Source organism: Dermacentor andersoni, chromosome 7 (genome assembly GCF_023375885.2).
Source record: "Dermacentor andersoni chromosome 7, qqDerAnde1_hic_scaffold, whole genome shotgun sequence".
Taxonomy (NCBI): Eukaryota; Metazoa; Arthropoda; class Arachnida; order Ixodida; family Ixodidae; genus Dermacentor; species Dermacentor andersoni.
Window position 1 is genome coordinate 71,539,606 of NC_092820.1, and position 69,460 is coordinate 71,609,065.

At 47.9% G+C, this 69,460-nt stretch overlaps 2 protein-coding genes across 2 annotated transcripts; both read left to right on the plus strand.

The window, feature by feature from the left end:
* The first annotated feature begins 14,107 nt into the window (after nucleotides 1–14,107).
* Nucleotides 14,108–47,422, plus strand: LOC126534323 (putative phospholipase B-like 2). Its single transcript, XM_055073013.2, has 8 exons — nucleotides 14,108–14,112; nucleotides 16,014–16,260; nucleotides 19,154–19,251; nucleotides 22,918–23,147; nucleotides 27,674–27,765; nucleotides 35,632–35,940; nucleotides 44,152–44,264; nucleotides 47,263–47,422. Exons 1-8 carry the CDS (start codon nucleotides 14,108–14,110, stop codon nucleotides 47,420–47,422), a joined length of 1,254 nt encoding a protein of 417 aa, XP_054928988.2.
* An 821-nt stretch (nucleotides 47,423–48,243) lies between these two features.
* Nucleotides 48,244–60,733, plus strand: LOC126534822 (putative phospholipase B-like 2). The gene is made up of 6 exons (XM_055073012.2): nucleotides 48,244–48,538; nucleotides 56,640–56,732; nucleotides 58,061–58,132; nucleotides 58,625–58,777; nucleotides 59,332–59,491; nucleotides 60,467–60,733. Exons 1-6 carry the CDS (start codon nucleotides 48,348–48,350, stop codon nucleotides 60,656–60,658), a joined length of 861 nt encoding a protein of 286 aa, XP_054928987.2. The 5' UTR covers nucleotides 48,244–48,347; the 3' UTR covers nucleotides 60,659–60,733.
* Nucleotides 60,734–69,460: the final 8,727 nt, after the last annotated feature.

Below are 69,460 nucleotides of genomic sequence, written 5' to 3' on the forward strand. Positions count from 1 at the left end.
GAGCTTCGCCTAATGCATCCAGCCAAGCTGCTACCTCCTTGGGAGTGGCAGCTGATGGAAACCGATGTACTGCATCTGGAAACAAGTACCTTTACGGCTGACGCCTACGCAGTGCTGTTGGCCGTAAAGCATATAAATAAATAAAAACTCCAGAAATCAGTTATATATACGGACTCCCTTAGTGTTGTGAAGGCCTTGATGTCTTTCTGTCCCCACAAAAATCCGGTAATTAATGAACTCCACTTGGTACTGTGTAAAGCATGTATATCTAACCAACATGTGATTATATGCTGGGTGCCTGGACATAGGGACATCGAGGGTAACGTTCTAGCGGACCAGATGACCACATCAATTTCATTGCATGCAGTTAATCCTACTGCTTCGGTCCCTGTCACTGACCTGAAGCCTTTCTTAAGAAGGAAACTGCGAAACCACTGGCAACGCATGTGGGACGCAGAAGTAAATAACAAACTGCACGTGATAGAGCCACAGTTAGGTTCTTGGCCCTCCGTATCAAAATCACGGCGAACAGATGTCCTATTCTGTCGCTTCAGAATAGGACACAAACTTGGGACCCATCATTTTCTACTTACTGGAAGTGAACCTCCAACCTGTGGCAGATGTGGTGAGAGGCTGACCGTCCTCCATGTCCTCTTGGAGTGCCGGAAAGCCGAACCTGAAAGAAAGAAACATTTTCCGCTTGCATACCTTTATCACGTCCCTCTACACCCGGCTATGTTTCTTGGTAAGGAACCGCTTTTTAACACCAAGGCAGTCCTCGACTTCTTAAAGGATGTAGTTCTACACGTTATAAGCCCATTAAATTCGTAGAGCATCCTCGCTCCAGAGGATGCCGCTGCGATAATTGTTTTGAATAGCACATGCCTCCAGGCCCTTGTGTTTTAAGGGCTCTAAGGAGGCAGTAGTGCTCTAGCATATCTTATATAACCTGATATATTTTTAGACATTATATCATTCTTTTTAAATGCGTCTTATTGTTCATAGAACACGTCATAAGTCATCGCCATAATCTTATTGTACAGATTTTACGCACTTTAGCGCCACCATTTTTAAGGCCCCTCTACAGCCACGTCACAACAACTTCATAGAACTCATGATTTTACTGCAAACTCATTAACACGGACATGGCGCTCTTTGGCCATACTTGGCCCTTGCGCCATAAAACATCAAACATTCATTCATTTATTTTAAACTACGGGGGAATTGTTCTAGCAGTAGCTTCGCTTGAGCCATACTTGAGAAGGTCAACGGCGCAAGACAGATACGGTCGACAACGTTAGCAATTTCATTTGCAGATGAAGGCTCGTCCTTATTTAAGAGCCTTTGTCTGCGTAGTCGCGGCGCCGTTATTTTCCTTAGGTATGATTTCTACGTTTACTTTCAACCACGAGGGCATTGTTCTAGCAGTAGCTTCGCTTGAGCCATACTTGAGAAGGTCAACGGCGCGAGACAGGCTCAGTCGAGAGCGTTAGCAATTTCATTTGCAGGTTGGAGCTTGTCCTTACTTAGGAGTCCTTGTCTGCGTTGTTGTGGCGCCGTTATTTTCCTTAGGTATGATTTCTACTTTTATTTTCAACCACGGGGGCATTGTTCTAGCAGTAGCTTCGCTTGAGCCATACTTGAGAAGGTCGACGGCGCAAGACAGACACGGTCGAGAACGTTAGCAATTTCATTTGCAGATTGGTGCTCGTCCTTACTTAAGCTCCTTTGTCCGCGTAGTCGCGGCGCCGTTATTTTCCTTAGGTATGATTTGTACTTTTATTTTCAACCATGGGGGCATTGTTCTAGCAGTAGCTTCGCTGGAGCTATACTTGAGAAGGTGAACAGCGCCGAACAGACACGGTAGAGAACTTTAGCAATCTCCTTTGCAGATTTGAGCTCTTCCTTACTTAAGCGTCCTTGCCCGCGTCGTTGTGGGGCGATTATTTCCCTGAAGTATGGTTTCTGCTTTTGATTTCAACCATGCAGGCTTCACAAGCACAATTTCGCTCGCACATCACGCGAGCTCTACCGTTCTGCAGGTATTTCCGTGATCCTGGCCGGTACTGTGACAGTCTCAATTTTAGCTTTGTGAAGCTGATTCATGTTGCGAAAAATTGGAGGTGTTCCTGACACAGAAACTAAAGAAATAAACGAGTCGGCGGAACAGACGCTTCCGTGATAGAACAATACACAGCAGAGACAATGCACCGGTGAGCTGCACGGAAGCAGATGGGATGTGTCCGCATATGTAGGTATGAATAATGGTTTAAAAGTACGCAGTAAAGTTGTTTTTTTCTTTAGGACGTTCAGAAGAGAGTGGCAGAAGATAGATTACATGAGAGTGGCAGAAGCTTGTGTGTAGTGAGCTATGAAGGAATTATTAGATAGCACGAGGCCACGGATCGCTCAGTCTGGAGGATGGACAAGTCAACGTCGTTTCTGGGTGGTCGTTCCCTAAATGGAAACGCCTGGCTGACTACACTTGTGCGCAGCCTAATATGCTGCAGCTGGTATCGATTACTCAGAAGGACTTCTCTATCGCTACTGTTTCTCTCGTGACCCAGCTATGACATCCGGACACTAGAACGCACTAGTAATTTCCAACAGCCTAATCAAAATAGTCTGCTTAATAGAAAAAAAGTATTTAGGGTTCATCTGTGCAGTATATTACACGCACTCGGAAAGAAATGGGCCGATATCACCACAATATAAGAAGAGTTAGGAGCTTCTCGTTGCTGCATCTTCTGGAACTTCTGAAGGACAGCGAGCGCCAAGGTAGGAAGGGACTGTTTCTTGGCCACCGTGGACGCCTTCTCACAATTGCTAGTTTCTCACCAATTATCCGAAAAAAAGCTTAGCGTGACTTTCCCATTAGCCAATCACAACCGGGTCGTAGGTGATTGACTTCGTCCCCTGTAAGATCTCCCCTTCTAGAACGCAATGGCGCGAAAAAGGAATGATGACATTTATAAAGAGGCCCTGAAACACTATATCTTGAAACTTGAAAAGCAGGCGAGAATTAGGGCGGCAACTTTAGGGGAATATATTTCCGAAGCAATTTCATAAAGACACAATATAAAGGTAGGTATTCAGAATGCAATTTTTGCCTTTTAAATGCGCAGGCACCTCTATGCCTACGAAATGAGAGGCCCGTCCGTCACGTAAGACGATCGCTTTTAACATGGTGCTTGAGCGGCCGCGCCGTACGCAGCCGCCGCCAAAGTACGGTTGATCACGGTTGATAATGGTTGTACGCGGGCGGATAAGGCACTCAAGAGCCATAACGCCTTATAATAATCGGAACCTCATCAGTGCGCCTGCTGCCACCACCTGCAGTAGTTTTCCTGCCTCATGATTTACCTTGCGTCGCTGTCCGCAACAGATCGTGTCGCCGCAGCGCTGCGGTTAACGCTGGTCGGGTGAAACTTCCATAACATTGAAACGCCGGGCTGCATGGAGACATAACATCACGGGATTGCGTGGAGATGAGCAAGTGGCACAACGCCTACGCGTGCTGCCAGATGAGTTATTGCGTGAATTTTTTTCCCAGTCCCCCTTTATATGAGGGGTGTGGTGCCGAACGCATGCGATGTTCTATTTACGACTGCTTTCCTCTATTGTGATTAGCATTCTTCGGAAACGTCACCGGCTTTGCGGTATTCATGTCTGTCGGCATCTAACCTTTCTGACGCCATCATAGGTCACCGGGTATGTGCCACTAGGTAGCGCCAGTTTTCATTAAAAAAAAAAAGAGCTTGCGGAAAATTTCTGCGACACTAGGCAGGAATCAAATCCGTGTCACGTGCACTCGTCAAGATACATAGCGCAGCGCGTCCTTCGGAAATCGCGAGAGCAGCAGGCCGGCTGCATTGCATGACTCATATGGGACCCATTTTGGCGCGGTGCAATACGGCATGTGGCAACATTCCTTTACTGCTAATCGCATTACCGTCAACAGTCATCGTCAGACGAGTTTACAAAGTTTATAGGCGGCGACAGGAACGATAGGAGGCCCTAGCAGCCGCCGCTTCCGAGTTTTTTGACATGGATCGCCCAATAGCTGACTGTCACTTAAGACCGCGCCCACTGTAACACCATGTAAGCATTTCTATGCACAAATGCATTCAAAATATACCTATTCAGTTTTCAGACTCGAGCCAGCTACCTTGGACAGTGTATGTAGATGATACTTTAGGGCTCGAAAAAGCGTTCAGCGACCAGAACTCCCCGTGAATGCAAGGATCGTATAAATATTGTCGGCTTATGCTCAATGTTTGTCTTGGTTATCTGTGAAACGAAATCTAGTACTTCACTGTACTGTAGTAATGTTAAAATATATCCATCCTGTATATTTTGTTTACTACTTATATACTTCAATATGTATGTCTGTCTATATTGTGCAACGCTGTGCTATAAGCAAAACAAGTGGAAGAAAAATATCACGAAAACTGCACTGGACTTGCATAAGTAGCAGATCCTTCTGTATATAGTGCTTTATATTTCCATGACTGCGTATTTCTGTAACATCAAGAGTGGGATTTTCACAGGCAATTTACCTCGACACTCCACAATTACACAAAATCACATTGTAAAACCAATCTGATAAATTGTGTTTATGGAACTGTGAATAGCATAGTGTAGTTGTGACTGGAGCTCGGAAAGTTTGAAAGGACGCTACCTTCAATTGGTCGATACCAGATCATAGTTTCATGAAATTTTGTAACCATAAAGTAACTTCTACGTGGTGTAAAAAGCGTATATTGCGTCCTAAGTAAGGAAAGTTTGAGCATTGAGCGCAATGAGGAAATTGTTACTGCTATAAAAAAAGGTAATGAGTAAAGTTAACGTGTAATGGCTGGAAATGGTAAGGAAATGTGCGGACAGGCCGCCATTGGAATATAAGCCTGCAACGATTAACGCTAGAACGTTATCTAGTGAGGCGAGTCTAGCAGTGCTATTGGAGGAATTAGAGGGCAGTAAATGGGATATAATAGGGCTCAGTGAAGTTAGGAGGCCAAAAGAAGCATATACAGTGCTAAAAAGCGGGCACGTGTTGTGCTACCGGGGCTTAGCGGAGAGACGAGAACTAGGAGTCGGATTCCTGATTAATAAGAATATAGCTGGTAACATACAGGAATTCTTTAGCATTAACGAGAGGGTGGCAGGTCTTGTTGTGAAACTTAATAAGAGGTACAAAATGGAGGTTGTACAGGTCTACGCCCCCACATCCAGTCATGATGACCAGGAAGTCGAAAGCTTCTATGAAGACATGGAATCAGCGATGGGTAGAGTGAAAACAAAATACACTATACTGATGGGCGACTTCAATGCCAAGGTAGGCAAGAAGCAAGCTGGAGACAAGGCAGTGGGGGAATATGGCAGAAGCACTACGAATAGCAGGGGAGAGTTATCAGTAGAGTTTGCGGAACAGAATAATATGCGGATAATGAATACCTTCTTCCGCAAGCAGGATAGCCGAAAGTGGACGTGGAGGAGCCCGAACGGCGAGACTAGAAATGAAATAGACTTCATACTCTGCGCTAACTGTGGCATCATACAAGATGTGGACGTGCTCAGCAAGGTGCGCTGCAATGAATATACGATGGTAAGAACTCGAATTAGCCTTGACCTCAGGAGGGAACGGAAGAAACTGGTACATAAGAAGCCGATCAATGAGTTGGCGGTAAGAAAGAAAATAGAGGAATTCCAGATCAAGCTACAGAACAGGTATCCGGCTTTAACTCAGGAAGAGGACCTTAGTGTCGAAGCAATGAACGACAATCTTGTGGGCATGATTAAGGAGTTTGCAATAGAAGTCGGTGGTAACTCCGTTAGGCAGGATAATAGCAAGCTATCGCAAGAGATGAAAGATCTGATCAAGAAACGCCGATGTATGAAAGCCTCTAACCCTACAGCTAGAATAGAACTGGCAGAACTTTCGAAGTTAACTAACAAGCGCAAGACAGCTGACATAAGGAAGTATAGTATGGATAGAATTGAACATGCTCTCAGGAACATAGGAAGCCTAAAAGCAGTGAAGAAGAAACTAGGAATTGGCAAGAATCAGATGTATGCGTTAAGAGACAAGGCCGGCAATATCATTACTAATATGGATGAGATAGTTCAAGTGGCTGAGGAGTTCTATAGAGATTTATACAGTACCGGTGGCACCCACGACGATAATGGAAGAGAGAATAGTCTAGAGGAATTCGAAATCCCACAGGTAACGCCGGAAGAAGTAAAGAAAGCCTCGGGAGCTATGCAAAGGGGGAAGGCAGCTGGGGAGGATCAGGTAACAGCAGATTTGTTGAAGGATGGTGGGCAGATTGTTCTAGAGAAACTGGCCACCCTGTGTACGCAATGCCTCATGATCTCGAGCGTACTGGAATCTTGGAAGAACGCTAACATAATCCGAATCCATAAGAAAGGGGATGCGAAAGGCTTGAAAACTTATATACCGATCAGCTTACTGTCAGTTGCCTACAAACTATTTACTAAAGTAATCGCAAATAGATTCAGGAACACCTTAGACTTCTGTCAAGCAAAGGACCAGGCAGGATTCCGTAAAGGCTACTCAACAATAGACCATATTCACACTATCAATCAGGTGATAGAGAAATGTGCGGAATAAAACCAACCCTTATGTATAGCTTTCATTGATTACGAGAAAGCGTTTGATTCTCTCGAAACCTCAGCAGTCATGGAGACATTACGGAATCAGCGTGTAGACGAGCCGTATGTAAAAATACTGAAAGATATCTATAGCGGCTCCACAGCCACCGTAGTCCTGCATAAAGAAAGCAACAAAATCCCAATAAAGAAAGGCGTCAGGCAGGGAGATGCGACCTCTCCAATGCTATTCACAGCGCGTTTACAGGAGGTATTCAGACACCTGGATTCGGAAGAATTGGGGATAAAAGGTAATGGAGAATACCTTAGTAACTTGCGATTCACTGATCATATTGCCTTGCTTAGTAACTCAGGGGTCCAATTGCAATGCATGCTCACTGACCTGGAGAGGCAAAGCAGAAGAGTGGGTCTAAAAATTAATCTGCGGAAAACTAAATAATGTTTAACAGTCTCGGAAGAGAACAGCAATCTACAATAGGTAGCGAGGCACTGGAAGTGGTAAGGGAATACATCTACTTAGGGCAGGTAGTGACGGCGGATCCGGATCCTGAGACGGAAATAATCAGAAAAATAAGAATGGGCTGGGGTGCGTTTGGCAGGCATTCTCAGATCATGAACAGCAGGTTGCAATTATCCCTCAAGAGAAAAGTGTATAATAGCTGTGCCTTACCAGTACTCACCTACGGGGCAGAAACCTGGAGGCTTACGAAAAGGGTTCCACTTAAATTGAGGACAACGCAACGAGCTATGGAAAGAAGAATGATTGGTGTAACGTTAAGGGTTAAGATAAGATCAGATTGGGTGAGGGAACAAACGCGAGTTAATGACATCTTAGTTGAAATCAAGAAAACGAAATGGGCATGGGCAGGACATGTAAGGAGGAGGGAAGATAACCGGTTGTCATTAAGGGTTACTGACTGGATTCCAAGGGAAGGGAAGCGTAGGAGGGTGCGGCAGAAAGTTAGGTGGGCGGATGAGATTGAGAAGTTTGCAGGGACGACATGGCCACCATTAGTACATGACTGGGGTTGTTGGTGAAGTATGGGAGAGGCCTTTGCCCTGCAGTGGGCGTTACCAGACTGATGATGATGATAATGATGAATGGCGGACGTCCGACCAATTTCGTCGTCATTATGGTTTAAAAGCTACACCAAAGGAGAATGGAAAGTTCCACTTTCCTTTTCCTAAGCTGGTTACCAAGGTTTTGTTCACCAAAGCAATACCAAAATCAATTTAAGGCTAATCGACAAATTCAAGCGGACATACGATTTGTCCGCCGGCATAAATATTATGGCGCGTAAGAACGAGGGCTATGAAACAGACATGGACAAGACAGGTGCAAACTACCAAGTAGTTTTTTGTCCACCTCGGCTATGGGAGGAAGTGTGTCCACCCACGGCCCAAGCACACGCTTCCCCTGGCCCGACGCTCGGCTTTCTTTAGAGACGAACAGTTCGGTGAAAGAAGCCTGCGCCATGAAAATCAGGTTGCTCAATATCCTTCACACACACACACACACACACACACACACACACACACACACACACACACACACACACACACACACACACACACACACACACACACACACACACACACACACACACACGCACGCACGCACGCACGCACGCGCACACACACCCACACACACACGCACGCACGCACGCACACACACGCACACACAAGCGCGCGCACACACACGCACGCACACACGCACGCACACACACACACACACACACATACACACACACACACACACACACACACACACACACACACACACACACACACACACACACACACACACACTCACACACAAAACACTCTAAAATGTGGTCTAGGCCGCTCCCATGACGGCAGTTTCCCATGTGGCATCCCGACCGTTGTAATGACCGGCCCGTAATGGCCGAGCGCTTGGCCGAGAGCGCAATTGTACTAATTTCGCCGGTAGGTGGCAGCTCTAGTGTGCCTCCCACAGCCACGGCGAATGTTCAACAAAAGTGCCGTCGTCTAATAGACTAGAGGCGCCCACAAACTACACCACGCGAGCACCAGGACAGGGGGATATATCTACCCATTACACAGCCGTTCGGTTTTTGGGCAACACCGAGATCCGAACCCAGCACCTACCGCATACGAGGCGGCTGTTCAATCAAAATGCTACGGTATCGCAAGTGGTTCAACATACACATGAAGCACGCGAATAATATTCAAGTTCACATACAACCTGTGGCGCTTTGAAGAAGAAACAAAAAGGCACATTTTAGTAATATGCACCTGTTTCTACGTATTAAATGGTGTTAAAATTAGGAAATAAATCTCATGTTTAACGTACCTCGTTAATAAGTGGGGCTATGAGGCAACCCTTAGTGATGCGCTCCAGAATGACCTTTATCATGTGGCGTTTCTTAACGTTAAACCAAAGAATAATATATAAACGTTTTTGCATACCGGTGACATTAAGCCCGCTGGGAATCGATCCAGCCCCTCAGACAAAAACATCTACCAGATATACCAGTAAGCGCAATAAGCATAAACCGACGTGAGCATATTGCTTCCTAGGAATCCTTGAGTACTGCTGCGTGTCAGGTTGCATTCACGAAAATCTCAGTGCATGTTCTATGCCCACGTTCTACCCGCGGCGATGGCTTAGCGGCTATGGTGTGGCGCCGCTAAGCACGACGTTGCGGTATCAAATCCCGGCCGCGGCGGCCGCATTTAGATGGGGGCGAAATTCAAAAACGTCCGTGTCCCGTGCATTTGGGGCAGGCTAAACATCCCCTCGTGCTCTAAATTTGTCCGAAGTCTCCCACTACGGCGTGCTTCATAATCAGATCGTTGTTTTGGCACGCTAAACTTCAGAATTGATGCCCGCCTTCTTGAAGAGCCTGCATGCGTGCGCACTTTCCGATGGCCAGCCTGCAGCGTTCTTTTTTTTTTCCTTTTTATTGCGAAAGCAAATATATGAACACTCCAGGCACATTATATTGAATAGCAATTAAATGGGCATTCCAAGCGCATTTGTGCCGTTGCCGTCGCTGTGAGGCTACGTATAAAGTCCAAGGGCGATAATATCGTTACCGTGCGCAGTAGTTTGTATGTGGGAGTGAAGAAGTTTATTCACTGGAAAAGGCAGAGCGGTCAGCCGGAAAGTGAAGCATCTTATCTGGCCTGATACTATGCCTAAGGGAAGGGGAAGAGGAGAACAAAGAAGGTCAGTGGGGGATGACGGGAGAAACGAGATGAAAGAACACATGCCACATGCGCTAAAATCGAGCAAGTGTTAGCTGGCGATCGCAGTTCATTCTGGCGCACGCAAGAGAGGAAGGCGCAGAGGAATCGCGCCGTCTTCACACGAGCGCAAGGCTCCATGGGGGGGGGGGGGGGGGGGGAGGGTAGCGAGGGGGAGCATGTTCTAGCCCGGGCGTCGGCGCGCGTCCGCCTGGGTTGCTGTATCTGGAAAGCCCCATCTGCGGCGAGGACAGAGTTCACCCGTGCGCTGTGTTTTCATGGCTTAGTTCGTATGGATGCGAGACGCAGTACGAACGTGAATTCACTCGCTGCTGCTGCCTCGCTTCCTCATTCCAGCGTTGTGGCAGCGAATTTCCGCAGTGATCAAGTTAGATGTGTTCATGTTTGCCTGTGCGCGCGTGACACCATGCTTGTTAATGTAATTAGGATGTGGACGTTTAAAGTTTATACGGCCGATAAAACTACTATCATTACTTTGTATGGCTGTCTACTCATTTACTATCGCAGCCGATGCTTCGGCGTTCGGACGAAACTGCGACTTTTTCGCCGACGCCATCGGCGCCACCGTGACGTTACGTATCAAGTCCAAGGGCGATAACACCGTCTCAGTGTGCCCCATGCAGTAAGTGCAAGTGAAAGCAAGTGAGGGGAGCCGACGATCGCGGCTCAATCTGGCGCATGCGAGGGAGGAAAGCGCAGAGGAAACGCGCCGCTTCCGTCGCACGAAATGTCGTGGATGATGGGAGGGAGGGAGAGGAGCGGCGTTGTGCTCTGGCAGCAACTGCGTATATCACAACTGGACACAACGGGAACTGATGCTCCCGGCTCCATCTCACGCGCGCAAGGGAGGAAGCGGTGAGGCAGCGCGCGAGATAGGGATGGGGGCGGCTTTTACTCCGCCAGCAACTGCATACTCTGCGCGCCCTATCTCGAAAGCGATCTGAAGACGGGGCATATCTTTATGCGTGCTGTGTTCTCGCTCCTCAGTTCGCGTTGAAGCGATAGACAGCACGAAGGTTACTTCGCTCACTGCTGCTGCCGTGCTTGCTCACGCCAGCCCTTTGGGAGCAAGTGACCGTAGTCATCGAGTTCTGTGTTCATGTTTGCCTATGTGAGCTGACACCATGTTTGTTAATTTAATTAGCAAGCGAATGTTTGCAAGTTTATACGACCGATAAATCTAGTATGCTTACTGCGTATATCTGCCTACTTATGTGCTATCGCAATCGATGCTGCGCCTTTCGGGCGGCACTGCGACTTTTTTTCACTGGATATTGCTATTTGCAATATAAAATAATAATTTAGAAAATGCGTGAGTTACTACTGGGCACTTCCTTCGAGTGAGTGCCTGCAGTACGTACTAATCTTCAGACTCAGATTTCGTACTTTCCGGAGATCTTCGTCACGATTGCCAGCCGAATCATTTAGCAAAGTGCAATGTCATGTCTCCTGCCTAGTGAGTGTAGGAGAAAACTTGCCCCGAATGATATTTAGATTGATTACACAGTTCTGGGTGGGGGGGACCTTTACAGGGTTCAAGAAATACATATTATAGGAAGTGGGCATGAAAATAATTAGTACCTTAACTGCGCCTAGTGTAATCGTTGTAATAGAAGCGTTGCTTTTGATCTATTGGCTATGAAGAGTTAGTTTTCCAGCTCTCTATTAATAACGATCTTTCAACACTTCCTACATGCAATAGCACTGACGCAGATTCGCAATGGAGCAGAATCATCTGCCTGTGGTGATAGCACTGGCAATCTGGGTGAGCTGCACGATGATTGCATCGCAAGGACAGGCGCCCAAATCGGCATGGGTGGCACTGGAAACCGGTTCTCAGAAGCTGCAGATAGAAGACGCTCAACCGCAGGATGCAGACTTCTCTTCTGACTCACCTCAACTGCCCGTCGCGTGGGGCACCTTCAAGAACGACATAAACGAGAGCGGGTACGAACATATAATCATTGTTCGCTAGACAGGTGGTCTCACGTAAAAGGTGATCTGCCATAGTGGGGTGCTTTATCAAACGCCAGGGAATTGTTTCGTGGTAGCCCTTTCTCATATGCATGCGGGCAGGCCACACACATCTATGTTCTACAACGACATGTCATTGGACTAGTTGGCGATATTCAAGAATAATCATTCTCGATGCAAAATGCGCACCACACAGAGAAAACGAACACAACTCGCGCTCTGTCATGTTCGTTTTTCCTGTGTGTTGTACATTTTGCGAGCAACATGCTTATTGCTGAGCTATGTGTAAATTGGGCCGGGGTCATGTACGTGCGTTTTAATAATCTGGAAAGCTGAATATGTCAGAGATGTAGCGTAGTTGAAAACACTGATGTTTGTTCAACAATAAGAGAACTGGTAACTGCGAGACTCTTGAGGCATGTAGAGGCCCAACGCTGCACGAGGGAGGCCGATTCTTGATCTGGGGAGGGAGTGTATTGTTAAGTTCAGAGCGCCTTCCTGCTGTTGTCGCACGTAAACTAGCATACTCTCAGGGTCTCGGCAATTTTTTTTTTCCTGATACGCCACTTTTCACTGCCGGATGTGGCCTGGATGAGAATTCCAAATCGCGAGATTGAGCACAGACATCCGATGCTTTAGACGAGATATTAATATACAGGGAGGTAGCGCCTTGGATTGGACAGCAAACGAAGGTATGCGATATTCTTCTGGATATTAAGAGTTATTTAGGACTTCTTTCTGCTGGCAAAAGGGGTATTTATACAAGGTTTTGCTGGCGCGGATCCCAGCGCTGGTTGTTATTTGTACAATGCACCCTTTCCGAAACCGTAACGTAATAGAAAGAATACAAGAATGCTTAGCGCGGTGCGTGCTTTGAAGAGCAAGACGGCCCAAAGTGGATCTCTAATACTACATATATAATAAACATGCCTTGGTTCACCCTTTAAACGTGTTTTGAAAAGGCGTCCGTTGCCACCGGTACATGAAATCTGAACTGTTCGGTGTGTTTTGTACAATCCTTAAACACAGGAGGAGGAGGAATAAACTTTATTAGTAGAAATGAGCCGACGGTAAAATCGTCCGAAGTGGGCGGCGTCCCTAGTCCAGGATGCCGTAGGCCTGAGCCGATAGCTTGGCCCTGCTCACCAGGCGATGCTGGTCTTCAGGGCTCGAGCTTGTCAGCTGGGCCTCTCACTGCTCGACGGTTGGTCCGGTGATGGGCGGTGTCGATGGGTTTTGTTGACATTCCCATACCATGTGGAGAGGGTATTGGGCGTAGAGCAGAAGGCGCATTTGTGAGTTTAGCTCGTAGGATACATGGCGTGTAGCAGGGTGCCGTGCGGGAATGTGCCGGTCTGTAGTTTTCGGAAGATCGCTGCCTCTTCTCTTGTCAGCTTGGGATGCGGGGGTGGATAGATCCTCCTACCCAGTCTGTGGTGGCTCAGGATATCGGCGTATGTTTTTGGGACGCTATCTTGTTGGTCTACCGGTGCTCGTGAACCTGGTGGGATAGCTCAGTGAAAGCGGTCTCGGGCAGCGGCATTAGCCGCTACATTAGCCGCCAGGCACTCGTGTCCCGGGGCCCAGACAATGTACAGTCCTGGAAAATTGTCTCGTTTTTCGATGATGCTCAGGGCTTGTTTGAAAATGCGGCCCTTTTGGTAATTTCTACATGCTGTTTGTGAGTAGGTGATGATTGTGATTGAATCTTCCTCTCGCTGGCCCGTAGTGGCCGCCAGGGCTATCGCCGTGTCTTCCGCGCAGTCGATGTCTGGAGTGCTTGCCGAGGCCGCTGCTACCTCTTGTCCTTGGCCGTTGATCACGCTGATAGCGTGGGCCGCTCGGTTCTTGTACTTTGCCGCGTCGGTGTATCGGATCACGGTGGCCAGCATCCCGAGCCACATGCACCCTGAATACCACAGAGAAAGGAGGCGAGCGAGAGTGAAAGCTCTAAGTAAGGCCTACGAAGGACCGAAACAAGGAGAAGTCCTTAAGCACAAAATAAAAAATATAAACGTAAACGGCACATGTCGCTCATTGATTGTGCGTAGTAAAAGTTGACCACCGTTCAATACTTATCTACTGAAAAACTAGCAGAAAAAAGAAGTAAAAGAAGTTGCAGTTTCGCACGAAAGGCGAACCATTGATTGCGATAGCGAATTAGTAAACAGCTATGCGACGTAAGGAAATTAATGTTTTTCGGCCGTATAAACTTGGAAGCGTTCGCTTAGTAAATGAATTAACAAGCATGGTGTGAGCGCGCACAAGCTAACATGAACACGTCGCACTCGATAAGCTAGGGCACTCGCTGCAAAACGCTGCACGCTGGTGTGAGCCAGCGTGGCAGCAGCAGCGAGCGAAGTGCCCTTCGTTGGGTATATCGTTTCAACGCAAGAGGCGCGTGAACGCAGCGCATACAAAGGTATGAGCCGTCTGCAGATCCCTTTCAAGATACGGCGCGCGTGACCGCGTGCGGCCGTGCAAAGTACGCACTTATTGGCCGCGTTGAAGCCGCCCCCTCCTTCCTCCCGTGCTGCCTCCATGCATATATGACTTTCCTCCATATAAGGAGCGTGATGTTGAGGCACGATCGTCAGTTCCTCTTTTGCCCCTTCGCGAATTTAGCGGATGTTTCCGGAGCACAACGCGTCCCCTCCCACCCTTCCGACTGCCCCATGGCCTCTCACGCAACGGCAAAATGCTCGTTAGCTCTCCGCTTTCTCCTTCGCGCATCCCACATTGAGCTGCGATCGTCGGCTTCCCTCACGTGCTTTCATTCGCACATACAGCATACGACGCGCGGCGACGGTGTTATCGCCCTTGGACTTTATACAGAACATCACGGCGACGGCAAAATTTTTTTGGAGTGTTCATATAATTGCTATCACAAGCAAAGTGAGAAAATTAGGAAACTTCGCTATTGTTTGTGCAGGACGCGAATCAGCAACAATTCCGAAACTTTGTAAGTAAATTACTTAACTGCTCAAAAACAATCTGTTGACTTAAAGTTAGATCAGCAGCTTTCATAACACTGGTTTGCGACAAGAATTCAATCAATTACAAACGCTTCATTGCTTAGGAGATCGAGTCAGCGAAAATATCGGAGGCGCCAATTTGGTCGATGGCACCGCCGGATGGACACCTCATGCGGTCTGTCGTTCAGTCATCTGTAGAACAGTAACACTTATCCACTCATGAATTGTTGGTCTGCATCTGAATTCTCACAGCTATCGTAATCCTTAATGAACGTATTATTGCTGTTCCTTCCTTGGTCTCTTGCTTCTGCTAACAAAGTCAAACGAGTTGACGAATTCTAGGTAACCGCTTGAGCTCAGCTCCTTACGAAATGGCGGTTCAATGTTGCAGATAGCTCTGCATGTAAATATCCATCGCTACAATTATTAGTACAAATACGACCTACCTGCACGGACATCCATATTTAAAAAGGGATGCACAAGATAGTTGATACAAATTGCAGCTCAACACTTCGTGTGTAGCTACCGTCCGTCACTATACGTTGTCCCCGCATTTGGGAAATCCAGTTACCTCAACAAATTCACCAAATTTGTCTGCTTTCAATGATCTAGGGGATGCTGTTTCAAGAGCCGCGATATGTGTGTTTGATGCGGAGCTATTATCTTTTGTAAACTTCATGCTTCTATTTTTTTTCAAACTTTCAAATTTTTGAAAATATTTCCACCAGTTATTAGAATTCAACTTTATCTTTCAAGTGCAACAAGTTTCATTAAAATTGGTCCCTGGATTATCTTAGACAAACGTTTGCCACACGGCAAACCTGCTTTTACTTTGAAATAAAGCCAGTCGACTCTCCGTTCACAACCTGTAAGAATTGGTATTGCCTCCGCTAAAGCGAGCTCCCAACACGTGTACCTACAGATGCTTGAAATAATGTTTTAGCTATATTCACCGTGGGGCTTTGAGGAAGCAAAATATATTGCCCTGATGACTCCCAAACCATTTTTTATTGTTCTATTAAGGACGTACAGGGACAGATGTTTCGACAGCGACTTGCTCGTTATCTCCCTAACGTTATAATGTTTGTCTCATGCAGTCTTCTTTGCTTGGAACTGTGCGAGCCTATAATTTATTACAATCCTCACGCAGCTTGTCATCATTTCTATCCCGAATTTTAGATGGGCGTTCCTTCAAATCGAGACCAATGAACGTGCGAAGGATGAAGTCCAAGCATATGCAGCAGGGGCCCTGGAGGCGTACCTCACGCGGCAACTGATCGAGAACCACTGGACCAACATGTTCGGAGGGTACTGCGACAGCCAACCCGAGTACTGCCGTGACTTGAAGAAATTTTTCGACGAGAACAACAAATACTCCCAACAGCAGCAGCACCTCCGAAGACATAACGAGTCGTTCTGGAACATGGTAAAGTACCGTGCTCTACTTGGAACAATACTATACCTGCTCAAAATACACTGAGGCTCAAAAAGTGAAAGATTGACTTGGTTTAGGTGTCCCTTAACATGACTTAGCCTAGCTGTAAACTGTAAATTCTTGTGAGTCGGTCAAATTAAGGTACGTTGCTGTATATTCTAGTGATAAATTTGGATATACTGACACCTTTAGTTTATCTTTTTCGTGTGATCGCTTTTCACCGTCTAACAAATGTTATCCCTCAGCGCAGGAAGCGGCCGCATGTATCGGAAGTTTGTCGAATGTTATCGATGTTTCTACCCGCTGTCTGTTGTCACCCAAGCTTGTGTAATCTGATTGCATGTTCAACGCGAATTGTGAAGAATTTTCTAGTAGACACGCGGGAACCAGCGATTACTCTGGAACCTTCGATGACTCGTGTACAAAAGCCGACGCGCTTTTGAAAAGTTGCGCTTCCACATATAGCGGCACTATAATTGTGAAGGCTAAATCAGATAGTGGTGTGCGAAATGGCTCGGTTCATACATTTTTTTTTTCATCAAGTCGTGCTCTGTTCATTACAAAGAATTCCGTTTCGAAAACACATTTCGCGCGAACGCTTGACATTACGGAGGCCACCTGGTTCACTGAAACAGTTCTCTTCTTCTTTCCACGGCAAAGGATAGAAATTTAGGAAATGGAAACTAGCGCCCGTAAGGATTCCCGAACCGGCAATTGGCGTCGTACCTTCATATATTTAAGGAATATTTATTCGGGTGAGCTACGAGCTGCAATGTATTGATACGCTTATTTCTTACATGTCTGTAGGCCCGCACGTATAGCGGTGCTTCACTCATGCCGTCCAATTTTTCGCCACATGCTGGCGACGCGCCGTGGTGGCTTCGGTGTTGCGTCGCTAAGCCCACGGGTGGCGCATCAAAGGGCGAAAACGACGGCCGTACTTCGATGAGGGCGAAAGGCGAGAACGTCCGTGTTGCGTGTATGCGCGCGCGTTAAAAAAACCCAGGGTAGTAAAAGTAATACGGATACGCTCAATACAGCACGCCTCATATCACGGTCTTGGCGCGTAAATCTCGAGAATTTAATTTCTGAGATACTTTTAATGTTTGATAACTGCGGTAAATGTTCTAATTTTGTGCACAAGCTAAAGCGCACTGGAATAAAATTGTTGCATTTTTCAATGCCTACAAACAACATCAGTTTGTGGATTTGAACATATGCCTATGCAATTTATAATTATCTGAAATTTGGATAATTAATTTATATTACCAGCTGCGCGAAAGTTGAATAAATATGGCGCGGCGTTGTTGTGCCAAGCTTCGTTATGGGTACTAGCGCGGTTTTTCGACATTTCTGGGTTGTTTTTTGTTGGAGTCCAAACCAGTTCGGCTTGAAAAATACATGGTACTTTATCGCTGTTATTACGAGTGCTTTTTTTATGTAACGCTGGTTCCAGTGTCCAGTGATAATGGCCAGTACCGACTTCTGGATTGCATTCTCGAATCGTTGAGAAGAGTGGGCTCCAGCGCTGCACACCGAGTATTTTTTTGCAGACCACGCTTTGTAGCACACTGACTCGACTTACTGCTATTGCGAACGACTGCTCGTACAGGTGCGAAAAGCACCAGCACAGTGGCTGAGGACTGCAGATGATAGTCGCGCGGGAAAATATTACTTGCTACCCTGCACTTTCCGCGAATACATGATACTGACTATACTGAGCTCGGAGAATACCAATAGAAAAGCCGGCATACATGAAGCTAACAAATTGGAGTCCACATTGATCCAGCTGGCTCTTAAGTACTCGTGGAGCGCTGTCTGGTCAATGAAATTCAGATTTATTTTCTGCTCTAGATCATTTAATAACAGCCACAAGCGCTGTTGAGGTGCGGCCCTTCGCATGGCCAAACATCATAAGCGGATGCATTTTCATCTCCTTCGTGTCTCCGCGCGTTTGTGTATATTCTAATTTATGCGTTATTTCCTTTCCTGCGCATTGGCACAATTCCCAGGTAGCATAGCGAACTGAATACTACAAAATTCTTGCGTTCTTCCTTTTTTTACAACCGTTAGTGACTCCCATCAAGAATGACCTCGAACTTCTGGAGACATACTCTGCGTTTGCGTTTTTTTATCCACTTTTCTCGACAGCTGTATTTATTCCAGTTGATGGTCTGTCTTCAGGGGCATGCAAGCGTCTGCCTGAGAAGTTGCAGTGACGCCAGGAGCTTTTAATCGCCTTTTATGTGAATTCATTTATCAGTCCGTAAACTCCAGTGAAAGTTCAGTGATATTGCTGGGAATTTCCAGTCTATATATCGATCCCATTCTTTGCAAGTTCTTACGATCGCCCCAACTCGTTCCCGTCATCATCGTAGCAAATGTAACTTGAACAAGCAAAATTACTGGAATTCATGAGCGTGCGTTTTCTTGCAGGTTACAAGGGACCACATCCCACGCTACAGCACTAAACATGGCTCTCAGCTCTAAACGTTTCAGAAGTTAATAATGACGGTCGTTTAAGCCACATTTTCAGTAAAATGTGCAATAGCAGTACAAGCTGGTACTGTATAGAAGTTTGCATTTCTCTAACAATTAGAAAAGGATATTAGTATTAAGTACTGCGGAAGACGTACCCGTCGACAAATTCGGGTACGCTGGAGACAGCAACAATTATTTTTTATCGGAGATTGCCGGCCGCTTCCGCTATCACATGCTCCCGAAAGCCTACATACGCGTATAGTTTACTTTCAATTAGTGGCTCTGTCAAGTCGTGAAAGACAAAGGCACATGCGCTGAACATTGACCGCTAAGCAGAAACGTCATTTCCGACAGAGTACTTCAATGTTCTGTGAATTATTTGTGTCACACGTTCCCGCTGCAGGTCTATCTTCAAATGAAGCAACTGGCGGGTCTCAGCGACGAGTTGGAAAACAAGACCCTAGACTTTTCAAATGAGGTGACTGATGCCCCGAGAGCTCAGTAAGTATCGAGTCTCATGACCGGAAGCGTTTGTTCGTTTCGCGGCTGGTGGTATTTTCTGTTCATAAGAGCGTTGTAAAGTGGAGCTTGGCGGGCATGGGTATTTTGCATATAGGCATAACAGTTTCATGTTGGGCTTTCCGTACCTGGATTTCTAATCATTTACGCAGTTTTTTTATTGGAAGTATGTACATTGTCTCTTACAAAGGCACTACTGCACACAAGTGAGGGAGATTTGTCTGCCTGTGTTAGCTGACAAGCGCATCACAATAAATAGACGAGTGGTCTTAAGTGCTAAGGCATGTTGAAATGAGATCGCAGTGGTTGCTGGCATCGGGCGTCTGATATTATTCTGAAAAGTAGAACTTCCAAATTAAAAAAAAGTATGCGATGGGCACAAAGCAGAAATTCGTGCAACGTATTCCAAGAAATAGAAGCACGTTGAAAGTCGGTTATTTGGGCTACGTCGCATGAATGTCAAAATATTGGTCATATTAGAATAAAAAATAACCTACATTACCCTGTTTCTAGAATATTGGTTCTGCGCACTGAGGCATTGAAACACATTAATAAATCAGCAGGTGCCGCAGCTATTTGGAAGTCCACGATTCAATATTACTTCGCAAATGGTAAACATGATTTTATGAAAAGGTAACTATATTGACGCAAATACAGTCTAAATTTAGGCAGAATTTCTGTTAATTACTCATTAGCGGCGCAATGCCGACGGAAATGTAACGCAATCGCGAAAATGTACCACACTGTCGCAAACGTTTCGATGTAGAAGCGGCATGCATATGAACGCGTCATGAATGCACTTTAAATTTATTAGCACATGCGCACGTTCCTACGGCGAAGCTTTGCTGCGTAACGCATACCTTCCTGTTGCGCTCGACGCTTTTTCCAAGCTTTTGTCTCCTCCACACCCGATGCACGCTTTGCGCTCATTAATTTCATTTTCCTTCTTCCCTCACACTCTGCCACTTCTTCAGAAAAGCCGCCGAGCGACTTCTGTGTCGCTCAACGCTCCTCGCTCAATGCACGCACTGCTGCAATTCTGTTCACTTTGCTTCTGTCACCATGCTCGGCTGCTTCGGTTCACTGGTTCTTCACTACACACAAACGGTGTCTTCAACTTTCTATTTTCCTATTTACTTATTGCGCGTTGTTTTGCTCGTGAAATTCGGGCACATGGCCATTGGCACATACCCTTTGATGCAAGCAGTCCACTCGGTAAAGAAATAAGGAGCAAGTACACTCAAAATAGGGGAGTAGGCAAAGCAAGCCTCGCTTGAAAACGGCCCCTGTTTTTCAATCTGTCGACGCAAGCACAGTGTTCAAGTGCGGGACGCCTGAACAGGATGCCGTCGTCGAAAAGGTTTTGGAGCCACAGCGCCAGTGATAATATCCGGCAGCTGCCGCCGTGGCAGTAAATCCGTCCAAGAATCTCTTGGGGTTCTAATGCCTGCGTGTGTGACAAGCGTATTCGTTCTCATTCGCGTGAGTTCATCGACGCGGGTTATGGCAGGTCACGTTCTTGCGTCTTATGATGCCTCTCACGTTCACGGTGACTTGAAGTTTTCTGCGAAGGCTCTACATGTAGACGGTGAAGTATAGCACCGCATAGCACCGTATAGCACTGCATGGGGGCCTTATATTGCAACCCGGACCCTGCTCGGACCCGCCGTATGAAGGCCGAGCCCAGCCTGGGACCATGGCTTCAAGCCGAGTGCGGCCCGGGCCCGCCAATATTGATATAGAGTCAGCATTATTGATGATGCATCAAAAGATGCTACAACAAAATTGCAGTGGCCATACAACAATGCGAAGAAAAGATAATTTTTCTGTTCACCTAGAGTACTCCACCAAGCTGTACACCAAGCTGTCCTCCTCGCTACAATGTGTAGAAATGACTTCACAGACCACTCGCTTTCGGCAATTTCTCCACAGTTTTTCTTTCTCTTTTTGACGAAAACAGTGTTAGACCTGAGAGCTAATTCCGTTTCGTGTAGTTTTGATTGCAACGTTATCTATATATTTTAAACGTTAGTTTCGTCACAGTTTACTCAAACGGTAAGACTTATCATAAAATTTTATACCGACTGCAATACTGGAAAGAAGTAATATTTTTATTCAGTAGTAAAAAAATCCTTCAATCACGAAAAAGAAACATTAAGTCAGTAAGGAAGTACGAAAGTAGCGTGAATTGGATGACTGCCTTTGAAACTTTAGAGTAGATATTATTTTTCATTAGCAATGATACTCTAAGTAGGTATCGTCAAGACGGGAGCATGATTTGAAAATTTGTGAGATTCGTTTTAATGAAGACGTCTTTAAATAAACTTCTTTTTTTTTTGTAGTCAGCAAGAGACTGGAACGGTCTATCACGCGGTATGATTTTACGACTTTTATAAGTGACTTGGTCAGGCTTTAGGAAAGTGATCCTTGTTTCATCAATTGTACCTCCTCCCCTCCCGCTGCAATGCCTGCAATGACGAAGTAGATACGAATGCGAAATAAGTAAATAAATATACCAAACAATGAATTGCTCAGAAAGGCAAACCGTATCTGCAGCAACATAATTATGCTGAATCATAAGAGAAATGTGTCGTGCTTTTCATTTGTATATTAGGGCCGTTTTTCAGTGATTCTTCCTAAAGCTCACATACAAACACTATCGTAATTCGACGACAATGGCTCGTACAACCCCACCATTTTACGATATCGTTTCTCACCAAGACCTTCAGTGGTGTAGAATTTTCACAATAAACAAGGTTAGATCTTGCGTATATTTGCTTTTCGTCACAACGTAACAATACCTTAGTAACTTGCGAATACATTAGTAACTCAGGGGACCAATTGCAATGCATGCTTACTGACCTGGAGAGGCAAAGCAGAAGGGTGGGTCTAAAACTTAATCTGCAGAAAACTAAAGTGATGTTTAGCAGTCTCGGAAGAGAACAGCAGTTTACGATAGGTAGTGAGGCACTGGAAGTGGTGAGGGAATACATCTACTTTGGACAGGTAGTGACCGCGATCCGGATCATGAGGCTGAAATAATCAGAAGAATAAGAATGGGCTGGGGTGCGTTTGGCAGGCATTCTCAGATCATGAACAGCAGGTTGCCATTATCCCTCAAGAGAAAAGTGTATAATATCTGTGTCTTACCAGAACTCACCGACGGCGCAGAAACCTGGAGGCTTACGAAACGGGCTCTACTTAAATTGAGGACGACGCAACGAGCTATGGAAAGAATTATGGATGTAACGCTAAGGGATAAGAAAAGAGCAGATTGGGTGAGGGAACAAACGCGAGTTAATGACATCTCATTTAAAATCAAGAAAAAGAAATGGGCATGGGCAGGACATGTAATTCTGAGGGAAGATAACCGATGGTCATTAAGGGTTACGGACTGGATTCCAAGGGAGGGGAAGCGTAGCAGCGGACGGCAGAAAATTAGGTGGGTGGATGAGATTAAGAAGTTTGCAGGGACAACATGGCCACAATTAGTACATAACCGGGGTAGTTGGAGAAGTATGGGAGATGCCTTTGCCCTGCAGTGAGCGTAACCAGGCTGAGGATGATGATGATGATGATGACGACAACAAACTGCACGTGTAAATAGAGGCAATAATTCGACGCTTCAAGCCATCGCCTACCATGCAGGTTCCTCAACGCTCAGGGAGACATCCAGGATTTGGAACACGGCCTGGGACGGGAGGAAGACTTCTATTCAATCGATCAGATAATGGCTTGCTCGGCCGTAGTCAAGGTCGTAGGAGACTCAGAGGGCCTGTATTTTGGCCACGACGCCTGGTTCGTTTATCGAGCCATGCTGCGCTTCCAGAAACATTACATTTTCCCCTGGCACCTCACGGCTCTCCAGACGGAACCAGGTAGGAAAAACTCCTTTGTCCGTTGCTGACGCTGGAGGAAAGCACGAAGGAAAGCGCGGTTTGATGCCGGACAGTGACGGATATAACTGTTTTCAATCTTTGTCCACAAATTACTTGATAAATTTTGAGGGAAATTACTTTTTCTCTGCTGGAACGCTGAAAAGAAAACAGCGTCACGTACTGGAATGTTGACATCTATCCTAAAGTAGCACCAAGCTACAATGCAAGATTGCAAACGCATGTATTTTTTCTCTGATAGCAGGCTTTCAATTTCACATGTCGCTCTGGTCTATACATTCAATTCGGCGCGACTGCGTTTTAAGGCACTCGCTCTACCGACATTTGCAGCCTGTGTATCTGAGACAGAGAAAAGCGTGCATTTATGCCATGATCCAATACTGCCGTTTTTCAACACTGCTACTTCTGTAGGACTAATGACACGGGCTTCGAGCAAGCTTGCAGGTTGATCCTGCTCGTTTACAGCAATATGGATATCGAGCAAATATAAAAATTTCTGTCGAGCAATATATGATCTTGCAGATCTTGCAATCATTGTATATTGGTCGACAAGTATCAAGCGACTTCCACGTTATTTCACATTTAATTTTTGAGCACACTTTTCTACCAGCAAAAGACGGAATCCTCACACCAGTGTTGTGTTTTCGCTGAGCCCCTCCTGTTAATCGAAGGTAAATGGATTGTGCGACGCTGTCGCGGTTATGCATTAATGCGAATGATGAACACAGCCACAACAAATGTGCATCTATGTCTCGTCAAAGGTGTAGTGGTTAAAGCCAAACAGGATGTACAATGACTTGGAATGCTAGGGACGTTCCCGTTAAAAAAAGGAAGAGCTTATCATGGCGATTAGGAATTCGCTTGTTAATAACACATGGGTCACATAGGTTCTAACCTAAACTTCAGACTTGTGCCTCAGGTGACGAAAGTACGGAATGGAGGGTGAACCACATCAGCCACATCCCTCGTCCCCTATTCCCTCCGAAATTTTCTCTGGGCCAGGGTAACTGGCATACAAATGCGTGCGATAACACCTGCCTTTAGCACGAATTGGCCGCTTCGTACGTACTTAAGAATTGTTTAGGTCCTGTAGAAAAACCCAAATAAATGGGCTACTGCGCCGAAGTAACGAGGGACCATCGATTGAATCTAGAGAGCGGGGAGGTTGTTTCACGCTTACACTACCGCACGCAATTTGTGGTCTCTCTTCGAAGCCCATGAACCAGGAGAACAAGTGCTCTCACAATATTGTTAATTAACGAAACTCCATTAAAAATTAACAATGACGTGCAACTGACAATATTTAGGTGTTCGTTAAAGCGAAACTATATACCTCTACTCCACCATGCATTTCTCATATTTGTAGGCAATAACTTAACACCTGCCGTGGTTGCTCAGTGGCTATGGTGTTGGGCTGCTGAGCACGAGGTCGCGGGATCGAATCCCGGCCACGGCGGCCGCATTTCATCATCATCATCATCAGCCTGGTTATGCCCACTGCAGGGCAAAGGCCTCTCCCATACTTCTTCAACCATCCCGGTCATTCACTAATTGTGGCCATGTTGTCCCTGCAAACTTCTTAATCTCATCCGCCCACCTAACTTTCTGCCGCGCTCTGCTACGCTTTCCTTCCCTTGGAATCCATTCCGTAACTCTTAATGACCATCGGTTATCTTCCCTCCTCATTACGTGTCCTGCCCATTTCTTTTTCTTGATGTCAACTAAGATATCATTAACTCGCGTTTGTTCCCTCACCCAATCTGCTCTTTTCTTATCCCTTAACGTTATACCAATCATTCTTCTTTCCATAGCTCGTTGCGTCGTCCTCAATTTAAGTAGAACCCTTTTCGTAAGCCTCCAGGTTTCTGACCCGTACGTGAGTACTGGTAAGACACAGCTGTTATAAACTTTTCTCTTGAGGGATAATGGCAACCTGCTGTTCATGATCTGAGAATGCCTGCCAAAGGCACCCCAGCCCATTCTTCTTCTTCTGATTATTTCAGTCTCATGATCCGGATCCGCAGTCACTACCTGTCCTAAGTAGATGTATTCCCTTACCCCTTCCAGTGCCTCGCTACCTATTGTAAACTGCTGTTCCCTTCCGAGTCTGTTAAACATTACTTTAGTTTTCTGCAGATTAATATTTACACCCACCCTTCGGCTTTGCCTCTCCAGGTCAGTGAGCATGCATTGCAGTTGGTCCCCTGAGTTACTAAGCAAGGCAATATCATCAGCGAATCGCAAGTTACTAAGGTATTCTCCAGCAACTCTTATCCCCAATTCTTCCAGATCCAGGTCTCTGAATACATCCTGTAAACACGCTGTGAATAGCATCGGAGCGATCGTATCTCCCTGCCTGACGCCTTTCTTTATTGGGATTTTTTTGCTTTCTTTATGGAGGACTACGGTGGCTGTGGAGCCACCGCATTTCGATGGGGGTGAAATGCGAAAACACCCGTGTACTTAGATTTAGGTGCACGTTAAAGAACCCCAGGTGGTCAAAATTTCCGGAGTCCTCCACTACGGCGTGCCTCATAATCAGAAAGTGGTTTTGGGACGTAAAACCCCATAATTTTTTAAAAATAACTTAACCGATCACAGCCGCAGGCACGCGCCAGGTGCGCCGCTGGGTTCCCTGTAGCACCACCAGATGGCGCTCGCCACCACGCATTCTTAAATAATCTGAAACTTCACAAAGTAGCGAAACTATCCTTCGCTGCTCCTCGTTTCTCTTCTCTTTCACGCTCCTCAACCGTGGCGTCGCCTAGATGACGACCTTTCGCAAAGTGAATGCACACAATAGCCGTTGTGCTTTAAGCACTCGCGTTGGCTTTGTAGCTTCGAGTAACTTCGTGTACAGCACAGATTTTCTATAGAGAGGGTTATACAAATTCAGCAACTGGAGCTCTTTTTCATGTTTTCATAGGTATTTGTTCAAATGTTTCTAAAATGAACGCTAACGCCGTCTCATGACAACTGCTATTATATCGCGTACGCAACATTTTCGAAGCACGTGTCGCAAGATCTTGTTGCAAATGGATGTAAATAATACGTTTGCGATCGAACGCTAACATTCCGGCCTCCAGAAAGACATCAGTGAACTGGATCATCTGTGCTGTACTCACCAGGTGAATACGCGGCGCGTGTCAACTATGACGCACAAAGGCAGGCAGAGGCACGAAAGGTAACTACTCTGAATGTTCGATAGAGTATGAGAAATTGCAGTGCCACCTACGTGCTAGCCTTCGTTACAGTTGTATGAGTTGCAGTTGCTGGAAAGCGGCAACTCTAGCATGCGAAGCAGGGAGGGACGTAACTACGCTTTCATGTGTAAAACAAGAACCCGCATGGCAACTAATTTCTTTTGTTTCCTGACGGCTATATGGAGAGTCCACGCATATTTAGGAGTCTTGAATATGCACAGCGGCGTGATGCTTAGGCTCGAAAGGTATCAGTTCAAGGCTACGTAACATTGGTCCATCGGATTAGGTTTTATCGCAGTTTCGCTGGACAGCCACCTTCACAGCCAAGATTGGAGTCCGTATAATAAAAATAATTTTTCGACCCAGTGCCTCAAACGTATACAGAAGTTTCATGCAGAGGCAATTCTTTAATCAACTTTGGTCGCCGTCCTAAGTGTAATTACCTTATCCTAGGTTTTGGAACGCAAATTTCATTTCTGCTGTCGATCGCTAGTCTGCATTCTAAACGGCCCAGCTGTCTACCAACGTCACGTTTTTTTCGAGGTGCCTCATTATGGGCTAGTTTGACGCTGTTGTCTTGCTGTGCCGTTTCACAAGTGGATGTACAAGTTGAATGGGCTTCGTTTGTAATATGGCTGTTAAATGTAGTGGCCAAGCGCCAACCACAAGTCTCCAGGGCGTGTCAGCTGTTCCGTCAGATGCCGGCCGCATTATTACCGGCGAGCACAACCATGACGTCTAGCTTATTGATGCGAAAGTGTCAAACGGCTCATTGAGCGTAAATCTCAGCGTCTGCAGCAGCAAAATATCGCCTAAATTCCCATTGACTGCGGCGTCACCTCACGAGCGCGCATCGACAGCGTCCCCACTGGCTGCGTCGCCGCAGCATTTGCGCGTGTTGACGCAGAAGAGCCGGCGAAAGGGAATACCTGTTGCCGCAGTAGCGCGCCAGGTGTTGCTTGAACGTAGAGGGCATCGCAACGACTACACTTCACCCTCGCTCTCGGAAGGCCTTGTCGTGCACGGATTCTTTTCACGCGCAAGCTCTCGCCTTCGTTCAAGTGCACCTTGGTAAGGCCAAACGAAATGCGCCAAACACCTCAGCGCGCTCGCTTTCTCGCGAGGAGTTCATAACTCCGGGGACCGCTCAGCCGCGTAAAAGGGCACATTAATGTTTGCGCCTTCACAACCGATAAGAAGTGCTTAGGTGTAATTTCATGCTTGACGGATTGATGAGACCGAAGCGCATGATTGAGGGCGGTTAACTCACACTAAAGACCCAGCTCGTTATTTTTATCTTTTCAGAGGACGTTGTTCCAGGCCACACGTGGACCATATCGTCTTACCCTGGGATGCTGATGTCGTGGGACAGCTTTTACCTCACTTCGGGAGGGCTCGTAAGCACTACATTAGGTTCAATATATAATGTAAGGCCAGAATGTTTCAGTATGTTAAGAATCACAGAAATGCGCCTCATGCTGTTTTGATAGTTGGAACTTTCGAAGAGAGGTGTCAGATAATGTGCTCTCTTTCATAAAATTTCTGGGATTCTTACCAAAGAGCGAGAGTCGACCTTGGTTTCATGCAAATGCATTTTATCCTTGCCTTTATTGGTTGTTATTTTTTTTTTATTTGAAAAGCGTGACATTCAAGATTATATGGAATCTCCTAATGCAGTTTTCTTCACCGATGCCAACCATAAACTTCGTGCACATGCACAGCGAGGTCCCTCTGCTTTCTTCAAGTATTGCACTCCTCGTTAGAAACAACGCAACGTTTATAACGCTTGCGAAACAAACGACCATATAAGTCTACTTTATTGGGAGGAAGGTTAGTACATTAGAATCGAATATTCGCGCTTTTAAACGCCCGATTTCGACGCAAGAACTCTGAATACACAAGTCGAAGCAGAGGTTAAGTGATCAGATATAGCCATGTGTTGCATGAACTATGATCTGATATATATATATATATATATATATATATATATATATATATATATATATATATATATATTGTACTGTAAAATAAGGAGCAGTGGGGCTGTGGCTAGGAGAGAGACAGCGACGACGAGAAAGAACAACCTTGTTTCGGTGCTCGGTCGGCTACACTACCTCTCGCTGCTTCAGCGTTCTAGTCGCGAACGCTTTCTGCTCAAAGTGCTTCGCGACATTTGGTGGAAGGTGCTGGACTTATTGCAAACCTGGAACTCCGAAGCCGGACGATCCCTCTCACATCTCCCATGCCTGAGGAGACTAGTACTACCGCGCCACCCATGGCACCGCCTCCAGTCGTCTGTCCTGGTGCGCCACGCCAACGGGATCCTCCCATATTCAATGGCACTGACGATCATGACGTAGAGGACTGGCTGTCATCATACAACCGAGTGAGTGCACACAACAAATGGTCTGAAGCTGACAAGCTTGGCTACGTACCATTCTATCTTTCCGGGGTCACCCATCTTTGGTTCCGCAACCATGAGGCTGACTTTTCCACCTGGTCAGCATTCCGAACGGCACTTCAGGAAGTATTCGGTCGCCCTGCTGTGCGCAAACTTCGGGCTGAACAACAGCTTCGCTGTCGTGTCCAACAAAAGGGCGAAACCTTTACGAGCTACATTGAAGATGTAGTTGACATCTGCCGGCGTATAGACCCAGATATGACCGAAGATGCCAAGGTCAAGAACATCTTGAAAGGCATAGAAGATGAAGCCTTCCAGATGCTCTTGGCAAGGAATCCTCAGACGGTCAACGACATCATAACGCTTTGCCAGAGCTATGAGGAGCTGCGCAAACAACGGCTTTCTACGCGCCAACCACTCGTTCCGGACGTCGCGCTTTCAGCTCTGAGTGATGGTGTCACCTCTACTCCTTGCAGTCCAGAAATTTTTGACAGAATCAAGCAATTTGTACGAGAAGAAGTGGCGCGCCAACTCTCTCTTCTGCCAGTCGCTCCAGCCTCAGAGCCGCGCTTGTCTCCAGATCTCCGTCACATGATACAAGAACAAGTCGCTAACGCAGTACCACTTGCTCATCAACCGCCTCCTACGCCTGTGCCACTTACGTACGCTGCCGTTGTCGCTAATCCAAGGCCTCCTTCTGCAGGTAATCAATCCAGACTTACCAGCGCCTTTCCCTCACCTCCGCAAGCAGCTGCAACATATTCTCCTGCCCCCCCAAGCAGCTACTGGTCGCCACAGCAGCCCGTGCGCCCACCTCGCCAATATTTCCAACAGTCTCCGCCCGCTGTTCTCAATCCATGGCGCACCCATGACAATCGGCCTATCTGTTATTCGTGCGGCCTACCTGGGCATGTAGCACCGCTTTGCCGTCGGCGTGGATGGTATCCTTCGTATTCTCCGAGGGTACAAAGTAACGGTTTCGACTCTCCGTCCCGTTCTGCTACTGCCGCTCAGCCCTTCGAAGCCTCGTCTCCTCTTTCCCGACCCTTCAATACCCGTCGGTCTCCGTCTCCCCGTCGGCGTTCTCTGTCGCCGCTTATCCGTCGTCCTGAAGCTATCCGAGAGGAAAACTAAGGACCGCAGTTCCGGAGGCAAGAACTGCGATCTTAGCGAACTCCTCAAGACCTCATTTATTTCCTGCGAATGTCCTTGAAGTTTATGCAGAAGACATTGCCGTTCATGCGCTTGTAGACACGGGAGCAGCAATATCAGTGATTTCGGACCAGCTTCGTCTTACCCTTAGAAAAGTAGCGACGACTTATTCAGCCATTTCATTACGTACAGCAAGCGCTGCGCCGATTGTACCCTTAGGGAAGTGTACCGTGCGTGTTGTTATAAGCGGCGCTTTATACCATATTGAGTGCGTTGTTCTGCATCGCTGCTCCCATGCCATGATTTTAGGATGGGACTTTCTGTCCTCTCATCATGCCGTTATAGATTGTGCCCGTGCTGAACTCGCGCTGTCGCCATTCGGCACCAACGTTTTTGAAGATACTGATGACACTTCCGGTCGTGTGTTCGTCACCGCCGACACCGAGATTCCTCCATACTCTGCCGCACTTGTACCCGTTTCCTGCGTTGGGTTTTCCGACTCCACAGTTTTTTTCACGCCGTCTAAGCTTGTTACTCGCCGCCATCCTTTCTTGCTTCCTTTTGCCCTTCTTGCCATTCGACAAGGTTCGAGCGCACTTTATGTATCAAACCTGTTTCCTTGCCCTGCTAGGCTGCTCCACAATGAGTGTCTTGGTTATGCCGACGGAATCGAAGCAAGTTTCCTTTACGATGTGCCTGACGACCCGGCTTCTCCTCCGGTTGACACTCTGGGCCTTCAAGTTTCTCCTCCCACGCCGCTGTGTGACCCAACATTTTACCAGAGTATTGATCCCAACCTCACTCCAGCGCAGCACGCCCAGATCGTCCATCTTCTAGACCGCTTTCGCACGTCATTAGACCTACAACAATCTCGCTTAGGCCGCACTTCTACTGTTGTCCATCACATCGACACCGGCAACCATGCGCCTTTACGCCACAGGCCGTATCGTGTATCCGCCACGGAGCGTAGCGTGATCGCTGAGCAAGTTGCAGACATGCTCGAACGCGGTGTCATACAACCTTCGCACAGTCCCTGGGCTTCTCCTGTAGTGCTGGTAAAAAAGAAAGATGGCACAATTCGCTTTTGCATGGACTACCGGCGACTTAATAAGATCACACGCAAGGACGTTTATCCGCTACCCCGTATTGACGACGCGCTAGACTGCCTCCAAGGCGCTGAATTCTACTCATCCTTAGACTTACGATCCGGGTACTGGAAAGTGCCAGTGGCTGAGTCAGACCGTCCGAAAACGGCCTTCATCACACCTGACGGTTTATTTGAATTCACCGTGATGCCATTTGGCCTGTGTAATGCGCCTGCCACATTTGAAAGAATGATGGACAACATCTTGCGCGGCCTCAAATGGCAGATATGCCTATGTTATCTGGACGACATCGTTATCTTTTCACCGGACTTTCCTTCCCACTTACTTCGACTTGAACGCGTCCTAAAGTGCATCGCCGATGCTGGCCTCCAGCTTAACTTGAAGAAGTGTCATTTCGCTGCCCGCCAGCTGGTCATCCTCGGCCATGTCGTGTCGAAAGAAGGTGTACTCCCTGATCCGGCGAAACTACAAGCTGTTGCCCAGTTTCCCCGACCAACGACTTTGAAACAACTGCGCAGCTTCATTGGATTAGCGTCATACTTTCGCCGTTTCATCCGCAATTTTGCCTCTATAATAGCACCTTTAACGCAGCTTCTTCATGGTGGCCACAACCTTTCAACCTGGTCACCGGATTGCGATGCCGCCTTCACGAAGCTGCGTCGTCTCTTGACGTCACCACCAATCCTGCACCATTTCGACCCAAGTGCTCCAACTGAAATACACACGGATGCCAGTGGCGTTGGCCTTGGGGCCGTTCTCGCTCAGAGAAAGGCTGGCTTCGATGAGTACGTCGTTGCCTTCGCCAGTCGTGCACTCACTAAACCTGAATCGAACTATTCTGTCACAGAAAAGGAATGCCTGGCTATAATTTGGGCCATAACCAAATTCCGTCCGTATCTTTATGGCCGCCCGTTTGACGTCATAACTGATCACCATTCGCTGTGCTGGCTGTCGTCCTTAAAAGAACCGTCCGGTCGTCTTGCTCGATGGGCCCTTCGACTGCAGGAGTACGACATTCGCGTGCTGTATCGTTCTGGCCGAAAACATTCGGATGCGGATGCCTTGTCTCGTTCGCCGCTAACAGACGAGGCTAGCTTCCCGAAGGCTTCATTGTCCGAGTCTTCCCTTGCTGCCACGGACATTCTTCTGGAGCAGAAGAAAGACCCATGGATTGTGTCCACGCTGCGTTTTTTGTCCAGCCCATCGACACCCACTACCAATCGCGCATTACGTCGCCAAGCACATCACTTCTCCATTCGCGACGGGCTCTTGTACCGTCGCAACTACCTCCCGGACGGCCGCAAATGGTTGCTTGTCATCCCGCGACACCTGCGTTCGGATATTTGCGCAGCGTTCCACGACGATCCCCAGTGCGCGCATGCAGGGGTACTGAAGACATACGCGCGTCTACGCCTTCGTTACTACTGGCGGGGGATGTATCGATTCATCCATAATTATGTCCGCTCCTGTCTGGTTTGCCAACGCCGTAAAGATCCCCCTCGTCGTTCAACCGCGCCATTGCAGCCTTTGCCTTGCCCAGCACGTGCTTTTGATCGAGTAGGCATCGACATTTATGGACCTCTGCCAACCACATCAGATGGCAATCGCTGGGTAATCGTGGCCATCGACCATCTTACGCGCTATGCGGAAACTTCCCCTTTGTCCAGCGCTTCTGCACGTGACGTCGCCTGGTTCCTCCTGCGCCACATCATCCTTCGCCACGGAGCTCCCAGGGAACTACTCAGTGACAGAGGCCGCGTCTTCCTCTCCGACGTCATCGAGGCTCTCCTCAAAGAATGCCGCATCATTCATCGCACCACTACTGCGTATCATCCGCAGACTAATGGCATGACCGAGCGCTTTAATCGCACTCTTGGTGACATGCTGGCCATGTACGTCGCATCCGACCAAACCAAATGGGACCATGTTCTACCTTTCCTGACCTACGCTTACAACACCGCCACGCAGACTACCACGGGATTTTCGCCCTTCTTTCTCCTGTACGGACGCGAACCTTTTTCCACAATGGATACTATCCTTCCGTACCGCCCTGACTCCACGGAAACGACTACCCTATCCGAAGCTGCTGCACACGCAGAAGAGTGTCGCAAGCTTTCCCGTATATTTACGTCAGAAGACCAGCAACGCCAGAAGCACCATCGCGAAAGTTCCAATGCTCCTGTATCGTATGCTCCTGGCTCGCTAGTGTGGCTTTGGGTTCCAGCCTCTACCACCGGACTGTCACCGAAACTCGCGTCGAAGTACCAAGGCCCATACCGTGTGATCAACCAAACGTCTCCAGTCAACTATATTGTGGAACCCCTCGAGCTACCTTTGGATCATCGCCGTCGTGGACGCGAAATTGTGCATGCCCAGCGTCTCAAGCCCTACTATGATCCGCCTGTGCTGTCCTACCCGTAGGTCGCCGGGACGGCTTCCTTTTCCGCGGGGGAGATAACTGTACTGTAAAATAAGGAGCAGTGGGGCTGTGGCTAGGAGAGAGACAGCGACGACGAGAAAGAACAACCTTGTTTCGGTGCTCGGTCGGCTACACTACCTCTCGCTGCTTCAGCGTTCTAGTCGCGAACGCTTTCTGCTCAAAGTGCTTCGCGACATTATATATATATATGTATATATATTTGTGTGTTTGTAAACATTATTATACTGTAAATGATTTTAGGCAGGGGTGGTCGGAGCCCCACAGTCCAGGGCCCCACTGACCTTCGCAGCCGGCCTGACCTGGCTAACTAAGGACTTTTTTATCTTGCCAGGTCGAGCGGGGGAGCTGTGCCTCCCACTGCTTCATTGTGTTACTGTTGTTTGACCTATAAGGGCGCTTATACAGTAGTACTCCCAGGTTGCACCTACTGTGGTGGGTATGCCACCACACCAAGGGCAGTTGGCCAGATAGCGAGCGGGATGCATGGCATTTAGCAAATTTAGATTTAGCAATACCTTTGTCTGTATTTGGTCCAATCGGTGGTCACTTCCCCGCTAAGTTGCGGATAAGGTGCTGGGTATTTTCTGTGGACTCCGCGCTGATTACTAAGCACTTTTACTTGGCTCGGAGGATCTACCCCCTCGCACATTACAAACTCAATAGACCTCAGACTTTGACACTAAGGCTTCTACAGACATATCCAAACCCCCTACTTCTTCACAAGATGTACCCCGAAATTCAAACAACAAATGCATGTGCACTATGCAATGACTTAGCGAATTTACCTCACACGCTCTGGCGATGTCCCGCGTTACGCGGCGATGAAAGCAACATTTCTTCACGTTGGGATGCGGTCCTACACAGCCCCAACCTCGAAGAACAATTATGGGCTGTCCAATGGTCCCGCGACGCGGCGGAGAGGCTCGGCCTCTCTCTCGCGACGTGGGAGCTGCCCGCTGCGCGCTAGTGTGGCCCCTAAAGGACCCTAATAAAGTCTTTCATCCATCCATCCGCGCTTATGAGCAAGGATATCCTTCACGTTTAAACTGATGGGATTTTGTAGGAGATTGTGCGAGTGTCTGGGATCAGAAGAGAACCTCGTCTCTGATATACTAGACCCCCGAGCTAACGCGCTAGCCTGTTCGTTCCATGTACACCCACGTGACCCGGGCAGCAGAGTAGGCGATGAGGGCGGTTGAAGGATTTGGGGATTATATTGCCGCCAGCATTGCGAGAAGAAAAAGACGACCGACATATCCCAACTGCTTAGCCGCCACACCGCGAGCGTCAAGCAAAGCACCGCAAGGCAACGCTCGGTCGGTGCTGACAGGCCGGCGGCTCGTGCGCGAGAATCGGACGATTGGCACGCGACAGGAGGCGACAAAGAGAAGAACGACGTTCGAAGGAGCGAAGCTCGAGAGACGCTTTTTGTTGTTGTTGTTGAGTTCTCAGTCGGTTTTTGTTGACGGGCACAGGTTCGCCCAGCATAAATCAGTTTTCGTAGAAACGGCTGTTGTAACTGTTGATTACATATCTGGTGGAGGTGCGGGGTATGCTTCCAAGCCCCACACACGCCAGAGAAGGTTGTCCGGATCCCCGAAGTTTGGAGCCAACAGAATTAACGCCTGTCCACCAACGCACTAGTCGCCGCATACGAGGTGAGGCCCCCGAGTTTGCTCCTCTCGCCGATTCACCAAGGGCAGCGGCGGCAGCCAGCCGAGGTACCAGTGCGATGGCTACTCAAGTAACCCCTTCTCACGTCGTCGTTGACTCACCCCGGACGCCAGAATCCTTCCACGGAGACACACTCGAGGATGCTGAGGACTGTATCGAAAACTTAGAGCGTGTCGCCAGGTGTAACGGTTGGGACGAGACAAAGAAACTCCGGTATGTGTACTTCGCGCTGGAGGAATCTGCACGCACCTGGTTTCAAAACCACGAAGCGTCGTAATCATCGTGGAACGACTTCCGACGAGAGCTCCTAGCTACGTACCCGAGCACGGACCGCATAGAGAGGGCAGAAGCCGCTCTTCAAGCGAGGAACCATCGGAACAACGAAAGTGTGACCATGTACATTGAAGATATGACCCGCCTCTTCCGCCGAGCCGACCCAAACATGGCTGAGGACAAGAAATTGCGGCACCTAATGCGCGGTGTGAAACAGGAACTCTTTGCCAGCCTGGTTCGTAATCCGCCGCGCTCTGTAGCCGAATTTCGATCAGAGGCGACGACGATGGAGAAGACGCTGCAGCAGCGTGCGCGGCAGTACAACAGAGATGTATGCGTCACATCATTTGACGTTGGGTCAGGAGCCCTCCCCAACAACAAGGACATCCTACGCGAAATGGTGAGGTCCGTCGTAAGGGAAGAGCTGCAGAAACTGCAGCTGGCCCAAAGCCCTCCTACGGTGTTCTCACTTGCTGATGTCATACGCGAAGAAGTCCGGCATGTAATTTGTGAGCCAGAGCCTCAGGTACGGGCCCACGCACAGCCAGAGCGTCAGCCGTGGATATCGTACGCCCAAGCTTTACGTCCGGACCTAGGACGCGCGGACTTTGGACGAACGGCCACAATACCCCAGGTACTTCCTCGCAATGTGCAGCCCATGCCAGAAGGAAGCCCACGTAAAAGCGATGTATGGCGCACTGCAGACCGGCGTCCCCTCTGCTACCACTGTGGAGAGGCTGGTCACCTATACCGGGAATGCCAGTATCGCCGAGTAGGACTGCGTGGCTTCTCTGTGAATGCGCCTTGCTCTCGAAACGGTGAGCGCCCTTATGAGATTGAGGCATTTTTATCTACGCGCCAAACTGTTCGGAACCCCCAGCAGCATGAACCATGATCAGCAGCGCATATGCGTTATAGGTCGCCCAGTCCGCCTCCCGCTTCCATTTCACCGAGGCGTCGCTCCCAAAGTCCGCGACAGGAAAACTAGAGCCAGCGACCTGTGGAGGCAAGGCCGCTGACGCCCGGAACACCGAAGGCCCTCCATCGCCAATCCGACAAGACGACGGCAGTGACGAAACGACGGACAAGTGCAGTGATGACACCGTTACTTCCGAGTTGCGCGTCATCATCGACGACTTCGAAGTGGCTGCGTTGATAGACACTAGTGCGGACTATTCAATTATTAGCAGTGTACTCGCGAGAAAATTGAAAAAGGTATTGACCCATTGGACCGGATCTAGGAATATGCATTGACCCATTGGACCCGTAGGAATATGCACAGCAAGAATCGGAATTAGAGGCTTTACATACGTCAGCAGCTTTATTGTTCTCCCTGAGTGTTCCAGTGATCTGATACTGGGCATTGACTTTTTGCGAACGAATGGCACAATTATCGACTTGCAAGAATCACGCGTGTTGTTTTCCACAGAAAATGCTGTTACCATTTCTGATTCAGAACAGCCACATATTTCCTCTATCCGTATTGTGGATGAAGACGTGACGGTGCCGGCACGATGCAGTATGACTGTCGTTGTAAGGAGCGACATATTTCGTGACTATGAGGGACTTGCAGACGGAAATATCGGGTTGCTACTGGAAAAGCAAATATGCGTGGCAAGAGGCCTAGTTCACCGGCGTAACGGATATGCAGACGTCCTTTTGACTAACTTTGGCAATGAGGCACAGCAAGTGGTGAAGGGAACAGCCATAGCGTCTCTTCATGACTATGCACAATTTGCGGATGTGTCAACCGTCGATGCAGCATCACCAGCTTCTGCCACCTTAGACAGTGTCCTTACCTCTATCGACATTGACCGAGAGCTGCCATCACTACAAAGAGATGAGATTGTGAACTTGCTCACAGAGTTTGCAGAATGCTTTTCGACTTCATCGAAAGTCCGTCGTACTCCCGTCGCAAAACACCGCATTGTGGTCGAAGAACCTGCAAGACCAGTTCGCCAACACCCGTACCGTGTAGCTCCAAAGGAAAGAGAAGCGATGAGAAGTCAAGTACAGGAAATGCTCAAGGACGATGTAATACAGCCATCCAATAGTCCGTGGGCATCTCCGGTAGTCCTAGTCAAAAAGAAGGATAACACCCTACGATTTTGTGTTGAGTACAGGAAACACAACCTCGTCACAAAGCGGGATGTTTATCCACTCCCCCGCATCGACGACACCTTGGACAAACTACGCAATGCTTACTTCTTCTCTTCTCTGGATCTCAAAAGCGGATACTGGCAGATAGAAGTGGACGAGCGAGATCGCGAAAAAACGGCATTTGTGACACCGGATGGTTTATACGAGTTTAAGGTGCTTCCATTTGGTGTGTGTTCTGCGCCAGCCACATTCCAACGGATAATGGACACTATTCTCTCCGGACTGAAATGGCAGTCGTGCCTCGTCTACCTTGATGATGTGGTGGTCTTCTCCACTACATTCGAGCAGCACGTGCAGCGACTGAGAGCAGTTCTGGATGCTATTCGCACGGCGGGATCGACCATAAAACCTGAAAAATGCCACTTCGGCTTTCGCGAGCTCCGCTTTCTCGGACACATTGTCAGTGCTGAAGGCGTCCGCCCCGATCCTGAGAAGATCACTGCAGTAGAAATGTTTCCGAAGCCAAGAGACAAAAAAGCTATTAGACGTTTCCTGGGGCTGTGTGCCTACTACAGGCGTTTCGTAGACAATTTTTCTAAAATTGCCGAACCACTCACGCGACTGACAAAAGTAGATGTCCCATTTGTGTGGGAGAAAGAACAAGAAGACGCCTTCTCTGAACTACGACGGCGTTTGCACAGTCCTCCTATACTTGCCCATTTTGATGAAAATGCCGAAACGAACATCCACACCGACGCGAGTAACGTTGGTCTCGGTGCCATACTTATTCAGTGGAAGAATGGAGAAGAACTCATTGCATACGCAAGCCGTACCTTATCGAAAGCCGAGACAAATTACTCAGCCACAGAAAAGGAATGCCTGGCGGTTATATGGGCCATCAGTAAGTTCCGGCCATACTTATATGGCAGACCGTTTCGAGCCATCAGCGATCATCACTCATTGTGCTGGCTGGCGAACCTCAAGGACCCTTCTGGAAGGCTCGCTAGATGGAGTTTGCGTCTACAGGAGTATGACATCACGGTCGTTTACAAGTCCGGTATCAAACACAATGATGCTGATTGCTTATCACGCGCACCAATCGAGGCTACGTCACCTGAATACGAGCAAGATTTCCCATTTCTTGGGGCTGTGAATACGACGGAAAGGGCTCATCATCAGCGTACTGATCCTGAATTACTCCTGCTCATCGAGTACCTGGAGGGTCGACAAGTGAAAGTGCCTCGAGTTTTCATTCGCGGATTGTGTTTGTTCGTGTGTCCATCGGAACAACGTCCTCTACAAACTAAACTTCGAGCACAGTGGTGAGACGTTTCTTCTTCTCGTACCATCATCGCTGCGAGCTGAAATCTTAGAAGCTTGCCATGATGACCCTGCATCTGGCCACTTAGGGGTTAGTAGGACTCTGGCGAGAATCCGCCAGAAATATTACTGGCCGAAGTCGATGAATTCAGTGCAGCACTATGTCAAATCGTGCCGAGATTGTCAAAGACGCAAAACACCGCCACTCAAACCAGCAGGTTTTCTGCAACCGATACAGCCACCAACAGCGCCATTTGAACAAATAGGAGTGGATTTACTTGGACCATTTCCCGTTTCAACCTCAGGAAAGCGGTGGATTGTGGTAGCAACCGATTATCTGACCCGGTATGCTGAGACCTCTTCCCTTACAAAAGGAACCGCCATTGGAGTGGCTTAGTTTTTTGTCACACACATAGTATTACGACATGGCGCACCTAAGATACTCATAACAGACAAAGAAACAGCTTTCGTGGCCCGTTTGATGCAGTCTGTTGTGAAACTAACACATACTGCTCATAGAAAAACCACAGCGTTCCATCCACAAACAAACGGCCTGACTGAACGGCTCAATAGAACGCTTGCTGGCATGATCTCAATGTACGTGAACGTCGAGCATCGGACATGGGACAGTATTCTACCATATGTCACCTTCGCGTGTAATACTGCAGTACAAGAAACCACACATTTCACGGCATTTGAACTTGTTTACGGTCGGACAGTAACAACGACACTAGACGCGATGTTACCTGTAGACAACAGCAACGAAGACGACCCTGACGTTAGCGAGTACATAGAAAGGGCAGAAGAAGCACGGCAGTTGGCAAGGCACCGTATCATACAACAGCAATACGTCGACGCAAACCGGTACAACCTAGGGCGAAGAGAGGTACAGTACAACCCCGGAGACAAAGTGTGGGTATGGACGCCTATACGTACGCCCGGTCTTTCGGAGAAGTTACTGCGCCGTTACTTTGGCCCCTACAGAGTACTTCGCCGGTTAAGTCCCTTAAACTACGAGGTAACTCCTGAAGGCCAAGTCTGCTCCACACGACGCAGGACTCGCCCAGAGGTCGTACACGTAGTACGAATGAAGCCATACTATGAAAGGCATTGATTAACAGAAGTTGCACATACGATCAAGCCTAGCACTGGCCATCCTCTGACCACTGTCCTTCTAAAGCAGTTGGCCTCTCTAGGTCTTTTCTACGCATCGGGACGATGCTTCTTCGGAGGGGGCTAATGCCGCCAGCATTGCGAGAAGACGACCGACATATCCCAACTGCGTAGCCGCCACACCGCGAGCGTCAAGCAAAGCACCGCAAGGCAACGCTCGGCCGGTGCTGACAGGCCGGCGGCTCGCACGCGAGAATCGGACGATTGGCACGCGACAGGAGGCGACAAAGAGCAGAACGACGTTCGAAGGAGCGAAGCTCGAGAGACGCTTTTTGTTGTTGTTGAGTGCTCAGTCGGTTTTTGTTGACGGGCACAGGTTCGCCCAGCATAAATCAGTTTTCGTAGAAACGGCTGTTGTAACTGTTGCTTACAATATGTGTTACTCAAGGGACATGTGACTGCGGCTAGCTTCGTATAGTACAAGGTTTCATCCTTATAGCCAAGTCACGTACTGCAACGGTATTTTAGGGGTTATGGCGTTGTTCTGCAGAGCCTAAGGTCGTGCGTTTGAGCAAGGCCGCGACTGCCGCTTTTTGATGTGGAGAAACGCAAGAACTCTAGTGTAGTTGTATTTGCGCACACGTTAAGGAACCCCACGTGGTCAAAATTAGTCCGGTGTCCCTAACTATGGCGTGCCTCGTCGCGATATCGCGGTTGCGACACGTAAATATCTATAATATAATTTAGCCAAGGTTTGATAGCACAGATGCATTGACAGGGACATTAAGATAACTTCAGAGATCGCGATTTATCATTTGGGTCACGTACCAATACAGGAAAAGACAACCTCGCACGGCCAAATAAAGATAAATAAACGCTTGACCCTACAAGTTTTGACCTCTATAAGTGATTAGAATATTAGCTTAACTGTGGAAATCGACGTCCTAGTGTAAAATGAGTAAGAAATACCAAATTAGAACGATATAGGAATGATGGATGGTAAAGAATAATGGAATTCTGAAAATAGCGGGTAGTACCCTTGTCATTAGCAGGTAAGGAAGGCTCGGCCTGGCTAGCCGAGTCTCTCAACGAGGCTTGGCCTTACCTTAGCCTTACCGACGCGCAGTTAGAACGCAGGCGATAACTTGAACGGGCAAGAAACCTGCGGATAACATTGGCTTCTTAGAGTGAGGGTGACGTGGCAGCGTGGCGATGCCCCCCCCCCCCCGCCCTTCTTAACGCAACACCTGGCGCGCTTGCGCGGCAGCCGGTGACCCCTTTCGCTCGCTCTGCTCTGTCGAGGCGCACTTGTGACGTGGCGTCGCAGCCATAGGGAATTAGGTGCTGCTTTTCGCTTCTGCAGACGACTGACGCAGGCTTTTTCGCTCAATGAGCCATTTGACGCTTTCGCGTCTAAAAGGGACTTGCAATACGCGTAGCAGCATCCATTGTTGTGGCGATAGTAAGAAGCGCGTGGATTATAACTAGTAGTCCTACGCTGCTAGACTAAACGGCTTTAAATCCCTGTAGGCGATCAGTGAGATCTTACATAAAGAAAACGTCGTTTGAAATCCACTAGTTTCCGCCGAGAACATTGAAACGCTTCGTGGTTGAGCATTTCTGCTTCACTGTTGGTCTTGGCAATATCAATGGGATACGCTACCCGAGGTTCCGATCTGGCCCCAGAATTGACTTTCTCCACAGAGACATGAAAAGGTGACCAAAGAAAGTTATTATTGGAGCGAAGCTCTCAGGCGCCCTTTCCTGCTTTGAGCATCGGCTTACCTTGGCGTCCCTTGTCTTCCTTCGCCGTAACCAAGCGAACGAGGATAGCGAAGGATGAAAGAGCGAATGCGAGACGCAGTGGGGGATGAAATACTACGATAGTGAAATGAGCGCGAGGAGGAAAAAGGAGGAGGCCGTGGCGTAGCTAGGTCGTCTGGCACCCGGTGCCCATAGGTCTCCTGTCAGCCCTACCCCCCCCCCCCCGGGTTTAGTCGAGGAAGGCGAAGATATCGACAATTTCCGGGTCTTCAGACGTATATGACACCCCCCCCCCCCCCCCCCCACTGGCCCCTTGCACCCCTCCTCCCCGTTGCTACGCCACTGAGAGGAGGCTACCATGAAGACCACCACATGACGCTCACGTCCGCTCATCCGCGGTAGCGGCGGCACCAGCCACGCTGGGGGGCAAGGAGAAAAGCAAAGGATCAAAAAGCTCGCCTTCGCGCGTAGCTTTCGCCGCAAGCGTTTGCGGGTGGAGATTGCGGTTACATAAGTTGCAGAGAGACATAGAAAGAAAACAGAGCTCAGAAAGGCAGGGCGGTTAACCGGTAGATATTCTGTTTGCTACCCTACACTGCGGAAGGGGTTAGGGGAAACAGCTAAATATATAAGGAAGTGCACACACATAGAAAGAGTGTGGATGGGGAAAAAAGAAAAAGACATGCACGCACCAAGGAACGCAGGAGTGTCACAATCGTTCAAAGAGGTCTCTTGACTGGAGGCACCGCAGTATCGCCTTCATCGCTTTCTGGTGTAAAGGTCGCATCAGGCGACACATGAAGATCGTCTATTGAGAAAGTGGCGGGTCATCGAGGCATGCCAAGCCGTCACGAGTGACTGTCTCTGGGATCTGAGTAAGGACAGTAATGGAGGATACGTTCGATTGTTTCATCGCTGCCGCAGCTATCCCAGGGTCCCACTGCATGGTCCCGCTGCAGTCGCTTGACTTTGGGACCCTCGCCTGTATACCATTAACCAACACTGTTAGCCATTCTGATGCGGCAAGAAAATGCACTCGTCAAAGACACTCCAAACCACAGTCGGCAGAGAACAGTTCTTTCGATTCGGGAACGTCCAGATGGAATGCGTAGTCCGAGAGATGGGTCGAGGCGGGGCAGTCGAGTATGTCGGAAACCTGGCGTATTCCACATGGTTAAGGGGCATCCCGCGCTAATATGCGAAGCTTTGCTGCTGCAATAGTTCTTGATAGCGGGATGGGTTCCTTCACGGCATCCTCGTGAGCCCTCCTAGCAGCTTCATCGGCGTTTTTGTTGCCGATGACGCCCCAGTGGCCTGGGAGCCAATGAAAAGTGATGTCACGCCCTTTCTCTGCCAGGTGGTGATATAGCTGCATTAGTTCCAGCAAAAGTTGGTCTTGAGTTCCACGACGTAGTGCTGATAGCAAACAATGCAGGGCTGCCTTCGAATCGTTGAATGTGCTCCATTTTCGTGGTAGATCTTTATCGGTCATGCGAAGAGCGCTGCGAAGTACGGCAAGCAACGCAACTGTCGCCGTCGTCCGGTGAGGAGTGTTAAGTTGAGTGGTCACGATTTTTCGGGAAGGATTACAGCTCCTGAACATCCGTCCGCAGCTGTCGAGCCATCGGTGTATATCTGAAGTTGGTCCTTATATGTCTCGTACAACATGAGTAGAGTTAGCTGCTCGAGAGCTGGCGAAGAAAGTCCTGCTTTTGTTCAAATTTCCAGTAGTTAGAGTCGAACTTGTGGGCAAGGCAAACGCCGAGGAGGTGCCAGGAGCCTCTCACGCGTATAATCTCTAGGGAGGCAGTCACAGTGCCGCTGTTTCGGCAGTGCGGCGAGGTGGTGGAAAAAGGCAAGGACAACGTGCCTGATGTTGTGTGCTCTGAGCACTTCCAATGTCGTATGAGTTGTACCTGGGTAATCGTGAGCTACCGCAATTGTCTCCGCTGGGGATGTCCAGCGCGGCAATGCAAGACAAACCCTGAGTGCCTGCGCCTGATCTCTCTCGTTTGTGCGGATGTTACTTCTGCAGGTACTGCTCAGTACAGGTAAGCTGTACCTCAGCTACCCGAGCAGCAGAGTGTTGTAGAGCTGTCAAAGCGCGTGTATTGACGTACCCCACGTTTTCACTCCAAGAAATTTGAAAACGTGTGAACTGGTGGTCAGACGTTTCTTCACGTAGCCCACATGGGGACTCCAGCTGAGGTCTCGATCAATGATCACCCTTAGAAATCTGTGCGTCCTGGCGTAACAGAGATTTTGCCCATTGATAAATATAGCGTAGGACGTCATTGGCTTGCACATTAACGCGATGAGCGCACATTTCTCTCGGTAATTCCAGAGATGTTGTTTACTAAAATACGCCAATATTGAAGTCGCGGCTTTCTGAAGCCTCTCGCGCCACTGAGGACGTGTTACACCTTATGTGCACACGCAGATGTCATCGGCGTACATTGATATCTGGACAGCACTAGGTATGCCTCCCACGAGGCCAACAAGAACAAGACTTAATAGTGTGGTACTCAAGATGCCACACAGGGGAACACTATGGTGCGTGTAGTGTTGAGAGGTCCGGACTGCATCCCTCTAAACAAAAAAGAAGACCTCACGTTTAAGTCCACCGGTGTGTTCGGCCGCCAAGGCCAACCGATTCAAGATCATCAAGTATAGCGCCATGAGCAACATTGTCAGGCGCTCCGTTTCGTCCAGATACATAGCGACAGATAACCGTTCACATCTCTTGATTTTTGACGTAAGAGACCATATCGATTGCCTTTATTTTCGGAGCAGCGGGGACGTCGAAAAGCGGCCATAGCATTTGGATAAACTTTGTAGTTTTCCACGTACCACTCCAATCTGGTAAGGATCATGCGTTCCATCACCTTCCCTACGCAACCAGCATGCGTGATCGCGCAGTATGACGTGAGCTCTGGCGCTGACTTGCAAAGATTAAGCAATGATACCAGACGGATTGCCTTCCATTCTTGAGGAACGTTTCCATGCCGCCAGGGTTCATTGAATGTTTCCAGTACAGCATATTGTGCTTGCTCACCCAGGTCGCCTAAGATGCGGTACGATACGCCACCTAGTCCAGCCGACGATGACTGATTACACAAAGCAAGAGACCCGCCGTGGTTGCTCAGTAGCTATGGTGTCGGACTGCTGAGCGCGAGTTCGCGGGATCGAATCCCGGCCACGGTGGTCGCATTTCGACGGCGGCGAATTGCGAAAACACCCGTGTACTTAGATTTAGGTGCGCACGTCAAAGAACCCAGGTGGTCAAAACTTCCGGAGTCCTTTACTACGGCGTGCCTCATAATCAGAAAGTGGTTTTGGCACGTAATACCCCATAATTTAATTTAACAAAGCAAGAGCCTCATCGAGCTCCAAGGTAGTGAATGGCAGGTCCATGCGTGAATCTCGTTTTTTCTAGTCTGCACTAGAAGAAGAATGAATTTGAATGTGGCTTGATGCTATCTGTAGTATCAAGGGAATCTGTGTACGTTGATTGGCCTGCAATCATCTTTCAAAAATTTTCCGTTACCTTGATGTAGTTCGGACATTCGAAAAGCACCAGGGCTCTTATTGGGACGCGTTGTTCGGCAGGTACACGTAGGCCTCGAATGCTTATCTGTATGCGAGAGAGACGTTTTCGGGCGTCTAGGGATTCATAAAGTTTCACTCACCGTTGAGACTCCAGTTTGGCCATACGGCGCTGAATTTTCTTATGCGTGCGTCTCGGTTTTCTTAGATCATGAATGGAATTTGTGCGTCGGTATCTTCGCTCTGCACGCCGACGAATTGTAGTGAGTCGCTCCAACTCCACGTCGACATCTGCAACATTGGAGAAAATGCGAGCGTGGACATCGCATTCTTCGTTGCTTCCTTGATCGCTTGTTGAAGATCAGAGGCAGGCTTTTGTGGCAATCTTTTTCCATGCTGGTTTCGAATGTTGACCAACCAAGTAGGCTGATTGTGTTTGCCGAATTATAGCTAGCCAACCGTTTGATCTTAAGGTAACTGCAGATATGAACACTGCCATGCGTCTCAGTGTCTAAAAACCACTCCACACGATTAGCACATCGACGTGACACAAACGCCAAGTTTAAGCAGCTGCTCGACGATGTCCCTCATAGAAAGGTATGGCTGCCTTCATTAAACAAGGACAGTTCATGATCATATTCAAATGAAGATGGTTGCGGGCTTATTGCGTTAATTTTGGAGCTTCCCCAAATATGATGGTGGGCGTTAGAGTCTCTTGTGATAATCCATGGACTAGGGTTTGCTGTCAAGGTGTCTAGTCTCTTGCTATTGAAGCTGGTTGACGGGGATAAGCAGGTACCCGCTAGTCTGAAGAATAGCTTTTCGTTCTTAACACTCAGGCAGACATACTGGTATTGATCGTGAGGCGCCAAATGCTGAACGACATAAGTAAGCTCCCGACAAATAAACACAACGAGCTTGCTGCTTTCGCTTTAGATTAAGGGCATGTTTTATTTGAGTACACTACCTCTGAGTACACGACCGTGGACATGTGAGTACAGGACCTCTTTGCGGAACGATTGGTGATTGTTACCCGTGGTTTATTAGAGGGCTGCGAAGACTGGGCCCAGCGCGTCCAACACTTGCAGGCCACTTCGAGCAGTTGGAGTAGTAATGCTTGTCAGTATTTCTTTGCTGACATTCAGTAGCGTCGACGATTTCGCCGGCATCGTATAGCTTTTGCAGCTCATTTGTGGTATGAACTGTGTATAACCATTTGTTTGAGAATGGCAATTTCTCTTAATTTGCGTTCAGCGTTTGATTGGGGCATCATTTAAGCCATCACAGTTACGCACTTTAGATTTGTTGCGCGGCGAGCGTCCGCAGCGTGCGACTCAGAGCAGCGAGGACAAAACGTAATGTTCGCACAGAAGCCTTTGACATGGCCATTCTGATGCAGTTAGGGCTCTGAAGTGGTCTGGGGACGAATGGCCTAACGGCATGACGGAAGTGTCCAACGGACATGCGAAGGGATGGAATCACCCTTGAATATCTGCTTTATGCAGCGGTTGTTACCAAGGTGAAGCACATATGCGCGATGATAACTCCTTTGATCACGGGTTTGATGAGAATTAGGAAGTCCCAGTTCGTCATGGTCAAATCGTTCTAGTAGATGACGCGCACCATGCCGGCTGCGTGCAATGGTACAATCGCTGCGACTTTGATGCCGCCTAAATTTGTTATTCTTGGAAGCCTGTCCAAGGCGCTACATTAGTCGCGTCCACAGCGAGAATATTCCTTCGCGTGTTTTATCAGACTTCCCTCATTTCATTCGGCGTGATCCCCTCGAGAAGCAGGGAGAGAGCTTGCCGGTTAAATGCTCGAAGGCTAATGGAGGAGTCTTTGGGCAGGAATAGGGTGCTGTGTAGCCAGCTTTACCTTTTTTGGCCTTCACAGTTAGTGTCTTTGTTGGTGAAGACACCTTGTGGATCCTTATTTTGGCCTTCCTGCTCATCACCGCCTCAAAGTTGTAATCTGACGAATCGCCGCCTGTGACCGAGTACAGTTCGGTGTCCTCGCTGGTGCTCAACCAGGTACCTCGTTTCCTCAATGATGTCACCGTAGTCGACGTCTGGACGGGTAGCACCGCAGTTGACTCCGCGTCCGTAGCCACAAGACAGTCAGCCTCCCTGGTGACCTCGCTGGTGCTGGACCTGGTGCGCTAATTACCCAGAGAGCTTGCCATAGCAGACCTCAGACTTGGTGGGCCTGTGGAAGGCTCCGCGTCCCTTGCCACTGTGGAGGAAGCAGCGTCCCCGTAAAACGTGGAAATTTCGATGAAAATGCAAGGAGCAGGGACAGAAGCATTCTACCAAAGAGGCACTTTGAAGTTTTCCTACTTTGCATAGTTCATAAGCTGCGGTTCGCGGGAAGCGGCGACTATGTGGCCGGTCTGTATATAGCGCCGTGCGTCGCGACTCTGCCAGTCGGTGCGATGATCGATGCGTTGCCTCAATATAGAGCGAAAAAAACACGCATAGAGCTGCGCTAAAATTTCGCATTACGGGATATCGTAGTCAACAGTGAATTTTTTAAATCTGTCTTTACAATTGAGCGAGAGCCGTGAGCTTAATTTGTTCATATCTCTATCTACTGGACGAAGCTATCGCTGTCTCCATTATGCGGAGAGTACTTAGGATGATTAAGCATTCGGATGACGAAGAGACTGTGCAAACAAACGACTAATCTAGGGGAGAAGTATAGAATAGTGTCAAGCTGTAATAATGGCGAATAGCCACAGTGACGCAAGTCAAATCACAAAAGCGTTTATTGGGTGTACTCACCAAGACAAGTAACATTTAGGATAATGATGGCAAGCTTACCTTGTAACTTTTTGTTAATACCGGCATTTCGTAAGTCATTGCTTTTTTAACCATTGTATTTGTTTTTCTTTAGCCTTACTTTGCTAGCTGTATTTGTTCATTGTTGTCACATTTCTTCTTCCTCCTTCGAACACACACTTAGCTAATGATGCAATTTATGCGACTCACTATTACGGCCTGAGCAAAAAAGCACCATAATTTTCATATGAAAAAGTTTTCATCGTGTCTAGGTTGTGGTTCCACTTAAAGTGTTAATGTAACACAGCCTATGCAACCTTATTTCATGAACGTCACACAGGCTATCACGGAGACACAATTGTTGAACGACAATCAGGAGCTGCACAAGCTGGTCACTCCTAGCGGAGGAATCCTTGCATGGGTAAGGGCAGCAGTCTCATCTCGCCTCGCCAAGTCCGGTGAAGAGTGGGTGCGCACAATGGCAACGGAAAACAGCGGAACGTGAGTATTTCATGAGCAGAACTTACAGTTGAGTGAGGGGTTCATTTTTTTTTCGGCACACAAAGAAACACGAGCATCTTCGTTTTTTGAGGCTAAACTTGACGAAAAACAATTGGTTCTCCATCCCAGCCCTGCTAAAGTGGATGCCCAGCGAAGCTCTTGAAAACGACCGCTACAAGAGCTGAGGGGGGTATACAGTGCTCAATTGCTTTAGAGTAATGGTGGTACTGATAATGTAGAGTAATGGTAGTAATGAGAGTAACGGTAATTTTGACAGAACGTCGCCGCTGGTCGTATTGCCGTTTCCTTTTCCCTTTGCTGCTCCTCGTCTTCACACTGCTCCTCGGGAGGCCTAACTATGCCTTGCCTATCCACAGCAGTGCTGCAACAACAATGAAATCAGTTGCTAGGCTGGTTCCCTTATATACGAAAGCCTAGTGGCGTCACTGTCAACGCCGCAAACTGCCGTTGCCGCGGCAGCTTGCGCAACAGTAATCTTTACAGGGAAACGCATGCGCGGAGGGATATGTGCTTCGGATTGCTATCAGGAGCGCCTTATCATCAGTATGTGGTTTGGATGCTTGTTTTGTGCTTTTTCTTTATTGAAACGAATGCTCTTCTGTATGCTATGTGTGCGTAATTACAATGTACGTATGCACTTTTCGCTTCCCTTTGCTGAGTGTTTGAAGCCTGCTTCATCTCCGCCGCTGATTGACCTAGTATTACACTACCTCCGGTATCGGCCCGCATTTCTGTCCACGGACATGAACATGAAAAATGCCCGCCAACGAGATGCTAACGATTTCGCTGTAAAATTAATATTGCAGTATTACAGAGGGGTAACAGTCTTCATCTGCAGCTAACGTGAGCAATAGGGCTAGTGCACAGACCGCAGCTTCCCGCGGGCATTGCTACGTCGTGCTTGCGATGGGTACACTTTCATTCGGTTAGTATTCTGACGGTATTCGGTTAGTATTCTGTAAGTTGTCAAAAGCTAGGGTCTACCGCACTGGCAGTTCCGAGCACTACATGTTTCAATTGACCAGCCACAACAGTCGCGTGCCCGAGGAAAATGATGAAAACTCTACACTTTCAGGCAAAATTGTCGTCATTATGCCCACTTTTGAACCAATGACTCTCTCGATGATGGCCAGTTGTTATAAATGCCTGCTTCGCATGGAAAATTTAGCATTTTTTTACAATTATGCTTTTACACACGGTGAACTCCTCGCACGTGTTCTGTCTCATACTGACAGCGGACAGCAGAAATTACCGAGCATAAAAGCGTACCAGCAATGCTAATGTAATGTTACGTTGTAGAAGCTCATCAGTCCACACAAACAAGAGGCCATGGTCGCTTCTTGAATTTTTTGTTAAAGGTGTGCCTTTGAGTGGAAGCACTGGCCTTGTATAGGTGGCGTCGCGTCACGTGATGCGCAGATCTTTCCGCAGTCTACGTAGTATTTCGCATATCCAGAAAAAGGCCGTCACCGTTCATTTTCGTTACGCTCGCATAAAGGTACAGTTGGCTTCTGTTGCGAAGCTGTGCCCCTTGTTCTACTTCTTGTCGTTGGATGTTCTGGAACACAGAGACCTGTGCGTTCTACGAGAGGCAAAGTCACAGGAGACGCGTTCAGTGACGTAACGTTTTCACCTATATGAACGGGTGCGCCTGGTATGCGTTCGAGTAATCGTTCTCGTTGATGTAAATGTCGCAACCTCGCTTTCGGTGTCCGGAAACAAAGCTGTTGCGATGGCTGATCTGTCGCGAGCGTCTTTCCTCGCTGCCACTTGCGACGCGGAAAACATTTATGTGAGTTATTGGAAATCTAGTGTTTACTTTCATATCAGCGCCTCGTGTACTACGGCTAACTTTGAGGACAATCTGCAGCAGAGCAAGAGCCATTTTCATGCAGAATAGAAAACTGAAGATTGCCAACTGTGCAAGAAATACTCTTGCTTTTTTCATGCGCTTACGGATGCTGTGTGGTGTTTATAATCTATACTACCGCGTCTACCGACGCGGAGTACTTATCCCACACTGCTTTGACGGCTTCTGTCCGGCAAATCCAGTCCTGGTCTTCCAGTGGACGAAGATTTCAGCTTCCATGGCCCTGTGCCTAACGCCGAAGACATGCCTTCAAGAAATTGCGTGACGCACTGAGCTAGATTACATAAAGTTGCATTCAAGCTGTAACCTGCCGAAGAAGCCAAAAGGAATTTTATTCTCGGTCCTTGACAAAGAAGCGTCAACGGGAGCCAGATTCTGACCGTGCGCATACCAATAGACAGCGCGATTTGGTCCTGTTGCTTTGCCCCATGCACTTTAGCTTGCACCCCTGAGCAGTGCCATCAAAACGAACACAGCTCTCTGACGTCCACGGGATATTGAGAAAAAAGAGAACACGCTCCAGAGCCGTGAGTATTGAGATGCTGTCAACACTAAAGATTGGCTGAACTGCGCTGAACAATTCTACGGGTCGGTTCTTGTCCTCACAACGTAACTAATGACAACGGGCAGGTGTTCCTGGTGTCCATAGTCGCTCGTCTCATCGCTATACATTGAGCGAATGAATGCATCAGCGCAGCATGCAGCGACTCGATGAGGTCGTCCTGCGCTCTATTGCTAGTGTATAAAGCGTTTTTACAGCGAAGCTGCATACCTCTACCCTCCAATGAAATTTTGGTGTCGTAAGCAAGAAACTCCCATACGTGGGCCGATTCCGAAGATGGTGCAATGACGGACCGACCCGCGGCGGAGGTGAGGCATGCGTTAAGCACTCGCCGTACGTGCCCCGATCCCGAAGGTAGTGCAATGGCGGGCCGACCCGCGTCGGAGGTGAAGCAGACATTAAGCACTCGCCGTACGTGGGCCGATTCCGAAGATAGCACAATAACGGCCCGACGTGCGGTGGAGGTGAAGCAGTCGTTAAGCACTCCTCATACGTGGCCCGATCCCGAAGTTAGTGCAATGGCGGGTCGACCCGCGTTGGAGGTGAAGCAGACGTTAAGCACTCCCTGTACGTGGACCCATCCCGAAGATAGTGCAAGAACGGTCCGACGCGCAGCGTAGGTGAAGCAGTCGTTAAGTACTCCTCATACGTGGCCCGATCCCGAAGATAGTGCAGTAACGGGCCAACCCGCGTTGGAGGTGAAGCAGGCGTTAACCACTCGCCGTACCTCGGCCGATACCGAAGTTAGTGCAAGAACGGTCCACCACGCGGCGGAGGTGAAGCAGTCGTTAAGGACTCATACGTGGCCCGATCCCCAAGATAGTGCAACGACGGGCCGACCGGCGTTGGAGGTGAAGCAGACGTTAAGCACTCGCCGTACCTGGGCCGATCCCGAAGATAGTGCAAGAACAGTCCGACGCGCGGCAGAGGTGAAGCAGTCGTTAAGCGCTCCTCACATCTGGCCAGATCCCGAAGATAGTGCAATGACGGGCCGAGGCGCGTTGGAGGTGAAGCAAGCTTTAAGCCCTCGCCGCACGTGGGCCGATCCCAAAGATAGTGCAATAACTGCCCGACGCGCGGTGGAGGTGAAGCAGTCGTTAAGCACTCCCTATACGAGGCCCGATACCGAAGATAGTGCAATGATCGGCCGACCCCCGTTGGAGGAGAAGCAGGCTATAAGAACTCCCCGTACGTGGACCGATCCCGAAGTTAGTGCAATACCGACCCGACCCCCGTTGGAGGTGAAGGAGGCGTTAAGCACTCCCCGTACGTGGGCCGAAACCGAAGATAGTCCAATACCAACCCGACGCGCGGCGGAGGCGAAGCAGGCGCACTCCCTGTACGTGGGTGGACCAAGAAGATAGTGCTATACCGGCCCGACGCGCGGCGGAAGTGCAGCTGGCGTAGGCACTCCCCGTACGTGGGCAGACCCCAAAATTAGTGCAATACCGGCCCGACGCGCGGCGGAGGTGAAGCAGGCGTTAAGCACTCCCCGTACGTGGGCAGACCCAGAAGATAGTGCAATACCGGCCCGACGCGCGGCGGAGGTGAAGCAGGCGTTAAGCACTCCCCGTACGTGGGCAGACCCCGAACTTAGTGCAATACCGACCCGACCCGCGTTGGAGGTGAAGCAGGCGTTAAGCAGTCACCGTACGTGGGCCGATCCTGAACATAGTGCAATACCGACCCGACGCGCGGCGGAGGTGAAGCAGGCGTCAAGCACTCCCCGTACGTGGGCAGACCCAGAAGATAGTGCAATACCGGCCCGACGCGCGGCGGAGGTGAAGCAGGCGTCAAGCACTCCCCGTACGTGGGCAGACCCCGAACTTAGTGCAATACCGACCCGACCCGCGTTGGAGGTGAAGCAGGCGTTAAGCAGTCACCGTACGTGGGCCGATCCTGAACATAGTGCAATACCGACCCGACGCGCGGCGGAGGTGAAGCAGGCGTTAAGCACTCCCTGTACGTGGGCCGAACCCGAAGTCCAATAACGGCCCTACGTGCGGTAGAGGTCAAGGAGCCGTCAAGCACTCACCAAACTCGGGGCGATACCGAGGATAGCGCAAAACTGGGCCGACCCTCGGCGAAGGTGAAGCTGGCATTAAGCACTCCCCATACGTGGACCGATCCCGAAGATAGTGCAATGCCAGGATGACGCGCGGCAGAGGTGAAGCAGGCGTTAAGCACTCCCAATAAGTGGCCCGATCCCGAAGACAGTGCAATGCCGGGCCGACCCGCAGCGGAGGTGCAGTTCGTCATTAAGGGGCCCACATACACAGTTTCACTTGTCATCCTGCGTGATGGAGTAGCAGGGCACTGAGTTCATTGGTTCATAATTAGGTGAGTTTCAAAGACAGGATCATATTGCTTCAAGAGATTAACGATCTTTAAGAAAAGACCTTTTTCGGTACTTTCCTCACTTTAGTTATTGCCTCTAAAGAGCCCACCACTCTTCGCGTGTAGAATGACGTCTGCAGTACGTTATAGAATTTCCCGTTTGTTTTGCTTTTTTCTTCTGTCAAAGCGACACGCTGTTCCTGATTGTCATCAAGCAATTCACCTAAAGATTTGTATTTTCTGTATGAGTTCCAGCACATGAAGATATTTAAACGAGTTTGTAACTTTTCCTGTAGCCTGAACTTTTCTACTGCTTTCTTCTATGTGCTGAAGCCGACAGAGACGAATGAAGAAACTGAATGACCCTTCCCACGCTGCGTTCCACTGCAGAAAAGCGCGACAGTAGAAGCAAAACGCAGTGTCTCTTTCGATGCTATATTCATACCAGTTAAACTCGTCTAACCACCGTGCGCAAAACCTTCGCATTTTGCTTGCCGTCTCTTTCTGCCGGTAGTAAACGCAAACGAGGCTGTATGGGACAACGCATAAGCCTGCTGCATCTGTCACTGCGACATACGTCGGAAGGCAGCAGCCGCGAAGGGTCATCACTCAGTGCCCAGCTGAAACTCTTCATTGGAGAACGCTGGTCTTCTTTGTAACTGAGTTCAGCCCGGCATTTGTCGTCCCATTGGCCGGAAGGTGCTCCTAGAGTGAGCTGCCCTCGGGGAGCTGATTTGCGGCCACTCGGTCATCTAGTTCACTGCCAGTCTCACATACATGGCGCGATGAAAGAACTGTGGTGCTTAGCTCACGTTACTAGCGTTACCAAGTTCGACGTTAAAGAGTCTATTCTGTAAATTCAAATGCAAGTATGAAAATAGAAAAGCTTGCCCGAAGCATGCCGCCTTGCACTCTTTCTTGGGCCAACTTTTTTCTGCGGGAGTGCCGAAACGGGTCTCCGGAAGGCTTGCCTCATGCCACGGAATCGCAGCACTTGGATTGGGGACGGCGAGTGGGCAGAAAGCACGCGACAGGTACACCGTTGCATGATGCGCTTGTAGGTGTGGTTTTACGCTTGCTGCGGCCGCGCGGTTGCAGTTTGCCCGGCGTGCAGCCCAAAATTGCTTACGCTGCAGCGGCTATGAGAATGCACTTCTCGAAAATCTAAAAACTGATGTGGATGTCGTGCTAATTGTGAAGCAAGCTAAAGTTGGCCACAATTGTTAGCGCCAAGCGCTGAAATGCAACAGCAAGGCGCCTTTTGCGCGCAGTGCTTGTTATCGGTGATCTGCCACCCCGCCTTGATATGCCTGCCGTTTGTTACTCTCGCTATACCGACTTACCGAGCCGTTTGTTACTCTCGCTATACCGACTTACCGACTCCCAAAACACACACGATCTACCTGTAGTTAGATGGGTATAAACTGAAGCACAATATGTGTCTATGCTGCACAAGCCGGCTTGTCTAACAAAGCCAAATCATCCGCTCTGTCGGATTTGCTAGGCCTTTGGTTAGGCGAGGAAGTAAACAATTAGCACGTTTTATTTTTCTGATTAGATGGTTTGACATCTTGGGTACAGCAGTATAGTGCACACGTAACACCCCCCGCCCCCCAACCCCCAAGTTCCAGTGTAAGTACTTCCCTCTAAGGGCACATCGTACACTGGCGATTAAGCGGCACGTTATCAGCGACGGCCGCGAATTAGAAATGCTCGACCAATATACAGTACCGCAGGTGTCAGCTTCAATGTAGTTATCATAGCACACTCACGTTAATTATTGGTTTACTTTCTAAAACAATTTTCAAGTTCTCTTTATTGTAAGGACTATTTTACGAGGGATTTTTATGCTGTGCGCGGCACACATGACTTATGCGGGACAGTTTTCTTGAGCAGGTTTCTGTTGATGAGGATCACTAACTGCAGATCCCCAAAGAAACTATATTCGTCACTCTTTGGATGCCCCCGATTGTGAAACATAGTCATTTTGACGTTCCTCGTGTTCAGCAGATATACTGTTGAACAATAACCTTCGTAGGAAGCATTGGTCGAGTCCGAAAGAAATGAAGCTGTGCCATCGATGCGAAAAATCAAAATGAAGCGATGACGTGCTTCTCACAAGGGCCTGCATTTCCGACAGTAAAGCTGGGAAGTAAACAGTTCTTGGAATACAACATCAGGGGTTCTCGGCCTTCACTGTCGTCAAAAGCCTGCATTTCCCATAAACTTGAAGAATGAGGGGACACGCCCTACTGAGTAAAGTAATGGGCAGACTTAGCGCCCCTCTTAGATAATCAGGAGCAGCGGCCGCCCTCCTCCCCGCCCCACCCGTGTGCACGCCTATGCGTGGTACGCGTTGTTTGCATCATATTTTGACTCTTTTACGTGGTACGAAATGGAGGTAGCAACATGACAGCGTCTTTGCAGTTGCCATTTCCTTCCCCTAGCTTTTCCTCTAGAGCCAGTATAGTAACAATGAGCTTCGCTAAGGTGCAGTTTGCATGCTTAATTTGTATTCGTTGGCTGGTCCGCGTCGCACTTGCCTGCTGCAGCGCGGTGCAGGCTTGCGTTCTGAAAGCTAGAACAGGAAAGGTGTGCTCTGCCATCCTGTGCGAAGCGCTGTGCATTGCACGAACATCGCTCGTGTTCGAGTACGTTTTCGAACACCCGACGGCCAGGCAACGCACCGGTGTTCTGGCAAAATGTCAAAGTGCGTGCGGAACAACAAGAAAGCATGCCAAGTGAGACACCGATTAACCAGCAAATGCTGAATGAGAAATGTGCCTGGTTCTATGTAGGCATTCCGGTACGGTTCTCGGATGTTTGCCATATTGCACCAATACCGCTCGCCGCCAGGTGCTCGCGTCATCTGCTTACGAGCTGTTTAAAGGTTTCTAATGAGAAATTAGGACAAGTTCTAGACCTGCGGCATCGCCAAGGTTACTTTGATAGTCTATGCTATGCAATTTATAGTTAATTTAGCGCAAGAGAAATTTCGTTGCAGTTGTCTGTTAAGCGTACGATATCACGGTACAGATGCTAGAATGGCTACTGAAATTAGGGGCTTTCATAAAAGCAGTAGTATTACATAGGCATCTGAATATAGGTTTAGTACCTCCCTCTTCATGCTAATCACTTCTTATCCGTTTTTTTGTAGTCGTTATATTGTGGATTGTAAAGTAGGAGCTTAACGGCACAATAGCATGTGCCCAGGTACAGCCTTCTTGCTTTTCTCTTGCATTCAATTACCCACGTTGGAGTGGGTGCAGTGCTATCAGTCCGAGATGTCATTGCGTTTTTATTCCCTGCAGAGGAAACAGTCAAAATTTAGTTCTAGACTACAAGCTCTTCAGTCCTGGAAAGCCTATCAGCAACGGGACACTTTTGCTCCTGGAACGAATGCCGTGAGTACTGAATTGTTTAGCTTTTTTCTCCGAGCCATCCACTAAATCCTTTCGTATTAAGAATGCTAGAGAAAACGTGGCACTAGTGTCCTGTTGCAGCGAGCGCCTAGCTATTCCGTTCTGCTAAGAATTATGGGCAGTGCGCGAAATCATCGTAACTTCATGTCAAAGACCACAATAAACCTGGACCACAAACAAGAAAATTTAGTAGTTATGGCTGAAATGTCATATCTAATAGCCATAACAATGTATTCTGCAGCACGAAGTAGAGCTCCTAGCAGCATAAATTAGCATAAAGCAGGGGCAGCATAAATTACAGTAAATATTCGCTGGCTGACTAAAGAAGCGTGGTCTTATACAACGAATTACTCTGCATTACTCGCTAAAATGAACTTACTGAGAACACATCAACACGTCAATATATTATCACAAACACATCACCCTCCTGTTTCCGGCAATATAATCTTAAGGACTCAGTTCCTGCAGAAAGCATTGTAAAACTCGCTATATTTATGCGAACTAGCAGAGCGTACATGTTGAGTGGGAAAGCCCGATTACGAGGGAGGCGGCCGGCGCGAAACAGATGTTTGAAAGGCGAAGCGAGCCTGGTATTCCATCGGAACAATAGTGAATCGAGTAGTGACATGATGTCTGGAGTGCCTCTGTGATGTGGAATTGGTCGTGCTTATGGCAGTGCTCTTTCTGTTCTTTGTGACCGGGTCCGCCGTGTTCCTAGAATGGCTGCTGAACTGAGGGGCTTTCATAAAAAACCATGTAGGTATGTAGGTATCTTTCATGTAGGTATCTCGATATATGTATACCATATCCCACGGTAAGATTGGGACCAAACTTGGGGCAGTTGGTTAACGGGCCGCTTAAGAGATGATGGTCTACTGCAAGGGACTAAAGGTTGCAAATCTTGCCAGGTATTCCTTTAATACCCCTGGTGTTTCTTTAAGTGCTTGTACCATTTACAGGACGAGAATGTTCGTCACATTTTAAATTACATATTTCTCATGCTTGCTCATACTTCTGTTGGTCAGTTTGAAGTTTGTTATTTCATTTCCTTTTTATGTTATGCATATAGCGAACAGCTCCTGTGGTCCAAGCAGGCGGTTCCTTTATTCATAGGAAAGAGAACAACAAGAACAAAAGAAGAACCAAACATTCAAAAGAAATGCAGAAAGTGGGATTACATGTGCAGGACACTACATTTAGCAATCATTGAAGTGGCACTCCAGTTTGAGGACAAAAATAGATTAGCATCAAAGATATTTGCAGTATAGTTTGTGCATTCATGACGCTGCGATGATGTTATGTGCTTTCAGGGGCATTGCCAAATTTGAAGACATAAGTCATGTACTTCGAGACAGCAAATATTTTGCTGGCTATAACGTGGCGTGAGTATTCATTTATCTCAGAGCGGTTCCTGTCTCTACGAGTGAATTCAAAAAGATCACAAAAAAAAATGCTGACTTGTTCGGGTATTGTGGAATATTTATGTTGTGTGCAAAAGTGACATCTTTTGAAATTATTTTTCTTGCCCGTAGAATAAGAACTATAGCGAGAGCGCGAAACGAACACGGATTAGTTATCACCATATGTGTACCATATGTCAGTAAATTAGTCGCTTTGGTCTAAAGCTTCATCTTTGTTGGTGGTAGTGATAACTGACAAACTTAAATTGTTGTAAGCCCTAAAGGCAAGTTCATCTGGAAGAAGTTAGCACGCATTTCTTCAAGAACTTTATTTTTTTCACACACGTCAAGTATTATTAGGTTGAGACGGCAGTCAGTATGAAACACAGCTTTAGACCTAATGCATCTGCGTTGCCTGTAGTCACTGGTTTCCGTGGCATGGAATTAAGGGAATTCAATTTTTCTCGTTTTCAGATATTTTCCTGAAATATTTGAAATGACATCGCAACCAGAAAGTGTGGAGAAATATGGCGACTACTACTCCTACGAGAACAGCCCGCGCGCCAAGATGTTCCAGAGAGACAATGGCAACCTTACAGACATCGACTCCGTCGTAGCATACCTGAGGTAAGTACAAGGCTGTTCCGGGAAACGCACCTGGCGAAGCTGGTTGGCCGTTAATTAAGAACACGAGTGCAGCAGCGTAATTTGCCTTTTTTATGGTGATTTGTATGTTCCAAAATACCTTTCAGATTGTTGTCACTACCTTCTGCGTATAAAGCAACCGTCAATTATATAAAGAAACGTGTCTCTGGCCCACAATACATAGCCACAACAATCGCATTCCTTCCTTCGCTAGTAATAGCCTCCTCAAATAACCGCGGCTTTGTTTACATTACCGTCTCTGGAGGACATTAGTTTCTTTTAGATATAGGAATACCGGCGTATTTTTCACCGTTCTTCCAACGCCAACATCTACGTCTTTCAATGATATGTCAATGTTATTTTTGATATACTTTTGCTTCAGATCATAACGACTTTGCGGTATAGCCTGTAGTTGAAGTCATGATTGTAAATGTAAAGTACTCCCCCTCAGCTATGCCCAACCTCTTCATATGATTTATTCACCCATTTATTTACCAGGTTAAATTTTGTATCGATTTCACGCGCTATTTTCCCAGGTACAATGACTACAAGAACGATCCACTGTCGCAATGCAACTGCACCCCACCGTACAATCCGGTCTACGCCATCGCAGCGCGCACTGACCTGCTTGACGCCAACGGACAGTACGACGTCCCAGGGATGCACCGGCGTGCTGTCGGTGGCATTGACGCCAAGGTGACAGTTGTTAATACAAAACGAGGTCATTATTTTCTACACGGACTGACACAGTTCAAACTTGCTTTTCGTTTCACCAAGGTCGGACTTCAATTCTGTATTATTGCAAAGGAAAGCATTCATGTTAAATGTAGGCCTCTATTTCAGCATTGACCACTGCCAGTAGTACCAGGGTCGCAAACTCTTACAAGCAAAAGTGCTCGCGTTCATAGTAGAGGTAAAGCTGCTTGCTTGCCTTGCGCTTTAGGTATTACCTCACAGAAGCCTAGAGAAGCACATAGCACTTTATTATTAGATCATCCTAGTTGTCTCAGTCGCAGTGCTGGTCTGGTCGAGAGGGACCTTTGTGACAGACGGTATAATTCTCGATTTCCTGGTCAGCCATTCTGAAAAGGGTCCGGAGACGCTAGCATGTCATTCTCACCTTGTCATCGCGCCTTACCTTTGGATTCATTCATGAGGTGCGTGTGAAACCGAGCAACCTCATGCTAGTGAACTCCTCATTTCGCATTTAGATTTGTTCGCCAATCACAAAATTCCTTTCCTATGACACCCCGCATCATGCAGAATCATGAAATACCTGGTTCTTGTTTGGTGGCCCAGCTTGATCTCTATCCTCTTCAAATGCGCTTTCTGCATACATTTGTTGTACATGGCTTTAAGTCATCACTGAAGCGTGAAAGAAATTAATTTTCGAGGCAATAAAGCTGGCCGATTGATACAAAACGACACTTTTCTGTGTGGCCAAGGCATCTACAGCCCGCCTGTTCAGGACTATTGCATCATAAATTATGTGTCGTTGTGTACCCTGAGGCACAGAACTAGTACTTCGCGTGAAGTACGGCAGTTGACAAAACAAGTTCCGTGCTGGAGAATGCATACGTAAATTGACGTAGCCTGTTAGCGTTCTGCAAAGAAGAAGTGTGGTTGTCCCTTTCATCGTCCTATCTCAGACGCGTTTCTCTACGTATGTAGGTGACAAGTCATGAACTGTTTCCGTCGCTGGAGTTTGTCGGTGAGAGTGGGCCCACGTGGAGGACCCAGCCACCGTTCCAGTGGAGCACCAGCGGACTGGGAGGCAGCCACGTCGGGCAACCGGACAAATGGCAGTTCAAGCCTGTTCAACACAAATGGGAACCGGCGAGGCGCACCAGCGCGAGCAGCTGAAGGCCGCTAGGAGCGGTCGTGTTTCGGTGGCTGGGCGGTGACTTTACACAAATAAAGACATACTCTCGCGCTTTATATGATGGTCCTTAATAAAGGGCCGTTCAAGTCGTCTGCTTGTCGAAAAAAAAATAATGATGACTCGGCACTGGTGGAAACTGCAAGAACTCTGGTATAGTCTGTGAGCTTAAAGGTCGTTTGATTTCTCGATATTCGATGCACAGTGAATATAAAGCTCAAAGTAGAGTGCCCATATGAACTACGTAGTCGGTGACTTAATCTGGCGAAGAAACAGAGCAAAGAGGGGCCGACGCCTGCAAGACGAATGACGGCACGCTGATTACCAAGTAATTTATAGCGACAACTACACCAAATACCAATCAACGCGCTAGAAAAGTAGGAACAGAGTGGGAAAGCAAAAGTACACGCAGCATGCGCATAAATCATGAAAACTCCTTTTCCATCCGAACAATTGACGATCACACTCGCGACGCTGTACAGTTGCTTTATTGCTCAGTTTTTCCACGCCCACATACTCGTTAATCCTTGCGCACATACAACTGACGTTCAAAGGAAGGTTATAGGCGCCATTTCTGTTACTGAGAGAGGGAATGGGAAAATTTTTTTCATGAGAGTGCAGCCGCCGAGAAGTTCACGGAATGTAATTAGGCTAACGTCAGTGCCCCTTAACATGTTCAGTGCGCAGCGATAGAAACGCGATACTCAGAAATAATGGCGGCCGGCACTTCCTTGCAGCATTATTGAACGCTGGGGAAATTGAGCTGATGCACTTTTGTGGTCACATGAAAACGGGAGTCATTTTGATGCATTGTGATGCAACTGGGCCCCTCAGCGACCACTCAGCGCTCACCGGTGACGCAAGAACGACCGGCTGCCATACTGCCCGAGTATCGCGTTTCAATCGCTGAGCACTGTACATATTTACTTTCCATAGTGAGACATAAAGCCGTTCTGATCTCTTTCAGTATGTCATTAGCAGGTCATGGTGATTTATTATACTAGGAAAAAAAAAGATACAGTAATCTCATGGCTGAAATGTCGCTGCTTGTGAGTGGTTTAAGCCTCTAATGTGGCCGAAATTGTACGTGACTGCTGCTGTAATTTGCAAAAGCTGTCCTTGCTCTAAAACGCGGATGTCGACGACAATAATTACTCCGTGTCCCCTGAAAGCCGCGCGGAAAAAAAAATGAGTTTGCAAGGCGTGCAAGAGCATGACATTTGCAAATATTTTTCAAGATTTCAGAGAACAATGTGAATGGGCAGCAAAACAATTGCGTATGGTGTATAAACGCTTGCACCGCAAAGACATGTGCACAGTCATTTGTGTGCTTATTGTGGTACTTGCGTGGCACTCGAGCACCTCATACTGTAACGTCCAGCTTTCCTTGTGCAGCGCAAGTTGCTACTGAGGGACTAGCGTCGTCTTGGCCCTGCTGTGTGCTGCTATCAACGAGTGCCTGTGCAACATTCATTCTCCGTCTCGCGCGATTGGGTTCAAAGCGCCCTCCTTAGATCTCAAGTGTAAACTGATTGGTCTCTTCTTTGGTAGCGTATGTTATCCCTGTTGCAAATGACGACTCGTCATTTCTCTTATTTATTCAGTCTGTCTCTGATAGTGCGACCTGCGGTGATCGTTTATTCTTTTCCTGCTGCGGCATCCAATTCATTGACGCTGTTTTATCTTTGTCTTTACGATACGTCGTCTTGTTTTTACTTTCCTCATTCCATCCCCCTTTCTTACCTTGGATTTCCATGCTTCTATATCCTCCCTGTCGGAAGAGTTGTCAGCCTGCTTCACACCTCGTTTTGCTCTGCGTCAACTGTATACACATACGTTTGCAAGCAATAATGACAATCATATCAATAACGAGCTTGAATGGGCAGCACGGATGCACTGTTGGTACTACATTGTCAAAGCTTCTGAAACGCGGCTGGTGCTTCTTCATGTTCATATTAGAGAGCTAACGTGAGAACCTTTGATTAGGAGTGCTACGCGAACTAACGCTAGTGTTAAAAACTGCCAAAAGCAGCGATAAAAAGCTGTTTTGAAAGTGGCGAAAGAATGTCTGCAGCGGTCACCTGAAGGGCCTCTCATCCACGGATAGCTCAAAAAGTGACGAGGTCATCTACAGGATGTTGCAGACCTTTCGTCACAATTCGTGACGAAGGCCACGAACGTGATGTCGCCGGAGCGAAAGCTGCCGATTGGTCTAGATACGAGAGACATCAGTTCCTATCCAGCACCAATCTTGCTCCGTGGCTAAGGTGGCAGTCTCCTTCCGGTGGCACGCGCTCCGCATTTGATTAATTGTTCGCGGACGCATTAGGCTTTCTGCGCTAATTTCAGGGATGCGTGCTATATTTAATTAGAAGGGTTACTTCCTGGGCTTTTGAATGATACGTAGTATTATCGCTTATCCTGAAGCGTTACCTGACGGCAATCAAAGCCGTGTGAGCAAAAAATGGCGTTTTTGCTGTCCTAGCCACCGTTGTACTGTTTTCGGCCAAACTGTTGAACATAACACAATGAAGTTTGCTGTGCCTATAATTGAAATATTATGAAAAGTTTCTATAAAGAGATATAGCGTGTAAAATAATATAGGAAAAACAGGAAAAACAGGAATAATATAGGAAAATATAGGAAAAACAATAAAAGTTTATGAATGAATATCTTGCTTTCTTCTTCAACGCAGAACAACAATATTTAGTGGGTTTTTAGGCTACAGTGCACTTATCATCTGCGCGAAGTTGTTTGGTGTTCTGATGAACAGTTATTCAGTTATTATTACTTCTCATTTGCAATTTATGGCTATACTTGGTAACGCATTACGGAGGAAGGAGCAAAACTATTGAAGCTGAAAGTCTGAAATTTTCAATAATCAAGTAACTAGCCCTTCTCTCCATTCAGCGAAGAAAAAGTTGTCTTATGTTTATTAAAAAATCTACAGTGGAGCACTACATTTAGCTAATCTTTCTGCTGACCAGGTCCATGCAAATTGACATTCTTTTTCAAGTGCACGCGAACTCACAAGCGTTGCACACTAGCATAGCCATACAGTGTTTTGTAATTAATAGCACTCCCGAGTTTTACTAAGGAGTGCTCGAAAAAAAACTATTTCTAATAAATAATAAATTACAGGCGTTTGTTTGTGGTGGCGCCATGTGTGGAAAAACATATCAAGCTCTCTCATGTTGGTTCCAACACTTGGCAAATGTGCCGCTGCAAAGCATTACAAAGGGGGGGGGGAAACGCGGATGGATTCTTTCTCCAGATTTGAGTCTCGTCGCGGCGCCTACTCCCCATTCCTTGAAGTACTGCTGTCTGCAAACACGCCTTCAACGTAGTCCTACGGTAGCTAACTCAATTAAAGAAAGAAAGGAAAACAGCGCCGTGCACGGTACACCATTCGTACATAGTAGCTAACCAGCAGATTAGGCTATTGTGCCATTATTGCCCTTTTCTTTACTTCCAGTGCAGGGTAGCAAACCGGGCGCTCGTCTCGTTGACCTCCCTGCATTTCCTCTGCTTGCTCACTCTCTCTCTCTCTGCGCCCAGGAGAAATGGACATCAAGTATTATTCATTCAGCAATTTCTGGGTGCTCTCTTTTCTTCACAGGTCACTGTGGAAGCGTTCTTCAAGTGCACACAGAACATGCCCTTGCCACCTCCTAGTTCCCAGGCTAGAATAAAGACATCTTGAAACTTGCTTTCTCAACGCAGTGAGGTGTGATGTATTTGTCAGAGTACCGTGTTTGCCCTATTCTGCGCGACGCCGGTTGAACGATAGAATTAGCAGCAAACAATGAGCGAGCCTTACATACCCCGACTGCAGCAAAAAGTGCGGACGGCGGCGTGACCTGCAGCATTCCAAGCCGCGCGCATCAAGCCGAATGTCACGTGTTCCGACGCCCAGTGATGTTTTGAAACATGTGATTTCCTGTAGCTAGGTGGTTTTCTCGTGCAAAAATATATCGTATTTACCCGCGTAATCATCGCACTCGCCCAAAGCTCGGACCCCTACATTGCCCACTTTTTCAAGTAATGATCGTACCCTTGAAAATTATTGCAATTATTGCCGCCTGCTTGTAGCGGTGCATTGCAGCCGATCAAGCTGTACTTCCACCCGTTTATTTTTACGAAGCTTTTCCACCATTGCATACGGAACAGCGCGCGTGTGCTCGAAAGCCTTCGAATTCAACAGAAAAAGAAATGAAAAAAAGCACGGGCACGCCGAAAAGGGCAGAGATCACGTGCGAAATTTGCGCTACGTAGACTCATGACTTTAAGAAAAAAAGTACGTTTAGCAAATAATCTGTTTATTCAGTTCCTGCTGGTGTAGAGCCTGTGATCTTATTCCAAAGGCCAGTGTGAGCACTTGGCACTGGACGCCTGTGTCATGGGGAAGTATCGAAACTGTCCTTCGCGAAAGCAAGGTAAACGGCTGTCGTCAAAACTTGGGACACATTAGGGCTGTGCGCAAGGCAATGCCCGAGTGCTAGTGATGGTCATTGCGATCATAACGTTTGCGCGATGACTGCTAGCATCGGTGAGCGCATGTACATTTCTTAAACCGAACATTGTGTGCCAGCGGTTCTTTTACGATTTCAGTGTACCGCGGCTCTGAAACACGAATGAGCCGCTGAGAAGGCGGTGCGGAGCCGGTGACAAACTTTCTTAGGGAATTCACTCCGCCAATAAACAGTATCTTTTTTCCCCTTATACTTAGCCCTTATCTCGTCAAAATTTCGTTTCTACTCAATACTGTCCACTAATATTTGCCCCTATTTCTATCGCCACCCCTCCTCCGCTCAGCCCGCGGCTCGGGTATCAGCAGACTGCGCTACATATCTTGCTGCGGTCAGTAGCAATTTTCTTCCCTCCGCTTTATTTATCTGTTGATAGGCACAAAGCTATATTTACCATTTCATCTCTGGAACATTCAATTAGCGGGCCTGTAATTTGCGGAATGCTAAAAAAGAAGAAAGTAGACACTAGGACGAAAGAGAAACAAAACTAGTTCACGACCAGCGTCAGTCAAGGTTCCCTAAATTTCAGTCTCAATCTATCTTTATTATTACAGTTGTTCTGTTCCGTCGAGCACTGCGGTCTGCCCGCCGTTTACCGAGACGGTCTTTGAAGAAGCGGCCCGCACTCACATGACAGCCATATCAAAAGTGGGAGTGACGAACCACTTACCACGACATCAGCAGCACTGAGAATTTCGCACAGAGGAACGTTCGACCGAGCCATTGCCGAAAGTATCAGAGGGAAGACGATCACCACGCGCAACGTGCCGCTACAAAACAACAATGGTGCCAGGCACAACTTGCCCTCAATAGAAGAATGGAGGGGGGCATTCTCCTCAACCACAGCAGATGTCGTTGCGAGGCAACAAGGACAGACCGGAGCATGCTGCGACGGGGAAGAGATTCTTTTTTTTTTTTTTCACTTTCCAAACATGACTAAGCGATGCGGCCTGGTGGTAGAATATGAACTAGACTCTACGCAGAACTACACGTAAGATGGCGATGGCGCTGCGAGCGAACTGGATTAACGAGACGTTCATTTGAGGGATCGTCCGACGTTTGTGCGCAGGCGCCTCTAATGGTGGGCGCGAGAGAGAAAATCTGGGGGCTTTTGCTCGTTGAATATATGACTGCCTAGACACTACGGAGGAGGTTTGTCAGAGCGCGTTGTATACGTCTCTCCCTAGGCGTGCCGGCATTGCGGATGGGGTCGAGCTTCTTTACGCTCGGACTCTGGCTCCCGGCGCGGTGAAATAGGTGAAGCAGCGGGCAGTGACGCCCCATTTGGCGACCGCTGTGTCAAACAGACTGTCTCACACCTGCGGCGCTCGTGCGAAGTCAGTCGTTCCGGATCATTGCTTTCTCGCGTCTTACGGTGATGTACCTTGAAAATCACATCACATATGTTACCGTGGGAGCAGTAGGGACCGTAGTAGAGGCCAGGCTGCATATATTGAAAATCTAGAAGTCAGCCTACCTTAGCTACCGTATTTGAACGCAAGGGGCTGAAAGGCCACCGGTGGTGCTCGACGCCCGTGCAGCCGCTTTGAGAATACGTCGCGCTACCCTAACGCCTCTTACGCTAACCTAACCTAACCTCACGGCGTAACCGGGGTGAGAGTTATACCGCGCCACCCTGATGCATTTTGCGCTAACCTAACCTAACTTTAACCTAACCTAACGTGGCCGAGACGCATAGACAAAAATCCGTAACCGCTGTGAGATTACGCCGCGCCACGCTAACTCCGTCCACTCTAACGTAACCTAAACCTAACCTAAACCTAAGCTAACCTAACCTAACATGGGCGAGACGCAGATCCAATTATTCTCACGCGTGACGTTTGGCAGTGGCGTTCAACCGCAGTTGCTAAGACGCTGTGCCTTTATTTCGCTCAAAGGGGACTACTCAAAAATGCTTCTGAAGAAATTGCGGACAGCAGCATACAAAAAGCCTGCCAAGAGCGAAGATAGTGCACCAGGAGAGCAAGCCGGGCCTCTAGTACGGCTCTTACTGCGCCCCCGAAAAAATTAGTGATGTTTTTTGGAAGGTAGAGCGCCGTAAGGGGCCAGCAAGGTTTAATCCGCCATGACTGACTCTCAGCACCAGCGCCGCAGGCGCGAGAAAATCTTTCCGACGTACCTTCACACACAGCGATCAACAAATGGGGCTTCCGTGCCCACTATATCACCGCGCAGGCAGCCAGCGTCGGAGTGTAAACAAACGCGACCCTACTCGATCCCCATGTCTAGGGGACAAACGCATACAACACGCGATCCGTAGTGCCTAGGCAGAGTCACACATTCCAGGAGCAAAATCCCCCAGATTTTCTCTCTCGCGCCCGCTGTTACTCGCACTTGCGCACAAATGGGATTGGGGCGGAGAAGCGCTTCGGCGGCAGTTTCAACGGTGCTGCGGGCGCTGAGAGTGATTGCGCGCGTACGCTCTAATAATGGTGCTTTATTTCCGCTGAAAATTCATATTGACATCTTTTTGCTGCGTACATATGTTTGAGACATGGGTTACACAACATGACGTATTCGATTTTGTTGCCGTTGTCAAGTGCGTCGACTGCTAGCGAGCGTTCGTTCGTCGCGCAGACGCTGGCGGGCGCCCAGTTTTTCTCCCAGAATATTTGCCCAGTAAAAATTTTTAATGGTTCTGCTCGCTTTCGTGCGGCCGTGAATCTTGTTGGCCGGTACCAATTATACTTTTAGTCACGTCAACTGCTATTTCTAACATTGCTTTCTAAAGGTAACACGTAATTTTTGCCACCGAAGCCGCCTATATATATATATCTGCAACATGAAGCTAAATAAAACAAAAATATTGTTATCGCGTCATTTTACGCGCGCTTCTTGTTTGTGGAATGTTGATCAGTGATAATAATGAAAGGAAACGACGTTATAGTGAAATAAATCAGGTTTAGTGGCGTGCAGAGATGGAGATGACGAATGCACTTCTAGGTAAATCTAAGGATACATAGACATACCCATGCACGACATATATATGTCAGAGAAATATTATCGAATATTATAAATGGATTGTTAAAAAAGTGGGAACTCCCAACCGGATAAGCGCGTTTCTTTTAAAAGCTGCACTAGCCCCACGTGAAGTAATCGACTATGCGAGAAAGGTAATCAAGGCAATTATTGGACATTAATATGAAGAACATTGTTAGGGAAAGTATATTGCCTGCGTACTCAGACTGAATCGGGGAGACCGGGAAGTCTTTGCCAATGTAATCTGGGTGGCTTGGCTGGCGATCTCCATCAACGTGCCACCAGGCGAACTGAAGTAGCAACATATACTCTAATCTAATAGTATTTGCTATTGAGATCGTGTTCGGCTTCACAATTCACTATTAAACATTATCGAATAGCCGTTTTCGTTTGAATATAACGCATAACAACACTTTTGAAGTCGCGAAGGTGAGGGGCCTATGTAAGTGACGACTCTTATTCAGAATGATCGTGCTGCTTGAGAGTCGTGGCTGTTACGTAGAGGCGCACCAGTTCTTGAGAGAATTAACGCACGGGCGCTATTCGGTTCTGCTGAACAAGTTCATAGTTATCATTCTATATAAGCGTCCGTTTTGGGCAGCCTGTAAATCTGCTAACTTGAATAAGGCAAGAAAAACATTTTTTTGATAGTCTCACGATGTTTCCAACCCATTAAAACTGGGTGCCCAATGTGGCATAACATTTATCTTCTTCAACGAACACAGCAGATGTACAAATATCCCTAAATGCATGCGACGCATGTTGTTCCTATAAGTGCTTCAGTATTGTCCATATGATAGTGCACCGGATAACTGAAAGCAGCCGTTTATTATAGAGAAGCTACTTAGTTGAGCGGACGTAACGTTGGGAACGGCATGCATAAGATATAATATAGCGTAACATGGTTTTCTCACAAATCAGACTCTAGAATAATTTCTTTCCTTTGCACTCCTATAAAAAAACCAAAGGCTGCAGCTACCTTTCCTGTTTTTTTAAATAAACAATTTCTGGCGATATGATTACGAAGCACCCTGTTCAGTTCTCAGCAGCTGGGATTCTTTGATGTGCACCGAACCAGAAGTACACGCGTGATTTTCTATATCGTTCCCATCTAATTCCACGACCTGGTTTGAACCAGTGAGCTCGCGTTTAGCAGTGAAACGTCATGTCCACTATGTAGCCACTAAATAGGCTACCCCGCGACTTTTTCTTCTCTTTTTGTATTGTTGTTAAGCTTGGACTGCACTTAAATTTCAC

Bases quoted from the DNA above. Each gene is read 5' to 3' on its own strand.
- LOC126534822 (XM_055073012.2), top strand. From the start codon at position 48,348: ATGCAACCTTATTTCATGAACGTCACACAGGCTATCACGGAGACACAA. The intron at 58,778-59,331 runs GTAAGTACAAGG...CTATTTTCCCAG, and splicing joins TCCGTCGTAGCATACCTGAG to GTACAATGACTACAAGAACG. The intron at 59,492-60,466 runs GTGACAGTTGTT...CTACGTATGTAG, and splicing joins TCGGTGGCATTGACGCCAAG to GTGACAAGTCATGAACTGTT.
- LOC126534323 (XM_055073013.2), top strand. The intron at 16,261-19,153 runs GTAAAGTACCGT...TTCCCGCTGCAG, and splicing joins ACGAGTCGTTCTGGAACATG to GTCTATCTTCAAATGAAGCA. The intron at 27,766-35,631 runs GTAAGCACTACA...GGTGTGAAACAG, and splicing joins ACCTCACTTCGGGAGGGCTC to GAACTCTTTGCCAGCCTGGT.